This window comes from Artibeus jamaicensis, unplaced genomic scaffold, assembly GCF_021234435.1.
Source record: "Artibeus jamaicensis isolate MK-2021 breed Jamaican fruit bat unplaced genomic scaffold, CSHL_Jam_final scaffold_916, whole genome shotgun sequence".
Taxonomy (NCBI): Eukaryota; Metazoa; Chordata; class Mammalia; order Chiroptera; family Phyllostomidae; genus Artibeus; species Artibeus jamaicensis.
Genome location: NW_026522059.1, coordinates 10,910,677 through 10,969,195, shown reverse-complemented (window position 1 = coordinate 10,969,195; position 58,519 = coordinate 10,910,677). Strand labels below are relative to the sequence as shown.

Here is a 58,519-nt window from a genome sequence, read left to right as displayed (position 1 = left end):
AATGTCCCTCAATTTGGGTTTGTCTGCGTTTAAATTGAGGTAATGCAGCATTGGAACAAAAGCAATGTCATGTTCTTCCCCGTGCACTGTCAGTAGGTACACAATGTCAGTGCAATTTATTACTGGCCAAACCATCTTGACCTCTTGGTTACTGTGGTGCCTGCCAGGTTTCTCCTCTGCGTGCTATTCTTTTTTTTTTTTTTTAAACTAACAAATATCTTGGGCAGATAATTTGAACTATGGATATATTCTGTTTCTCATATGCTCACCTGCTAGCTTTAGCATCTATGTGTGATTCTTGTTTGCAACAATTATCACTGTGATGTTTGTTTATTGATAGTTTTCTATTTCCTTCACGTCATCTACATTTATTAATTGGAATTCTTCTGTAAGGAAGAGATGTACCTATTTATTTATTTACATTATAATGGGTTTATGCATATTCATTTTATGATGGGTTATAATCCAATATCACCATTATTTATTTTTGCTGCTCAAATTAGTCTAGCATTGCCCATTTGGGAGCTTAATCAGGTTGGCGCCTATATCCTTTCAATATGCCCCATCATTTCTTTTTTTGGCACTTCCTTTTTGTTCTATACTTATCTTGCATTTTCCTTAATCAGTCTTTTCTCCAAAAATCAGTAGCTCCTTTCATTGGAGGGTGGATTTAGAAATCAGGATCTGGGTGGTGGGAGTGCTCATTGCTACTGGAGTGTCGTTGCTTTTAGGTCCTCTCAGTGGACAAGAAATACTTGCATGTATATGAATATTTACACTTACTGCAATATATATCTGTATGAATATTAAAAGCCACGATGAATACATTCATTGGAAGATAAATGCATGAGATCTGCAAAGCATGCTTCTGTTTATTGTCCAAAAGCAGAGAGAATAGGTCCATTACAACATTGCAGAGTCAGTAGTACTTGTTTACGTTCAGTTTTATGTCATGAGTAAGATAGCTGAGGTTGTCAGAGAGACACCTCATGACCATTATTCAATTCATTTCAATTCAATAGCTACTTAGGAGCACTAAGAACTGTGTATCTTATGACAAGGGGATGAGTAGCACCATCTACTTAATGCTGAAGGACAGCATTATTTTACTTATACATGCAAATAACAGCAGGAATAATGACACTTATTATGGTCTAGCAGCTGTGATAAGTTTGTTCTTGTACATCATCTCATTTAATCTTCACAACAGTTCTACAAATGTAAAGCATTCCAACCAAACACAGAGGTTCTAGAATTACTGTTATTGATTTAGGTTCAAATGCCAGTTCTGCTACTTTTGTGAAGTTCCTTAACTTCTCTGTGCTTCCATTTCTTCATGGGTGAAATGGGGGTGACAATATATGTGATATGCTTAGCTCAGTGCCTGGCACACAGAAAGCATTCTATAAATGCCAGCTGCTGCTTCTTAACTTGCTCCTCTGGGGGACTCTTTCAGTCCTGCAGCAGCAAACTGTGCGTCCCTCCCAGAGGGAGAACGAGCTCTCTAGGCTGGGTCCCAGCCCTTTAGGAGCACACGATCACAGACAGCTATGAGCCCATGCATACATTTCAGACGAAGGCAGCAAACATGTTCCTCCAAATGGCTGCATTCATTTTATAGTCCAAGCACAGGAAACCCACATTCTCATTTCCTTTTCTACCAAAATAGTCATCTCTGCTCCTGAAGAGGCCCTGGGTGATTGCAGTTCCTTAAATGCCCTGAAATTCTCAGGAGAGAGGATTATTATTATTATGGCTTTTTTTTTTTAAAGCAAGCAGAGTTTGGAGCTAGAAGACAAAAGGTTAAATTCTCTTAAGCTACAACAATGTAACTCATTTCCTGTTTTTCTCAACTGTCTAGACACAGATCTCATAAGCATTAGCTATGAATCCCACTATCAGGTTAAAAATAGAAGGTTTAAATATGAAATGCTGTGGTGAAGGAAAGATTGTAGGTTTCTACCTTCATCCACAAAATGACTACGTTGAAATGGGATTTTTTGTCTTTGTTGTTAGCTTTTCCATAAATGCTATGAAGCTGTATTTCAATGGCAGGAAGAGAGATCAGGAAGAGAGTTTTTTTTTTCCTTAAGAATATATTTGCCCCTTGATAAGGTTAATGCAACTTTTCCCCGATATAAAAAAAATATGTATATATGTTTATTTATTTTGAAAGAGAGTGGAAGGGAAGGAGAAAGAGAAACATCTATGTGTGGTTGCCTCTTGTGCACCCCCTACTGGGGACATGGCCCACAACCCAGGCATGTGCCCTGACCAGGAATTGGATTGGCAACTCTTTGGTTCCCAGGCCCACGCTCAATCCACTGAGCTATACCAGCCTGGCTCACCTGATATTTTAAAAGCCACTTGAAGATATACATTATGTTATGTTAGCTTTTCTTAACAAGGAATATGATCACACTTAAAAAATGTCAGGTTATTGTTCAGACCAACATTTAGTCCCAAGTAAATCTGTGTGACAAAAGAATGAATATAGATTTGGTATATTTACTTTTTCCTATATCTTTTTTTAAATGCTCACCTGTGGATATGTTCATTGTTTTTTTTAAGAGAGAGAGAGGGAGAAACATTCATCAGTTGCCTCCTGTACATGTCCCATCTGGGGACTGAGCCCACACATCAGGTATATGCCTTGACCTGGAATTGAACCCACAACCTCTTGGTGTATGGGGATGATGCTTCAACCAGTTGAGCCACCTAGATAGGTCATGGGTATCACTTTTTAATGTATGAAAACATGCTGATTATTGGTGTCTTTTCTTGTTAAAATTTTTTTCTGTTGAGATTTTCCATTGGCTTTGTGTTTCCTTGAAATGGACATAATTGAGCTCTCAACATATATTATTGCTTAAAAGAAAACATGTAAGCAGGAAACATATATAAACCCTGTAACCCTCCCTTCCAGGTCCTACCCCTGTGTTCTAGAAAGACTTCTTGGGCAGCAAAGTGGATGTGTTGAAGGGGTTCAGGCTGGGGATGAGAAGGCAGCTTAAGCACCTCTTGCAAACTTCCAGGCCAGTGTTGTTGAGGGCTCTAGTGGGGGAGGAAGTGGTGGAGAAAGAGAGGAGGGGCTTTGATGGGTTACATGTGTTTCAATCATGGGTCTGTGTTTCATTGAATCTAAGGTGCTGTGGATTGTAAGATGAAGCCTGAATTCAAAGACATTAAAAGTGAAAAGGATGTTCATCTAAGAATTGATAAAATGCAGTAGAATTAAAAGCTGGGACCTCGAGCCCACCATGGGAACAGTGGACAGAAGCTCACAATTTACTAGTGTCTAAAAGAGAAGCATAGTTTTCATATCTGGAATCCTGATGGGTACACAAGTATGGATTAATGAACATGTCTTTTTTATGCTTCTCAAGTTGAACTCTAGCTGTTCTTGATTAGAGAACATGTTTGGGGGGGCAGGTTTCTGTGGCTGGGAACTTTATAGGAGCTTCTCCATTTAACAAAATGCTACCTTGACACGATGTCATCATTTATGAGGCCAAAGTCATACTTAGTTTGGGGGCAGACAAATAAGACAAATTCTGTTTACTTAATAAAAATGGATGTTTTGAATGGTGGTGCTGGGGGACCTGGCTGGCTGCTTCCTTTTCCAGAAGCTTTCTTGGGCTTCTAGAGAGAGAGATTGGATTTCACAGGCAGATGGAGCTATTACCCGTGTTTTCTCTCCCCAGCCACAGGCCAGCAAGCCTGTAATTACACACTACCAGCATCCCTTGTTTGGAAGCTGGCATGGCTTGCCCAAGGCTACATTTTGCCGGAGGCTGAAATTCCCCTTTGGAGGTTGTGGTATCCAAAACCAAACCAGGCCCTTAGCTGAAATGCTGAATGTAGGGTGGAAGGACCAACGTGTCAGGATGAGCCCTGGTGGCTCCGGCCAGTGAGTTCACATCTGCATGCCAGGAACTCATGATGAATTTTTGTCTTCTCTAATTGTGATGGGAGTGAAGAATTCATGCAAATGTTTTTTAAGAAGTTCAGAGCCAGACTTTTTGGGTTGCAAGTTATTTTAGGACTTCATTCTGTCAGTTGCTGTTTTGGAAAAAAGTACTGTGCCTTGCATTCCCGGAAGTGCCCAGCAATATTGGCCACTCTTAACCCCTATGCTTCACAGTGGGTGCAGGCTGTGGGTGTAGACAGTCTAAATTTGAATCCCACTTCCACTGTTCCCTGGGCAAGCTGCTTATCCTTCCTGTACCCATTTCCATCTTCTGTAACTTGGAAAGAGTAAATAGTACCAATTTTGTGGAATTGTTGAGTTAATCAAGCAGTTAGCTTGCTTAGAACAGTGCCTAGCTATTTGATATAAAAATAAAAATAGTAACTACAATATTGAACATTAACAAATGTCCTATTTATCCTGTCCCAGGCATTGTTTTACATAAAATAGCTCATTTAATCCAACTAACCGTCCTGTGAGGTTGGTGGTGGTATTCTTTCCATTTTACAGATGAGGAAATTGGAACAAAAGTCTGTTCAATGTAAGTTAGGTTAATGTACCTCTGCTGAAACTCGTGTGTGCCTAACTATAGAATATGAAAATTGTTGGTTTATATGTCTGGCTCTCCCCCATAAATGTGTGGGCTTCTCAAATATGATGACTCTTTTGACTCAGTAGCCCTAGTGCCAGGCACACAGGTAAATAATATTGAGTAAATTGGAACTAGCTTACTGAGAAGTCTCAGTTTGGGGTATAAACATGAAAAGATTTTTTTTTCAGTATTGATTCCCAACTATCTTATGTGGCTCTTTCTGAGGCTTCCATGGGAAGGGCTTTCTTGATGACCTTCAGGTCAAATCCTGCAGCCTGGTTTATTTTATAAGGTCTTTCTCACATCTTGTCCTTTGCTCACCTCTTCATTGGTTGCAGTGTGAGCTAACAATAATGATAGACTAATGACATCTGAACAAAAATTAGCCAGCAAGTTCAAAATAATAACTATTTGAAATATAGACTTATATGCATCGCTACTGATGAGTTTCCTAAGTGTTCATTATGCTTTGAAATAGAGATAAAAGTACCTGCCTATACTTCATAGATAAAGAAATGTACATATTTTGGATTTATGCTTAAAGAATGTTTACTAATTGGATGGTTGGAGACCGCTGGTGTAAATAGTTAGGGTTGGGGGTTGGGGTGGCATTGACTTACTTATTACGCTTCTCTTTATAGACAGTGAAGTCTACATGGTTTTCCTGCCCAGAGCCCATAATGCAAAAACAAAATGGAAAGTGGACTTGTGATCCATAATAAGAAATGTTTATATAAAGCTTACTATGTGTTAACCACAGCTCTAACCACACAAAACGTGTTAATCACATAAAATGCAGCAACTCCATTACTCCTCCATTACTCCTCTCATGCAGGCACCGTCATCACCCCCATTTACAGATAGATGGACTAAGGCGTGTCCTGGTTTGGCACAGCGTCTGATCCGGCTGGGAAGTGGGAGAGGGGGGTTTGAGCCCAGGCAGGTCAGGTTCAGATTCTCTGCTTGATTGCTATGCGATGCTGCCTTTTTGAAGGAAGTAGGGCTCCTTGGAATAATTTTGAAATTAAGAAATTGTTAAATAGCATTAAAACAATTGAATACCAGATTTAAAAATACAAGGAAAGGGAGCCACTCAAACACTCACATACGGGTTAAGAGTGACTGTTTTGATGGACTCTTGGCATCTGCTAAACATGATTTCTCAGGATGTGGTAGTGGGCTGACCACCTCTCACAGCCACTGGATCCTGCTCTCCCTTGGTTTTTCTCCCTTTCCCTCCTGCCCTCTGAAGCCTTCCTCTAGCCCCTTTCCTTGCCCTTGTTCTCTTTCTAGGAGCCCCTAATAGGGTTCCCTAGAGAAACAGAACCCAAATCATGAGTATCCCTGTCTGTCTGTATAGCTGTCCATCTATCATCTATCATGTATGTATGTAGCTATAGATATATATAGTACTTCTCTCCTCCTCTCTCAGTTCTATTCCTTAAAATCTATCTACAGAGATTTATTTAAGAACTTGGCTCACACAGTTGTTGGCTGGCAAGTCTGAAATTTGCAAGCAGGCTGGCAGGCTGGAGACCCAGAGAAGAGCTGATGTCATAGCCTTAAGTCCCAAGGCAGTCTGGAGGTTGCATGTATTCTTTCTGGGAGGGACCTCTGAACAGTTTCTTTTTTTCTTTTTCTTTTTTTAAAAGATTTATTTATTTTTATACAGAAGGGAAGGGAGGGAGAAAGAAAGGGAGAGAAACATCAATGTGGGGTTGCTTCTCACATGGCCCCCACTGGGGACCTCACCTGCAACCCAGGCATGTGCCCTGACTGGTAATCGAACTGGCTGCCCTTTGGTCCATGGCCTGTGCTCAATCCACTGAGCTAAACCAGCAAGGGCTGAAGGGTTTCAACTGATTGGATGAGGCCCACCCAAATTCTGGAGAGTAATCTGCTTTACTCAAGGTCCATTGATTTAAATGTTTATCACATCTAAAAAATACCTTCACAGCAACCTCTAGATCAGTGCTTGACCAAATGAATGGGAGCCATGGCCTAGGCAAGTTGACACATGAAGTAACTATGACAGGGCTTCTTGAATGGGCTGGGGTTTCATTTGGGTTTCTGTTAGTTTCCTAGAACACTGGTGGACTCAGGCATGGGGACCCAGGGTACACAGAGAGTTTCAGTTCCTTCCAAAAGGGAAATCTACCCAAACTTCAGAGTGTTTAAAGAACTCTAATGATACCATCAAATGGGCTTGGATGGTAAGTCTTGGTCTCTGCTGCTTAAGCTCCCAGATCCCAAGGAAGCGGCCTCTGTTCATACTGATTCAAGAAGAGTGTGTTTAGGGTTTGTGTCTTACCTACATTAGTCTCCTTTTCAGAAGCAGGAACTCAGTTCTTCCTCTCTGAGGTCCTCTGGAACTTTGTCCCTCACTAGGGTCCTTGGAACTTTGGATCTTGTGTTGTAGGTAACAGTATATTCTCTTGTGCCTTCCAGTGCCCCCACCAGGTCGGTGAATTCCCTGAGGGCCAGCACTTGCTCACACTTCCAAGTGGCTCTTCCAGTGTCTAGGTGACTACTGCTTCGTAAACACTGCTTATTGGACAGGATTTGAAATTCCAATTCTCTGTGATGTTCCCTGGGCCTCATTGTGATTGGCAACTGCCTCATGTAAACTGGGAAGCAGACAACTTTACAACTGCCACTGGCTGGCAGAGCTCTCCTGCCTGGCTCTTACAGGTCCATACATCCGGGTGGTCAAAATAACTCTCATTGCTGAATTAGGGTATAAGAGATACCTGCGCCTTTCATTTGCAGACAGACCCTCAGTCAGCTCGGGGTGGGAGACATGCAACAGAAAGGTCAGCGGGAATTTTTCTGAAGGGAAATTTGAATAGATTAAAGCTTTGTAGGGATGGGCTGCTGGGCACCCTAGACAATCTGTCAGGTCATCTGCCTTCCTTGTCTGTTACTATTGTTAAAAAAAATTACCACAAATTTAGTAGCTTAAAACAACACACAAGAAGTTCAGAAGTCCAACATGGGTCTCACTGGGCTAAGGTCAAAGTGTTGGCAGGGCTGCATCCCTTTCTGCAGGCCCCAGAGGAAAGTTACTGCCTTGCCATTTCCAGATTCTAGATGTTGCTCTTATTCCTTATTTCGTGGTCCTCCTTCTCCATCTTCTAGGGGAGCAGTGGCAGGATGAGTCCTTCTCATGTCACATCACTTGAATGTTCCTGCTTCCCTCTTCCACTTTTAAGGACTCTTGTGTAATTACACTAGGCCCTCCTAGATAGTTCGGGACGATCTCCCATCTCAAAGTGCTTGGTTTGCCCACACCTGCCTCTTCCCTTTCCTACCTTCTGTGTCATGGGAGAGGGATTAGGGGGACATGGGTATCTTTGGTGGCACTAGACTGCCTAGCACACGGTGTTATGATTCCCGCTTAAAATAAGTAATTGGTGTAACATATGGTTTCAAGTAGAAAGGTATAATAATCTTACAAATTTTACCATGTTAGAAATTTTCAGAGAATTCAAGGTATATTTGTGCTTCATTTGTTAAATTTATAAGTTATTAATTCTACTTGGGAATGTTTTGCTTATTAGGGTTGTCGCCCCTCTGAGCAGGTATTTGAAGTGCTTATAAAAAAGGCAACATCATTAGATTTATAGTTGCAGTTTAAAATCTTAAAAAAATTTTTAAAAAATAAATGTACATGTAGTTTGAGTTTTAGGCAACTTTTAAAAAAGATTTGTTTCTTTATTTTTAGAGAGAGGGGAAGGGAAGGAGAGAGGGAAACATCAATGTGTGGTTGCCTCTCAAGCTCCCCCTACTGGGGACCTGGCCACAACCCAGGCACATGCCTGAGAATTGAACCAGCGACCCCTTGGTTCACAGACCAGCACTCATTTTGCTGAGCTACACCAGCCATGGCTCAACTACTATTGATTTTTAACTTAGAACCTATGTGCATTAACTCATACCAATTCCTATTCTAGCCGAACATAAGTATGGTGTCATAACTGAGACTTTAAAAGCATTTGGTAAACATATGATGTACGGACTTATTAATTCATTCAGGCCTGGCACTGTGCTAGGCACTATGACACAGCCACAAATAAGACTAGAATATTATGGAGATGACATTCACTCAGCTGGAGGAGGCTTCAGTGAAGAGGTGGCCTAGGAAAAATAGATGGTTACCAGTCAGAGGGGCAAGGAAACAGCATTCTAGGGAGGGGACAGCCTGAACAAAGAATGCACGGGATATTTAGGAAATGGTAAAATTTTGTGATCCTGGTAGAAATTTCAATAAATGATCTCTCATGCACATTTTCTGTGATGTTCTAATGGAGAGTGGATCAGGGTATGTTCCAGAGTGAATGCATCAAGTAAGATAGCCACCCCCGAGTGAGTCACCTGAGCAAATGAAACCCAACTGGGAACGCAGTGCAATTCTTAACCCCATTTTCGGAAGCTTCTTGCTCAGGGAATCATAATTGAGGACAGAAATTGAACTCATGTTGTGTGCCTGGCTCCAAGCACTTTACATATCTTAGTTCACTTGACCCTCACAACCATAAATTATTATCACCATTTTGGAGTTGAGGAAATTGAAATGGGGGTTAATTAAGTGTGACGTTTGATAGGACCAGGATCTGAACCTTGCACAAGCCATGTCCTCTTTCTGGAATGTTCATGCCCATATTCTTCTGGGGCCAGCTCCTTCTCACCTGAGAGAGGCCCCAGCTTCTCTTAAGTAGGTGCCCCTTGTGGTTTTGTACCTCAGCCCCTTGTTTATTCCATTTATAGCTCTTGTTACAAATTAAAACTTTTTCCTACTTGTTTTTTGTTTCTCACTAGAACCTAAATTCTGTTATGGCAGGGACCATATCGGTCTTGTTCACTTTCCTATTCCTAGTGCCTTGCACAGAGTCTAGCATGTAATAATTATTCATTAAATGTCTGCTGGTGACTAAATTGATATTGACTTCGAAGTTCATTATTCCCTAATCTTTGTACTATACAAACAGTAAGTAGATAGCCCATTTAAGCATAATGCTGTGTTATTGACTCTGGTTGGTACTTAGCAACCAGCTTATTTTTTATGTGTTCCTAGAAATTTTACAAAAATGAGAAGTTTCTGGGAGAAGGCCTGTAAGTCTAGCTAGGCAAAAGGTAAACCTACTCAGTATGATAAAAAGCCAACTAGAACTGATACAAACTGAAAATGTACCAGTGTGTGTTGTTGGAAAAACATTTATTGCAATTCAGTGTCAAAAAATTTTTACAAAAATATGCCACTGTCTGGTACAAACAACTATAAAAGAGTCAGTTCATCATGCAAGAAAAGTGTGCAAATAATTTATACAGATGGACAGCTCATACAATATTAAATAAACATCTTTGCACATAATTGGTCTAACCTTATACCTTAGTTACAATGTTTAACCCCCCTCTACTATTTTTCATTAAAAAGGTAAAGCCTCTAAGCTTAGGACATGGACTTGAATATACCCCTTTAGCCAGGGTGATTGGCACTTGGTAAGATAAAGATGGCGCCAAGAGTTCTCAAGTGTAGAGCACCGCTTGGAGCCTTCTGTTTAACATACTTGTGTATTGTTAATTAAACAAACATCTCTATACTCAAAGCCAGAAAGAGTCATGTTCAAACTCCAGAAGTAATGCTGTAGCAGATGGAATTTCAAGAGGTTTGGGGTTTTGGAGCAGCCGTCCATTTTCGGCCAAACAGAGCAGGGCCTACATTTTGAGAGATTTTTTGGAAGTTTTGTTTGCTGAGTGAGTTGAAGGACACTTTGAGAAACATTCAGCAGACAAAGTCTTGAGTATCATGGTTCCTACTCCTTGCTGCCTTGTGGAATAATCCCCCCTTGCTTAGGAAAGGTGAGGTTTAGCAGAGAGCAAACTTCCATGGGGACAGAAGCTCACAGGATGGGGTCCACAGTAGGTATCCAAGGACAGGGAGAATGAGGGGTTGGATTAAACATACCTCTGAGTCCACGGGCAGAGGAACTACCTGCTTGGTGATCAGAACCTCCGTTTCTAGAAAGCAAGCTGGCTGCTCAGTCACTGTCTGTCTTAAGGGTCACTTTTGTCATTAACATCTAAGTACCCAGGGAAAAAGAATTTGTGAAACATGCTGCTTATTTTCTGGCCAGCAGGTCCCACTAACTAGAACGCTGTACTGAAAGCATAGTCAGAGGCCTGTAAAAATATTATGTGGCTCCTTAACTTCTCTAGGAAGAATCAGGGACTTTAAATGTCTGGAGAAGTCAATGTCTTGAAGAATCAGGTCAGCATCATGTGTCTCCAGCCACACAAAAAAGGTCGGGGCTGGGGCACAAAGTTAAGGCCTCAGAAAGTCCCAGGTTTATTTTTGCTCAGGTCTACCACTGGGTACCAGGGGGATGGAGGCATGTCCTCTAAATGTTCTGGATCCATTACCTCATCTTGAAAGGCAAAGAGAGTGACATATTTCAACATCTCCAACTGCCCTTCCAGCGTGGAGGGTTGGGGTAAGAGTTCCCTTCCCTTGGAAAACGATGGAGGGTGCACTTTCTTTAACCAGACAGAGAAGGCAGCATCTACAGAAAATGTTGAGTTTAAAGGAATTACGTTCTTGTTTGTGGAGGACACCAAGGGCCCAAGATATATCAAAGAGCCACATGTCTGCATTTGCCCAGAGGTTCAGAGTGTTTCTGAGGTCTGTTTAAACACTAATAAGATTTCAGGCCAGTATCCAGTCAGAAGGGATGGTTCACAGACTCAGGGAGTTGGAAACAGATTAAAAAAGACAAAAAACAAAACAACAACAGATGTCAACATAGAAACTGATGATATACTTTAGTTAGAAAAAATTCACACAAAAAATTACAGTTAAAAAATCACACATAAAATAGTGTTTGCATAGCAAGACATTATTGGCCTATAGCCTGGCAGAAGAATATAAACTCAGGTGCATGTTTTATGATAAACATTGTATTGAATGCTAAGGATGATAAACTGTTGAACATGTCTTGAAATGATTGACCTTCTTGTACATCATAGTACTTGCTTAGACATATGAAATTCCAAACTCATTTTCTTCTCCCACATAAAACCAACAGCAACACAGAGCCTCTGCTAATAGCAAGCTTGTCATGAGAGTTTTTGAATCCACAGATGAGAACTATGGCGATAGTGCAATATACACTCATTGCCTTACTTCACCATCACCAAGTAAAGCCCACTCTTGTGTTGAGTTTTGCGGTATAAACCCAACTCATCTAATCTAAAGTATCTTCTCTGATCCACTTGAATATAAAGTTGATCATCACTAACCAAATGTCATTGCACAGCTGACACCTTGAAGTTTCTGCCCCTTGCCCTTCCACGCAGCTGATCAATCTGTTCAAAGTTACAGTGCTCAGTCATAATGCAACACAGTATAAGGTGTCATTGGGCTTTCTTCTGGATCTTGCTATAAAGTGAATGCTCCTAAACTTCACATATTCTTCTGTCCTCAAATGCTATTGTGAGTCTCAAGAAATTCTAGGCTCATTGCTCATAAGCCTTTCAGTCGGACCGCATGATAACATCCCTGTGGATTTGCTCATACTGCCCTGGACAAAAGTCCTTTTCTGTAAGTCCACATTATTGCACATTTGCCATCAGTTTCAAATGCTACACCACAGGGTTGGGATGGGGGTCAGTATAGCAAAGAGTAGTGTTACTCCCTCATCCAGCAGTTTCCATGTCATGTCCCTTCTGGCTTTTAGACTAGCATTTCTGAGATGGGGATCCTATGTTTTTGGTTTTTAGATCAAGTTGTCCTGGGGGTGGTTTGCCATTAGACATTCTACAGGCGATTAGTGCCCAGCGAACATGAATTTTCTTTCCACCTCCTTTTACTTATATGTGAGGCTCTGACCACACTTTGCAGCCACCACAAGGCACTGCACAGATGCTCGGTGACTGCTATGCTTGTCCCTATTGCCCTCACACAAACCACAGCTTCAAAGAGATGCCACTTCTCTTCCTTTCGCCCTCCCTCTCCACCTGCCATTTCCTTCTTATTCTCCTCTTCCAGTGAAGGAAAACCACAAATGTCAGGGTTTTATTTTCCTTAAAAATTTCCCTGGACTCATTACACGCCACCTCCAATAAAGCTGGAGATGGAAGAGCCCAGAGGCTTCTTCTAAGTAAACATCTCAGAAAATAGTAGCCTCATTGCTTGTGGTTAGGGGTCTCTCACAAGCCTGCCCCTTGCTGCCTGGGGCAGGATGGGCAATCATGAGCGTTGCAGGCAGTCTAACCTTTGCCAGATTTGCACTGGTAGTCCAGGGCAGGCGACATTTCTGGGACTGCAAGCCTGAAGGCACTAGGAGCTTCCATCTCCTTGATCAACATGAAGGGGCAGAGGTCACCAGTTGGTGGGAAGAAGTGGAAGGCCATGAACACCTAACCCTAAAGAGTCAAAGCTTCCTAATTTCCATCCCAGGTCTTTAAGAAAACAAACATTTGAGAAAAGCTGTCTGAGTGATGGAAACTTTCAAATTCCACAGTGTAGGCCCTGTATTCTCAATGTGACCTTGACTGGGGGAGAGGGGGAAGAGCAAAACACTTCTCAGGATTACAACGGTTTGTGGACCTCCAAAGCTCAACCTTACCCTAACAAGATTTTATTATTTAATATTTAATTTTTCTCACTAGGGAGAATTTAAATTCAGTATAATTATTTCTTCTTGGAAGGTAATAGTGAAAAAATATTGAGAAGCCCTGGTATAGACACAAACATTGCAAAGTGAGGGGCACTCACTAACAGTTGGCTTCTCTTCCAAATGCTGATACTTGAGTTGTGTGTTGAGGGAAGGACGTGAAGAGGCCCGGCATCACTAGCTGGTCCCTGGGCTTGTTTCTGTTCAGCCAAACCATCTGCCCCTCTTTAGATCCCCACAAGTTCAACCTCTAAGGATTCACTGATCTTCAGTGTGAATATGAACCAAGTTCCTATTTGGCTTCACTTATTTTCCAAGGACATGCAGGGTGGCAACTTTATTTACAAAAAAAAAAGCAAATACAACAGCAAAATATGTACATTTTTGTAGAAAAGCAAAATTCTATAAAAAGTAAAAAACGAAAACACTCCCCACCCCCTCCCAGGAATATTTGACAATAAACTCATTACATCCTGAGATTTCCTTTCTCCCACGTAGTTACCTGCTGATGTTGGCCTAGCAAGATGCCCTGGGTACAAGCATGTTTGGGGTGAACTCAGAGCACCTCTGTTCCCTGTTTGGCTGGAACTCCAGGCTTTATTTTATCATCCTTGCAAGAAGCCCTAGCTCAGCTTGAGCACATTTTGATGTGGGACGTAAAGAAAAGGTGGCTCCTCAGCTCATCACGCACCAAGAGGAGGGGCAGCTGGTGAAACGCCTCGGTGACGTGTCAAACCTGCTTTACGGGCCTTTATCAGCACTCTGGCTCCGACCAGTCCACCGAGATGGGCTTCTGTTTATCCGTGAAGATACCCCAGGAAGCAGACAAGCCAGGAAATTCGACAGGAATAAGAGAGTCTTCACAGCGACAGGGTGACTCATTCTGTGATTTCTGGGGCAGGACATCCTCTGGGACGGTTTTTAATTAACCTCATGTTGTCCCAGATGAGTGACAGCATGAAAGGAACAAGGCCTAGGTGTTTCGGGGATGGTTCTAGATGAGGGGCAACTCCGAAGACTGCCCCATTCACCTCGAAAGGATCGCCATGAGGACTGCCTTCAAGATCCCTTCCTATTTTAAGTCCCTGTTTATGTGATGAGAAAACAAGAAAAACAGACCCTGCCCCTGGACGAGCGCTTTGCCAGAGAGCACTGTGCTTTCCGAGGTAGACTCTTGTGTGGTATCTTCGTAAGGGAAGGCCCTGCGCATGCCCATGCGGTTTACAGTGGCTTTCCTTGCCTTCTTACGACTAACCCAAAATCAAAACCTAAAGCCCAGGGATTTCTCATCTGTAGTTCATCTTCTTTTTAAAGCAGATGTTCACATTGTAAACAAAGCGAGCTCTATCTTGTGTCTGAGTTTTGCCCTCTTCTTTCGCATTTCTAGGAGTTTCAGTGAACCTCGAGAGAACTCCATCTTCACCAGTACCACAGAACTCCTGCCCTTAAAGTCTCGCTGGCAAATCATTAGAAAAAAGTTTATTTACAGGATTTCTGCTTTTCCATACCAATTTTAGTGAGAAGTCTATAGTCTTAGATTCCCAGCCAGCCAACTGTGTCTCTCCCCTCCAAATGTCCTCTCCGTGACTTATCTCAGAAGCTCCGAGCCAATGTTTAAAATGTACACTATTTACAAACGAAGTGTCCAAACTCTGTATTCCCAGCCATCCAGTCGGCAGGGGAAGCCTTCTGAAGTGCTGTCACGCGCTGCGACTCAGAACTTGAACAAGTTGATAAAGTCCTGGGGAGAGAGTGAAACGGAGCAGCTCTCTGGGTTATTGGCTGTGCACGGGTGGTCAGTGCCCTGGAAAGGAACATCAAGGTCAGGTTTGAGTTCTCAGAAGCATCTCGTTGGCTTGGAGCACCATAAGGCATTGCCCAACCTCAAAACAACATTCCTTGCCAAGAATGCCATAAATTCTGGAAAAACTAAACAGCCGTGTGCACGTGCAGGCGTGTGTGCACTTGTGCACAGAGGTGGGAGAATTTGAGGGGGGTGGGTTGTAGCAAAAAATGAACCTAAGGGGGTTGGTGAAGGAAATTAAGGTCTTTGAAAGTTTCTCTCCCCAGGGACAGAATTGGTTTTGCCTTCACCTTTGGCTGGAGGTTGTGGTAGTGAAGATTAGGAGAGGACTTGGCGTTGAAATGGCTGGCACTACTGGCTTTCAGGGTCTGGACTAGGGGTCTGTGGCAGCCACCAGAGACACATACCTTCCAGGAAAGGATGTGACAGTGTTTGCAAAGCTGTAGGGTATCTCCATACTGCTCTTTCCGTGGGTAACATCGCACAAGTTTAAAATACATCTTCTTCCAATCCAGCTGTCCTTTGTCTGACAGAATTAATCGCTTGCGGATCTAAATATCAAATAAAAGTTGTTGCAGGAGAGTTCAGCAAGAAGAGGGTTTGTGGTTTTCTGGTTCTGTTCTGCTCCCACCCCCTTCCCTCCTTTTTCATCTCTACCCTGCAATAGCTAGGGAAAAATAGCCAAGATAGAAAGAAGTATATTCTGATAAACAGTAGCTTTTCACCAGCCTTTAAAAGAAACAGGTGGCTGGTGACATCTCTCTAGTGACCTCTACTGAACTGCGTTTGAACGGTCCGTCAAGTTTAGGTGATCTCAGTAAACAATATTAGTCTTCTCTTTGCTGTAACTTGAGTGATCATTTCCAGGGAGATGCAGTAACTGCTTGGCACAGTGGCTCTATTTTGTGTCTAAATATTACAGACTTCATAAGCAGAACTTGTTGAATTCACACTTCTATATAAAGAAGTTGGAAAAAAACCTGAGGTATCCTGAGGAGAGGGGTAAGAGCCTCGAGTTGGTGTCAGAAGGCCCAAATTCAAATTCAAGGCCAGTTCCTCAACTAGACAACCCCTTAACTAATTTTGATGTGTTATGCAACCACTTGTGGCCTCAGTCTCTTCATTTGTTTAAAGTGGGCATCATATTTACCCTTCCCTGGGTCATTAAAATAAAATGAAATAATATCTGTAAAAGTACTTCAGCTATAAAGTATAGAAATATAAGTTGCTTCGTTATAAAATAAAAAGGTCTGGTACCAATTTGTAAATTTTTTTTTGAAAAAGTTGTAAAATGTGGATAGGTTAATAATGTGTGTATGTGTTTTTCCATCAAAACCAGCATGCCCCCCCCTGCAAAAAAAAAACCCAAACACATATTATTTAGAAACTCCCTGGACCGTTGGTTTCCAGCCAAACCAGGAAGCCCTGGTGAGTGGTCACCACACTTCAAGCTTTGAGAGGATGTCCGGGAAGCTTGAAGGTAGGGACAGAGGAGGGAGAGAAAGAAGGAGTGTCCACTGGCCCCACCAACCTGCCGCTCAGAGAAGTGGTACAGGCAAAGCCTCTTCCATAGCAGCCGGTCCTCGCTGAGTACGTGCAGGTTGGGGGCCACCTGGCCCAGGCTGACCAGGTCGCGCCCGTCGCTCAGCCTCTGCATGATGTTCAGTTGTAGGCACAGAGGCAGGTCAGTGAAGGTGAGGCCTTTGAAGGCAGGCTGCGGGGAGAAGGATTATGTTAAGTCTTGAAAGGCAAATCTACCAACTGATGCCCTCCATCTTCAAGCGGGTTTATTGATCAGAAATCAAAAGCAGCAACTGTCCCTGCCCTACGCACAGACACAGGACCCATGGCTATCACCACACAGAGCAGCTGGCCCAGCTGGAGCTCAGTGGTGTCAGAGAGACTTTCCAGCTTCACAAAGCTTCATACTTTGACTCTTAAAGATTCTCCCAGCAGCAGCATACTTCTCTTCTTGCATTCTCCTGCTTCAGTCAGTTCACTCAATTATGAGATTTGCTACCTTGTGGAAGGGCTCACCGCTTTGGACAGAGCAGCCCCCAACTTGCCTGCTGCCCCAGCCTCCTATCTCACTGTCCCCTGGTGACCACTGATCCCTCAAAGCACATCAAAGCCTGAACCCACAGGTTCACAGGCCAGAGTGTGGGGAATGCGCAGCCTTAGCAATTCCATCTTGTGTCTCCTGCAAAGCAGGACAGGCATGTAGAGGGAAGGTGGGCAGTGCAGGGGGCCCTGGAAGGATAGACTATGGAGAAGAATGGGAAGTGCTGTGGGAGGGACATGGGAAGGTCACACAATAGGTCTGGATCCCAGGTACCCTTGGAAGTCCGGATCTCAGTCTCTCTCAGTACAAAATGAATTGGTTCAGAAGATTCTGAAGATCCCTTTCAGCTCCAACAAGCACAGATTTGGAGCGGTTTCAGCCTCCTAACTCATAGAAGTGTCTATGACTTGGTGATTTTTATCGCTCAGGCTGCTGGGCTGAGCTTTCCATTGTTTGCAGAACTCAGGGCTCTGCCGGGCTGCAGAAGGCCCTAGACCTATTTGTCATTTATCATCTGCTGCTGATCATAGGAGCTAATAAAACTGCCATGAGGTTTTCTTTTTGTTCCTAGCACTTCAAAGCATCTACTTTTTTGGTTAAAACTCCCAGGCCAATTGTTATATGAACTCCTATTAAAGTCCACTTGGCAGAGTTCACTCTTGAATGTTCAAACCTGAACTTTTCCAAAATCCTTGCCCAGACCCCATGCTGAGAGCCCTTACTCCTGATAAATGGTTAACTGCTTGTGCGCCTTCTTCTTGAATATTAACATTTAAGAGAAAAATAAGTTACTCTTGCTCCTCTGATCAAGCGTTTGGTTAAAATCCTTTATATCTATCCTGCCCTATAGGCTTCAAAACCCTGCTTTGCTCATAGCACAGTGTGATTCTGTCCAATCCCCCCCCACATGTACACACCAGTTCTCATTTTTTATCCTTTATTCTATTAATTATTTTTCCAATAAAAAATTGGCTCCATGGAATTATGAAATTTTGAAGGAAAACAAGATACTGATAGAACTTTGGCAACTAGAAAGCAATTATTGTACATGTCTCCTTAACATTTTCATATAATAATGTGCTTTTCTGTAGTCCAAACTGTTAAAAAGTAAGCTTTTTAAATAGAGTCCAGACTGAAGTAATTAAGTCCCCCCTCCCGCATCTCTCTCTCTCTCTCTGGAGAGCTGGGCTTTGTTTAAAAAGCTCTTCAGGGCCCTGTGGGCTCCCTGCTCTGAAACCATGCAGCTCAGAGCCCAGGAGGACGCAAGGGAGACCAGAGCGTTGAATACAAGCACAGGCTCAGCAGACAGGTCTGGTTCCATGGCCACGCTACATCGTATGGTGGTGAGACCCTGGCCAGGTTACTCCTAACTACTCAATCACCTGTAAAATGAGGGAAAGCGCATCTTACAGTGTTGCTGGGGGGAATGGATGAGATGATGCATGGAAGTCCTTACTTAGCACGATGCCCAGTAAATAGTACCTATTAAAACAATGGTTCCTACTTACAACTGTTCATTAGGTGAGTTAATATACAGGGTGGGGCAAGAGTAGGTTTACAGTTCACATGGAAAATAATATAATAATTAATAAATAATCATGTAGGACTAAACTCTGTGTTTTGTGTACTCACAACTGGAAACCTACTCTTGCCCCGCCCTATATGTAAAGGACTTAGAAGACGGTCTGCCACAGAGTGAGCCCTTAACAGTAACAGCTGGTGCATTTACAATACTTACAGCATGTCAGGCATGGTTCCAAGTGCTTTCCATGTACTAACTTTTTAAACCTCACACCAGGGCTATGAGGTATACATTATTGCCCTATTTTCCAAATGAGGAAATTGAGACATGCGGTGGCTGAATAACTTGCCCCAAATCCTGCAGTTGGTAACTTGCCATCATCATCCATAACACAGGGCAATATTTTCTGATTGTATTCCTATGAATTTTGAACAGGTACTCTAGGCAGGTGGTGGGAGGAAATTTCCCTTTAATCACTCACTCACTCACTCAAGTAAAATTTACTGGCTACCTTCTGCTCTGTGCCAGGTGAAGGGAACAGAACAGGGAACAAAACAGTAATGTCCTTTCTTCGTGGAGTTGACAAGCCAGTGGATGGAGGGAGGAAAGTGAATCCCCATATGAGATAATTTCAGATGGCAAAAACTGATCTAAAGAGGGTGAAATGACAGTGGCTTCAATAGATTGGATGGTCAGGGGAGGTGACAAGTTTAAAAGGCCTGAGCCAGGATGAAGCTTACAGTGTGCAGAGAATAGCTTGGCCTAGTTGGAGTACCACGAGCAGAGTGAGGTGAACTCCAGTGTTTGATCTGTCCCGTGTGGGATTTCTTTGGATTTAAAAGGTTTGCAAAAAGCTGAATCACTGAATAAATAGTTGGAAGAAAGCTGGGTTGAAAAAAAATTTAGAAACCATTGATGTTAAGTAAGCTTTGCCATTTTAGGAATAAGGAGTCCAGGGCTCTGGCCCCAGCTCTGGGTCTAATTTTTGAGTTACTTGGGGAAAATCACTGGGCTTGTCTGGTCCCACCCCATGAATAAATAGGGACTATAACAGCTACCTTCCAAGAGTGTGTGTGCCTCACGGAAAAGGGGCTCTGGGGAAGTAAGCCCATGGATGTGTAAGGGCTGTGGGCAGATGTGGTTAGGGAGGGAATAGAGGCCAGCTCCAGGTAGGCGTGGCCATCCAAACCAGTGTCCCCAGGTTGCTGGAGGGAAGAATACCTTTGGGACAAATGGGACTTCCTCATTTATATCACTGGCTGGGTAATTCTCTTCTGGGCTTAGAAAAAAGTGTAAATATTAAGTCCAAGTTACTGAAAATGACAGAAATCAGAGAGAAAGTGTAAGGGGGTTTTCTATGAGCAATAAGCTGAAAATTTGAGTCTCAAATTCACAGTGTCAAACTATGCCTATACTTGAGAAATGGGAATAGAATAAATTATTAAACTAAATCATATAAATGTTCATAAGAAATTCTCACATTTCCTTATAATAGATCAATGAGATAGCTTTTGAAAGATTACCTGGGCTGGTGCTCTGCACTGTGTATGTGCGTGTGTGCGTGCGTGCATGTGTGTGTGTGTGTGTGTGTGTGTGTGTAGGCCTAAGTGACTCTAAGGAAGTCACTTAACTCTGAGGCCTCTGTTTCAGAGTTTAAGAAACTAAGGCACAGAGAGGTATTAACAGTAATGTGAAGGACGTTGCATTTTGAAAACTTTACAGAGTAAAAAAATTATTTCAAAGAGGCCGAGGAGGTTTTTTTCATGTTACTTTCTTGAGAGGCAGGGCAGACCCAAACTTGATCAGCGTGGGTCCCAGAACCACTTAAAACAGCCGCAGTCAGTGACTAGATAAGACAACTAAGTGCTACCTGAGCCGCCTAAGAGCGCCGGTCCATTAGCGAGTCCTAGGAGAGGACACCAGCATCCTTCTCACAGCACCTCCGAGCCTTGTCCTCCTGCTCACTGGTAAGAGGACAAGAGTCGAGGGCAGAGTTAAAACCTAAAGGAAACTACTGAGAGTAGTTAAGCTGGTAATATAGGGCATTTTTTGGGCTTGAGTTAGAATTGCTCATGTCTTTTCTGACGTGTGTTCATAGTCTTTAGTCAAAGGCTTCCTTTGTCATAACTATTGAGAATTGGAACTATACTTTTGAAAGGCTGGCACCCATTCTCCCAGCCACTGCCATCACAGCTCCCTTGCAGTCAGGCAGCATCCTAAAGCTGCAAACGACACATGCCTTAAGAAGCAGTGGGCAAAGAGAGGTCTGCAAATTGCACTGAAGATCTCAGCGGTACAGCCAACATCTTCCCCAAAGCCCACTTTCTGGTTTGCCCACCATGTTTCACATTTCCCATACTCTGATCCCATTTTGCCAAGTTTTTCTTCCCATCCTCCATTTACCGGGAAGCCCCCTCCAGCACTCAGTGTAAAGCATCAGACCAGGACAGTCCAGGCTCTTCCATCACCAGAGTGGAGACAGAGCCCTGGCGAGGCGGCCCGGCCTCTCGGTGGAGGATCCGACTGAAGCCCTTCCTGCCTGGACGAAGCTGGGCGGTCCCGCTTACCCTGGTAATCTGGATGTTGTTCAGCTGTTGCTGCCAGTGGAGAATCGTCTCCATTCGGTACACCCACATGTTGATGTTCCCGACCAGCACGCACTTGCCGACTCTTTGGACCAGTGTACACAAGGAGGTGTAGAGGGTCTGGAGTAGTTCTCTTATGAGTCTAATATTTTGCTGGTCTTCAAGGACTTGGGTGGGGGAGACAAAAAGAAAGAATAGTTTGGCTATGGAACACCTGACATTGTGTAAGTGGGCCTTTCTTCTTCGCTATTCTGCTCAAGTTACTGGGTATTGCCCCTGGGACATGGTTTTCTTTCTTGCTGGTGTTGCTTCTCTACTTGGCCAGCTTCTGCCCTCGAGGTTACTGGGTAGAGTTTCCATTATCTAGGTCCCTCTTTGTTCTCCTCTCCCTAGTTTTCTACAAAGACTCTTTCTTTTTCATTGTTCCACCAGTACCAGTGGCTCACCTGATTTGAAAGTGGTTGCTTTTGCCCGTTAGTCCCTTTTAGGTGGTCAGTGGTAGGAGCGTATGGGAATTGGAAGCTTGGGTTCTAATCCTGTATGGGTGACTCTTTGTGTGATTATGGACAAATCACTCTTTCTCATGAGACAGTTAATCCAAAAACCTAAGGTTCCTTCTGGCTCAAAGAGTCGACGAATCTATTCAGCCTTGTACACAGCTCAATTTTCTAGGAATTTGGGATCCAGAGATTCAGCAGCCTAGGTGGGAACACTGAGAAGCCTGAGAGGCCTACAGCAGGAGAGATGATTTCAGTAAAAGGATGGGAGGGTGATGCTCTTCTTCTTTGCCATGGGCATGAGCTGTACCTTTTTCTGAACCGGGATCTGGCACTACTGAGCTGCATCTGGAGTTTTTCATCTCCATCCACTCACATTCCCTTAAATCTAATGACATGTCTGCTCTGTTGGAAAATCCATCTGTCTGTCCCCACGCCTATAAAAAGGGGTGAGAGAGTAAGAGAGAGCTCACCTTTCAGAACCACTTTTTCCAAAATGTTCATGAAGTTCTTTTGGGCAATGCCACTCAGGGATGTGAGCTGTGACTTTGCTATCAGTTCCAACAGCTGTGGATAAAAATAGAAGTTGCCAGGCTTAGAATACAGAGATATTTTTTCTCCTCTAATCTTTGCTTTTGAGTCACATGACACGCAGATACAGACTGAGGGGGAGAGATAAACAGCAGGCAAGGCCACAATGCAATAAAAAGCAGATGCTCAAAGTGAAAGACAAATGGGGGTAATTCAAAACCCAGGAATCAGTCTGAACATTTAATTGCTTTTTTCTTTTACATATAAAGAGTTTGGCTGCAGCCGGGGCTAATTCATTCTGCTTGTCCTACTTCAGCAAGTGGAACTGATGTACTCTGAAGGGAACAAAACCTCCTATGACCTGCAAATGTTTGAGTTCCACATAATCACTCCAAGAAGGAATTCTCCCCCAACTTGAACTTCTTCCCCAATGGCACTGACTACTCTCAAGGCACCTAGAGCTCATGTTCAGCGTCCCTACGTACTTTCCAAGGAAGTGGCCTTTTTATCAGGATGTCTCCTGCTTCTGCAGCATTCAATAAAAATACTACTAATTGCACTTAACTTTCTGTGCAAAGACTCCAGTCACTGGAAGAGAGACAAATGCAGGGATATAGAGTATTTATTTCTACTAAGAGGCTAGGATCCTTGCAGCTCTTGGTTTAGGTTCAAGTCTTGGTTTGACTGCTTATTGTCTCTGTGACTGTGGGCAAATTACTGAATTTCTTGGTGCCTCAGTTTCTTCATCTGTACTACTAATACTGAGAGTCCTCAAGATTGTTGAGAGCTTGAGATGAGGGCATGCACCTACACCCCTGAGCACAGTGGCTGGCACTAATCAGGTGGACAATAAAGGTGAGTCAGTTCATTGAAGGATTATGTCCCATTCCTACCACCCCCATTATCACCAAGTAAGAAGAAATAAAGATAATAACTTAAGTTGGTCCATCCTCAGCCCAATCTTTCTTCCCTTTTATAGCAAAGTTCTTTATAGATGTGGCAAGATTTTAAAAAATTCAAAGATTCTATTTTGAAAAATGCAACTTGAGACTGGACTGACCCATTTAACAGATGAACAAAGTGAGGCCCGAGAAACTAAACCTTACCAATTGCTCCACAAGCAGTGAGAGGCCTTGGCAGAGCCCTTCTCAACACATTTCATGTTTTCGCAGAGTTATCGAACAAAATAGGTGGATGTTAAGTGAAAATAATGTTATTAGAACCCTCCAGGCCCCCAAGAAAAACTAGCCTTCAACTTAAAAAGTAAGCTAGATTTAGAGAATTGAGATCCCCGCTTTATTTTAAACCTTGAGTCTTTGCTCCTAGTACATTTTCCAAGGCAGTTTCATCTCCCGACCAGGCGCCAGCCCAGCTTTTCTTCAGGTCAGTAAACACTGAGTCTGAGACCGTGCTGGGTGCTGGAGTCAAGGCTGAGGGAACTTGTACAGTGACGTTCTAAAACTTGGGCTGCAGGGGAGGACTGAAACTTTTGGATCCAAGCCCCAAGCAATTCAAAGAACCTCTGCTTCCAAAGCATTTGTTTAAAAATGTTGTCCCCGTGGAGCCTCTTGGGAGCCTGTCAAACCACGTACAGACTTTTAATTTCCTGAGCATAATTTTACTTTAAGTTAAAAAAAAAACATCCCACACCCCCAAACCTTTTCCAGCCTAGCTTATATATTTCTCACACATGCAGGCAGAGATGCTGCCATCCGACTGGGAGAAGGCTGTGAGAAAAGACTGAGGCTAATTTGGTAAGATTAGTACTGGTGGTCCCAGGTTGGAAGTTGAGGCCATGTCTATGGATAGTGGCCACACTGGGTGCCCTCTGCCTGTCTGGCTGAGCTCTGTCACCAACCAGCACGTGCGAGTCAAAAAAAGAGTGAAAAATGGCACAAAGGGACTGGCAAAACCTTTCATTTATCTCCTGGACCAACAACAAGATTCAGGAGGCCAAGCTAATGGTCTATTAATACCCTGAGCCTCACATGACCAGCGCAAAGCATGGTGAAAGAAAACAAAGCCTCGAGTCGCTCTTGGAAGGGCAGCCGGCTATGCACTGTGACTCACCAGGGGTGGGAGGTGGGTCAAGGGGGTGGGAGGAGGCGGGTAGAGCTCAGTCTGAAATCCATCCAAAACCAGATTCCATGTGACCCTCATCTCATGAGGGTGTCACTTTTAATCTTGTCTAAAAATGCACCAATCACACGGACAAGAACACCCTCGGAGCTCTGACTATGCATTTGAGGGAAAAGAAAAACCCTCTGGTCTGACTGAGATGACCTCTAAGGAGGAGGAATAGAGCAGTGAAAGTGTGTCCATGGGCAGCCGGATGACATGTTAACTACCCTGTGTTTAATCCCCTCTCAGGAGAAAGTCCCTCTTTTCACCTCCCGGCAGCTGCGGGGTCAGGAGGAGACCCAGATTCTCCAGCTGGGTGACCTTTACAACTGTCATTCATTTAGCAAGTGTTTTCTGAGTGGCCACTGTGTCCCAGTGGTAGGTGACATGGATATGAGTATACAGACACAGGATTCTGCAACTCATGGAGTTGACTGTCTAGTTTATGATGCAAGTTATTTAACCTCCCAGGACCCCAGTTTCTTTATTTCTAAACTGGAAATAAAAAGACTGCATATATCCAGCTTAGCAAACTTTTTTCTGTAAAAGGCCAGGTAGTAAATATTATAGTCTTTCTGGGCTAGATGGTCTCTGTTGTAACTACTCAGTCCAGCAGTTGTAGTATAAAAGCTGCTGTAGATAATATATAAACGAGTGGGTGTGGCTGTGTTCCAATAAAACTTTATTTATAACATGGGGGGGCATCTCTGGACCTTGTGCCATAGTTTGCTGACTTCTGCTGTATGTATCACAGAGTTTAAGAGTGAGGGCTGCAGAGCCACACTGCCTGCCTCAGTTTCCCCATCTACAAAACATGATAATGCTACCTATTTCAGAGTTGCTCTGAAGATTAAATATGTTCATAAGGCACTCATAGCACTCATTACAGTGCCTGATACCAAGAATACATTCAACACATATTATTAATTAGTTTTTATCATAACATAGAGAATATTACTAGGTAAAATTATTGCCAGAGGGGGCAGAGAGGGTGAATTAGGGTAAAGTACAGCTGGTTTAAAGACTTTTAGAACTCCTGTATTTCAACTTTATGTATTGTCAACCAAATGCTTAAGTGCTTTCAAATTTTAATGTTGCTTTCTGTCATTTTTATTATGCTTGGGATCCAGTTAATAGCTCTCTATCTGTTGATAAAAATTAATGTTGATAAATTTTATGACTTACATAGGTGCATCTACCATGAAGTCTTATTTTGCTAACAATAATGGGTGTTTATTATGAGAGTAACTGTGCTAAGCACTTTACATATGTGAACTCATTTAACCTCCAATGGCATCCCATTGGAGGTGGGTTCTCCACTTGACAAAAGAGGCTACTGCAGCCCAGAGAAGTTAAGTAACTCACCTAAGACGTACCAGCGGCAGTAAGTGGCGGAGCCAGAACTGGTAACAGAAAACATGTATTTTGATAGGTTCAAAACTTCAGCTTCTCAAGGCCAATCAAATTTGCATCTAGGGCTAAACTTTACTCTAAAAATAGCAGCAGCACCATATATTGTTACATTCCAGGAAATAGAGTCTGGAAATTTTATATCAATATTACCTTGTGACAGGTAATCAGCTTTTAACATTAAGGGAGCAATTACACCCAGAAAGTGTTAGTAGCACATTTAGGATGAGGCAGTTGCCTTGGATAAACCATTTAGGTCTATTTTCCATATCAGTGTAATGCTACAGGCCCAGAACCAACCAGCAGGTAGTAGCATTGTGTGAAATTCATAGTCAAGATGATGGAATTCATTAATGTCATTTCTGTGTCAAGAGAGCTCTGTGCCTAGGAGAGTAGAATTGTATGTAGCAAATTATTTCCTGGTGGCTTAGCCGATTGTATTCTTTGTTCTTAGACACCAGAGAAAAAGAAAGGAAAGAAAAATGTATTTTCTGGAAGTGGTTTCTTGTCTTCTGCTGGGCAAATTTTTAGCCCAGGTGCCAGTGATTTGTGGCTGTGCGTAAGGAGGGCGAAGCCCATGGCGTCATCACCATGTGGGCAGGCGGGCTGTGCAGCGTGATTTGCAGTGACTAGCTGAGCAGTAATGGCAATGGTTCTGGGCCACCAGGAAGGGATGGTGGTCACCTCATACCAAAACCACATCCTGCCCTTCAGCTTTGGCTCATGCTCATTTTGGACACACTGAGTAGGAGAAAACTCTAGTATCAAGCAACATCGGCGAGTGAATCTCAGAGCAGATGTCAACTACAGTTTGAAGGTAAATGGGCAGAAGAGAGACTTCCCTCCCAGCTCATGTCACCCACAGAAAAAGCAAGTTTCCTATCTTTCCTTCCCTTCAGTTTATCTTTAACAAATAAATCAGCTCATGTCACTTCTCTGCTTGACACCCTCAAATGACTTCCCTTTGCACTTAGAAAAAAATCCAGTCTCCTCAGCATGCACAGCAAGGTCCTTCCTGGTTTGGTTCTTGCTCCTTCTCCGGCCTCATTTTGCACAGTCACACAGACTGTTGTTGGGTCCCTGAGCTGGCTCAGCTCATTCCTGCCTCCCAGCCTTTGCCTTTGTCACGTCATCACACGCTGGCTCTGCCCCACCCCTCGGGTCTCAGCTCAAATGTCGCCTGCTCAGAGAGACCTTCTCCTACCATCCTTATTATGGAAACCTGCCAGCAGCGTCTGTGTCTTACTATGGTCTCACTGGTTTTCATTGTTCCATTTATACATGTCTGAAATGATCTTGTTTACTCACTTGCTGATTGTTTAATTGGGATATGAACCTCAAGACTGAAGGGATTATTTTATCCCTCTACCTCAACCTGGAACATGCTAGGTACTCAACCAATATTTCTTTGATAATGCATTAGATTAGAATCAAGGAGTGTTATAGGTGGAAGGGACCTGGGAAACCATATACCCAAATTCCTCCTGCTATAGAGGAGGAGGCTCCTCATGGTGGTCAAAAGACAATCAAGGTCAAGGGTGGATGATATGAATGGTCAAGCTGGTACCCTTACGGGGTCTGGTCCCATACTGATGCCCCATGAGTAAATTACTCACAATGCAGATATATCACAAATAATTTCCAGGAGGGCAAGCAGATCAGATCTAGAGGGATACTAAATAATTGGGGGCTTTGGAGGCATAAAATAAAATAAAATAAATAAAAATAACATAACATAACATAACATAACATAACATAACATAACATAACATAAAATAAAGGCAGCTGTCCTACCTGTTCATTTGAAATAAAACCACACCAAGGCTGACCACCAGGCTATTGCCCAACTAACTCTATTTTGCATAGAATATTAGGAACATATCGTAATTTATCCCCAAATCCCTCCATCTCCTATGACAAGGCTGAATTCATGCAGAGTGGCAAGTTGATGGTAGCCATGCAGTTTGATTCTATGTCTGATTGGAAAACATGCCACAGGATTATCAAATGTAGCAAAGAAGCTTCCAGAAAGCCCCTGCCATTTCTCACATGCTCAGTACCCAAGCCAGGTGCCCATAGGAAGATTATGTCTCTTGCAATAAGCCCTTGGCTACATCAGGCAGTGCCTCTGCCCACACTGTGTGCTCTGTACTTACAAGACCCTTATTTATTCAATGGATAAATAAAATTTAAAACAAATTAAAAACCTGGAGAGTTTTGGCCTGACTTTGAACTTAAACACTGACAGGTTGGAAGAGGGAAAATTTCAGTTACATTAATAATCTTCAGGCACGTCAAGATTAGGTAAATATTATTTGCAAGTGAAACATCTCTCTAACCGAGGGCGTTAAAATCCTAAGAAGAAGGGCCAAGTTTACATGAATCAATTGTATTCTCAGCTGAGAGAAGCTTGCCTCTGTCTTCCATCCATCCCAGATATTTTTGAACTTGCGATGGTGCCCACCTCTCCGTTGCATCAGTCTGAACAGCTCTGTTCAATTCAACAGTCCTGCTTAAACTGGACTCCTCACCCACTCCTGCACTCCGCACCTCCACCCTATGACCCCGTGGACAGCCCCGAGCCCCTGGCCCACTGCCACTCCCTTCCACTGCTGTTCTTTCACACCTCAGGTTTCTCTTCAGGGCATTGGTCCCTGCAAAGCCCTTCACCTTCCTCTCCACCTAGCCCAATCCTAGCCATCCTTCAAGGAAGGTGACACTCAGATTCAACCTCTTCCAAGATGCAGTCTCCAGTGCCCCTGCCTCCATCCTCCAAACAGGACCAAGCTCAACTTGCCACTTTAGTAGTTGTACCTGTTCCCCCAAAGTAGCCCAGAAGCTCCTGCCAAGCAGTGGCCAGGTTTCCCATGACTCTCAAGTGGCTATGGCAATACTCAGGGTAAGGTAGGGGTCAACAGAGGGGTAGCAGTTAGGGAGGCAAGAGCATTTGCCCCACGCAATTTGCTATACCTGTGGACCTAGCAGGAGGATGCTGCCAACTCCTTGCCATTGAGAGCTTGTCCTTTAGTGGGTTCCAGGGGAGTCTGGGTCCTAGGTCACAGATACGTAAACCTCTGTCTTACCCTCAATCACGGCAACTCGGAGCACAGTGTTGAGTGCTCTTAGGGACCTTCCTCCTTGAATGGGAAAAAGTCTGCTGAACTGGCACTTAACACCTCATTCACCTGTCTGGTGTAGCATATACTCCTGTACTGAGCACCTGACTTAGTCTAGAAACCTAGGTAGACTTTTAGCATAAAACGTATTTCTGGGCCCGTGGTTAGCTTCTGAGTCCGCAAGAAAAAAATGCTATACAAAATGGGCACACCTGTGATCCAGAGGTCTCCAAAGTGGGATGAGGAAAAAAAGCATAAAAAAATCAATTTCCATATTTTATTTCATCTTTAATTTTCATTTTTGAGTGTTTCCTAAATAGGACCCTAAAGATAATAGTAACAGCAACAACTGATACTCACTGGGTGCCTATCATGTGCCCGGCACTATTTGAAAGCATTTTGCGTGTTTATATTCAGTTTAATTCTCATAGCAACAACAGTGGGGTAGACACCATGACCAGCACCTTTTAAAGAGGTGTGGTTGACAAATGAATGCGTGAATACACATACACTGACAGCATATGTTTTAATCAGTCATTTACTGTTTGGAGTCCATGGTCAAAAACCACTCTCCAGTCTCCCCGCCTCCCTGCTTCTTTGGGTGCCGCATGGCTATGGGAACCCTCCTGCTTCTGCGATGACTCCATTACCTCTGTGGTTGTGTGGGCAACCCCTCCCTTCTTCAGGAAGCGCCCGCCTGCACTCCCTTCCCGCTGTGGACATATCCTCACGTCTGTGAGCACCCCCACTTCTGTGGGCCCCCAGGCATTGCGGGGTCTGCTTAACTCAAAGGCTCGTTATAACTGAGAAGGCTAGGAATTCTGAGAGCTGCAGACTTTTGTCCTGTAAAATCACTAGCAGCCTAATGAGCATTTAGTGACAGACCTGCCCTGCAGTGTGTTCCCGCCCTTCTTTACCATTTCCACGGGCCATTTTCAGACAGGCTCATGGCTCTGCTATTTTGACTTTATTGCCATCGAGGTGGTTGGCCACCTTCCCTTCATCTCAGCTTCTCAGTCCCAATGGAAAAAGATACCACCAGTTTTATGACTCTAGTGGCAGAGGCCACCATCCATCAAAGGAAGGCCACCAAGTGTGTGCAGCACCAAATTAATGCAAGGTCACTGTGGCCGAGGGGCTGGGCTGCTCAGGCACATCACGACCCACCAGGGCCTTGGCAACAGCACGCCCTTAATTGAAGGCATTGGGTTTGCACTTGAGTCACAATGCCATATTTCAGCCTCTGTTTGCCAAACTGCCTGTCAACTTAAACTAAAACATGTTTTTGGAAAAGACTTTTAGGGGTGGCAGGAATGCATAACTTGCTGGAAACATTCAAATAGACTTAGAGTGGTAATGCAGAAAAAAAGTTTAAAAAGTGCATTGGTTTAGGTTGTGGAGTTCTCTGCTACAGAGGGACAAGGGAGTAGTAGGTTTGTAAGCTTTTGTTTGTCCTTCTTGATCTGCTAGCTATGGGGCGGGGTGGGGGTGGGGGTCAGTTCATCCCAATCAGGAAACTGGTATTTAAAGGTTCTCCAGGACTTTCCTGGTCTGAACATGGCATCTATAGTTACTATGTATGTGGCCACATTCTCATTCCATACAGAGAGCTGGGAGGACCATCTTGGCAGAAAGCACCAAAGCCCTCTCCTGCAGGCCTTGGTGTCTTATTTAAAAACTTCATGTGTAAAATGGACATCTGAGCCCCCAAGTGTTTCTGAGCTGGTTTGCAGATTTGAAAACCCCCTGGGGTCACCTGGTAGATAAGTTTCAGTAGCAATGCCTGGGCACCACTTCATCAAATTAAATCAATCACAGTAGAGGTAGGCTCTAGCCCCGTAGGCCATCCTGATAGGCGGCTGGGGCTGGGAACCACTGGGCCACAGCAGGATCACGTCGCAGAGTAAACCTTCCCTGGGTACTGCAGACTCACTTTCTCTGCTGGCCTCCCTGCGCCCTGGGTGAGTTAGTCTGTACTTCTCTCCTGTGGTACCGCTACCAGTCCAGCCCCTGCCACCCAACCCCAGGGGAATTTCCAAAATGTGTTGGTCTTGAGGCATGGTGTAAACAAAACACATTTTTTAAAATGACTGTTCATAACTGACTAAGTTGTTGCTTTTAAAGATTTTAAATCATCTTTAAAACCCACAGTTAAAAATCGTATTTAAGCCACTGCGGGTGTGTGAGGAGGGGGCAGTGGCAATGAGTGTAGCCTGCGGATGGACAGCTCAGGTACAAATGCCACATAAAACCTCTGCCGTTTATGTTCAAGACTTTTGATCCCCAAAATTCCACAGAATTTTGTGCTTACTGATAACAATGATCACATTTTGATATAGCTGTGTTGGCCATTTCTTTCATTCCCTCTGAATGTCTATTTTTTCTGGGAATGACAGCCTGCAGAAATGCAACACATGTCTAAAAAATGTACTTTGCCTTTAAAGAGATTTAAAAAAAACTTTAAAGGCCTTCAAAAGTTGGTCCAGTTTCTTACTGGAACTAAGGAACTGTTGTAGCATTAAGAAACCATTAGGTCAAAGTAGTAAGATGTGGATAGCATGCTGGCAAGCTACTTTGCAAAGTTGGTGTAAGGATAAGAAGAATATATGAGAAGTGTATTGAGTTCCTTAGAAGAAAAGCCTCAAAATGTGGTGGCTGTCATTAAAATGTTTTAAGCTCTTCATAAAAATAACATATTATTTCTCAAATTACAGAGGGCTCTAACAGTGAAGGGGGAAAAAAAGATTGTTCTTTCCAAAACAGAACTATTTTTCCACTACTTCTGAACTTAACAAATCTGAAAGCGCACAGCAGCCCCTCTGACTTAAAAATCATGTAAAAGCATTCCTGATGCAGTTTGCAATTAGACACTATCAGCCACAAATTCCCTGGGCCGTCTTAATCAACTGCAAGATTTCCCAGTTAAACATTACTTTTTTAAGTAGAAAAACATTTTTATCAGCTAAATTAAAAAGGTACTTTAGGGGAACTCAATGATAATTTTGGTAAGTAGGTAATAAAAAATATCAATAGCTGACTTTGTACAATAGCTTCCGGTCTGTCTGCGGAGCATTTCCACATGGAGCATACGACTGAGTTTCACAGCCACCCCGTGTGGTCAAGATTATTCTAAGTCCCTCTTACAAAGGGGGAAACTGAGTCTTAGAGAGGCTGAACCAGTGAAGGCAGTGGAGCTGGGGACCTGACCGCAGGACATTTTACTATCGGTCCCCTGCTTGCACAGAACTTACTGTTGGAGTTAAGAGTGTGGACTCTATGACTGCCATGTTTCAGATCTGTATTTTGTACTTATGTAGCTTCGTGACCTTGGACAAGACATTGTGTGTTGCTGTACACGTCCATTTCTTTAAACAATAAAAGTACCTACACTTCATAGGGTTATTGAAAGGATAAAGGAGGAGAATGCACACAATTGCATGAAACAGATTTTTGCTGTCATGCTCCTTGTTCCTTTCTTTAATTTTATTTCTTGTGAAAGGAATAACAGGTGTGAAGGAGAACCATCTAAAACTGTCCCTGTTGCTGACCAGTTTGTAATCAAGACGCCAGATCTGGGTGTCTGGCTCTCACACCTAGAGGATGGAAACTATTCATATTCTTAGCAGCAGTTTCCAGATCTCCCTGGGCCTGTCTCCAAGCAGCCTGGACTGGGCTGCGGGCTGCAGTGACCTCCCCTGAGGTGGCAGAGTCACACTGAATGACATGAACATTTCATCAAGACGGTATCCTATTTGCAACCCTTTTGGACTGGAACAGGGTTCAGCTGAAGAGTGGACAGATCTGCTCATGCCGTCACAGGCTCAGCTTAGAGCTTCCAACCTATGAGGGGGCCTGGGTGTTCATCGGGTCAGTTGGGACGGCAGCCCTGCATCTGCCCATATGACAGGTGAATGATCCAGGCCTCAAGGGCGCCCGAATGTCATCGTTCTGGCCAAGCCTTTGCAATCATCTGACTCAGTGACACGGCAGGGAGAAGCACAGCAACCCAGGAAGGCAAAAATAAAAACCAAATCAACCAACACCCACACGGGGAAAATTCCCTCCTACCTCTGAGCCTAAAACCCAAACAGCTGCCAACTCCCAGGTTGAACCACTGACAAAAAACGCACAAAATGTCTTAGGGGGAGAAACACTAATAAACCAATTAAGAAGACTCCCTGACTTGAAAGTCATGATTAGACTGATTTGCTTTACTATCTTCGTTACTGATATTTTGCTAAAGCTCATTAAAAGCACAGGGAAGGCAACTGGTTCAAACAGGTAGTTTCAAGCTTCGGGTAAACACACAACTGAATATTGTTGTCATATGGGGTGGAGGTGGAAGGGAGTCATGGGAAAGAAGCACCGAGGTGCTTTGAACTCATCCAGTTTGTGGTCTAAACCCAGAATGCACTGGGGTCCCCTACGGTCAGCTGCAGTAGGGCAAGGAATTGGATAGTGAGAATAATCGGAGGTGCAGACGTTTTTAAAGACAAGCCGAGGTGCTTTATGGCATGTTTACTGCTGCATTCTCACTTACTAATGTCACTGTTAGAGCCCGTGCTGGCTGCAACACGCTCCCATTTATCCACAGGTGCTGGGAGAGGCTCACTTGCGGTACACTGGCAGTTCCCGTCTGTTGGAGCCAATCTCAGACACATCTTTTTAAATTTTAGGGTTTTTTTTTTATTTTAGAGAGAGAGAGAGAGGGAAAGGGGGAGAGTGGGGAGAGAGAGATCAATGTGTTGCTCTACCCATCCATGCATTTATTGGTTGATCCTATGTCGTATGTATGTGCCCTAACTGAGGATCAAACCCACAACATTGGCATATCGCAATGCTGCTCTAACCAACATCCTAAGGATCCATGTAAGTATGTTCGGGGAGGGGAAGTTCAGGAGTCCATTTTTTGCTTTCCTCAAAGTTCTCAGGGTCCTAAAAAGTTACTTCTTTGGGGAAACTACTCCTAGACAACCCAAAAAGACAATGAACTTGAGAGGCTAGATGAGCCTTTGGGTCCCTGAGACTTACCCGCACGACATAGTTAAATCTTCTGGAATCCAGAATGGCTGTGGAGAAGTCCAGCCTGTTGAAAGCTTCTCCCAATGTGCAGTAACCATGGCGCTGAGCGTGGGAAGAGGGGGTGCAGAGGTTACTCCGGAATAATCCACCTGGACCGCACTGAACAAGCCTGATGCCTGTCTTAGGTAGCCATAACCACCTGCTCCTTTCTTGTGCCATGACATGCTTTTTCTGGGAACCCCCTGAGAGCCACAAATGTTGGGGTGGTGGAGCTGGCAGCTGCTTCAGTCAGTGACTCACGGGTGACTTCTACCACGTGGGCCCTTGTCCTTTGCACGCAGTAGTTGGAGAAATTCATAAGTAGTTGCTCATCAAGGAAAGGCTGGGATATACGATGTGTGAGACCATGGTGGCTGGGCCCTGGAACGTACTCCTGGGAGGAGAACCAGACCCACCTGCCAGGCCTGCTGGCCACCTGGCCTCGCATCTGTAGTGCTTTCCTCACTGTGATCATCGGAGGCATTTTTAAGGCTTCATGAAGCAGCAAAAGAAGTTTTGGTATTTGACCTATGAACCCACGAGGAACTGAGAGTAGAGAGCCCTGACTCATAGTCCCAGCTTGGCTCTGAGTACGTGGGTGGGCTCAGGTGCATCAGTGACCCCCTCAAATCATAGAGGTAACTAGATGTTCTCCTAGGCCCCTGACCTCGACAGAAGGATAGACAATCTATCCTTCTGTCCTACTGCTTTGTATCCCAACTGAGCAAATAAATGCCTGTGCAGAGAGAAGATATGCACAAAAGGGTTTTATAAAGTGCCACACAAATGTAGCTACTTCGGTGCCTTGTCCTCTTCTGCACCTAGCTCAGCGCCTCACTCTGAACTGGCGCTACCGCCTCTGCCATACTGAGCAACCAGCTTTCCCAGGGCTAAGCCTTAACTGAGTTGAAGTCTAAAGAGACCTTAGAATGAAAAGGAGGCACGGTCCTGAGCCACAGGCTGGGCTTTGTAATAATATATTTGAGGCAGGCATCTTTATAAACATCTTTACATACGTTACCTTCCTGAATGATTGGTAGGGGGGATGTTTACCCTCTCTCTGTCTCTGGAGCCCCAAACTCTGATGGCTGGCTAGTTGCTGGGCTGCTCATCACCACCACCCAAGAAGGCAGTCACGATGGGAAAGAACACTGTTGCCCAGGCCCCCCTAACTTGGACGGGGGAGGCATGAAGCCAAGTACTCTCTGATGGACAGATGGTGCTCACCTCCTTCGTGCTTCCTTTGTGGACATAGATCCATTTTTCCTGGTGAAAATCTATGGAGACAAAAAGAAAAAAGACCCAGCTTTAACATCCCCAAGATTTTATTTAAACTTGTTCCTTTTTCATTTATTCCAAATTGTACAAAGTTTCAACAAAAAAAATTACAAAAACTCCACCGCCAGTCTCGGAGGATACAAATGCCTAATTTCTGCAGTGTATAAATGCTGGAGTTACAGTCCACTCTGTCTGAAGCACTCCAAATCTTCAATACTCAGATTTACTGTCTGATAGCTCCAAATTGGAAAAAACCCTAATACCCAAGTATGACTTGGTTTTGTATGCCAAGCCTACAACTTAGACAAGGCCATAAAAAGTAGAAACAAAACAGATAACATGAGGGACCCATGCAGTATGATGGGTTAACCAGAGATCTGTAATCTCTGCTTATTAACAGAACTTTATACTCTCTGTTAATACTCACACAGAGCATCTAGAAATGTTACCGGTATTTATACAAGAAGGAGAAATCTATTATCAAAGCCTCAAAAACAGTTCGAGATAAAAGTACATGTTGGAATTGATTCAGCTGACCATATCACTGTATAGCTAAATTAACTATGTCACATGTAAGTGACAAACAGGAAAAAAATACCCCAACCAGCAACTGACTTATAAACAAGACTATAAAGAACACATTTATCTTGTGCTCATAAAATGCACAGTCAGGTCTCTGAGAGCAAAGATCTCAGTATCCTCTGTCAATGGCACAGTAAACACCAAAGCAGATATCTAACGTGAGGTGTGATTATCCCCCCCCCCAAAGAACAAATCATAACAATCTTCAAACAGTTTCTTCCTAAGTTCAAAACAAAGGACTTACACTGAGTTTTGGTTTTGCTGTTCAGCATGTCCTTCTTTCTCTTCTTGGCTGCAACGTCATAGTTCAGGCTGTTGAAAAGATTCTCCTTATTGTATACGTCCTTGTTGCGGTAACTAGGAAAAGCAAGACGAGAGGGGATGTTCTGTCACAGCCAAACTTCACCATGAGCTGTTTCCCTAAATAACTCACTGGGTTATGAAACACGAACACACATGCTACTCAAACCCAACAATAAAAATCCCTCAAAAGAAGTTTACCCAGGCACAGATGGCCCTCTTTTAGGATCAGATATTGTCACATCTCTGTGGAAGGCAGGGATGGGGGCTTCTGCTTCTTTTGAATTCCCAACAGTGCCTGTCCTTGTATTTAACAGAGCACTGGACTCTTTCACTAAAGGCCACGCAGGGTACTACAGTGTTACTTTAAGCAAAAGGGATGAATGGAGGGAGTGAGAGAGGGCGCATTGCTGGTATCCCTGAAACACACAATGCCCTCATTCTGCAAAAGCACCCACCCTCGGCTGCTTTTTCAAAAGATATAATTCTCCTACCATACAAGTCTCCCATTGAAAATATAACCAACCTGCTTTTAACTAGCATGCTTCCACCAAGCCTTTAAAACATAATCCCATCTACAAAAATCCAACTTGTAAACTCCACTTTCAGGAGATGTTTCATAAACTGAGCTAGCTGTTTAGTTTTCCCGTAAAGGACTAGGTATCACGCTGTGAGGTGAAGACCCTGGGTCCCAAAGGAAACAAGCTGAGTTCACGATTCCTAAGTTCATAAGGGCTGCAAAGACCTCCGGGGTCACGTGGATGTTTCCCAAGTGGGCTGAGCTGTCACCTGGGGGGACCGACTAGTTCTAGCCCACTATACAATGTCATTTCAAAGCCTGTCTGCAGGGTTCCCACGGACTGGATGCAGGGGAAATACTGAGGTAGAATTAAAAAGTGGGCTCCCTACTCTCCCAGCGCCCAGGGGGGATGCCTGTATTTGCAAAGCAGGTGTTAGAATGCTAGCTAGTAAGACATAGATTAGGTTTTTAAAAAATGATACCACCAATATATTAGCCCTTTAATTTTCTGAGTTCCTCTGCTGCACTTAAAATGTGATTTGATTTATATCTTTTCTGGACATACACCTGTGGGGTAAAATCAGACACACCTGCATTTCTCTAATCAGCGGACACTGTGTAAAGGACAAAAAAAAGAGGGTCTCGAGCAAGTTCCAGTCCCCTGTGGCTACAATAGTCTCTGAAGCAGCACTTCAATAAGTACAATAAGTAACTGGCTGAAAGGCTTGCACGGGACATCACCAATAATCTTCTCGGTGTTTCTAGATCCATCGGGATAAGCTTGATGGATAACCAGTCATTTGTTAAGCTTCCTCGGAGGGCCCTGCTTAATACCATTTACCAAGCTTCCTAATATCTTTAGCCTTCTCTTTTTCATTCAGGGTATTTTTAGGTTTCCGAGAGGTTACTGCAGAAATGTCCCCTCTTACAAGTTTCAGCAAGCCAAGGGCGAATGTTTGGGGCCAGACTTTGTATCACACACGAGTGTGTGCTAGTCCACTTGCACAATGAGAGGGGCCCGAAACCACTAACCAGTCGGTTATCTGCTCCAAGGTCAGCAGAAGAGGGGCAGAAAAAGGCAGGGTGGGGAGGCAGGACAGAACTCTGAGTCCCTAAAGCTAACTTAAGAAATTTCAATCAACGTTGAGGAGAAGGGAAAAAAAATGGAAGGTCACTTGACCGATCCATGAAGTTCTAAGGCCAAGAACAGCTTTAGAAAGCAGCTGGGACACTCTGTGTGCAAAAATACCACAGGAAGGCTTCTTTTTAAAGAAAACACACACACACACCAGGAATGAAACCCTACAGCCTAATTCCACGTGTGAAGAGCCATAAAAGGGAGCTGTCTTATTCTCTGTCACACATGTAAGGTGTAGCGGCACACTTTCAGAGCCTGGGCCATGGACAGTAACCTTCCTTAGGAACTGTAAATATTTATATCTCGCTTTATTCTTTTCTAATTGAAAACATTCCTCAAAAACATGTGAGCCCTTGCTTTCCTCAGAGAAACCATAATAACCTGCTCTAAGCCCAAGCGACTCACCCCCAAGGCTAGATTCAGAAGAATTTGACACAACTGATGGTGCTCTCTCAGTGCAGAAGGTAGAAAGACTTCAGCCAAAGTGAAACCCTGCACTTTTTGCCTGGTTATTAGGTTTTGGACCCAAGAGGTAGGGCCTGGGAGGGAGGCGTATGGGGTTTCTTTATGTTACCTGCTTATATGTTTTCTTTTATGCAATAACATAGTGTTAGAAACTATTGTGAATGTTCAATTATGTCGATTTCAGAAAAATGCAAAGCCAATGGAAAATCAGATAAAAAAAAAACAAACAAGAAAAGCCACCACCATCTAGGAATATGTGACATGTGTGTATGTATTGTATGTATTTATTTTTAAAAAGCAAAACAATTTCAAGAGATTGCTTTCTTCATGGAGTTTAATCATAGCCAGTAAGTTGCTACTTTGTAGTCACTTGTTATTAACGTGGATTTGTACAAGCACAGGCCTCGAATAAGAGAAAAAGGCCTCTACCACCCTGTACTATCATCACACATTCCGAGATACTTGAAGTCCACTTCAGAAAAGGTGGAAAGATTTGAAAGCAGGACCATTTTGGCAGCAGAGATAAAGGGAGAGAAGGGGGGGAAAAAGCCCCACTTCTCATTGCATTTGCAACAACATGCCAGTTAAGAAAGCCATGGCTGCCCCAAAGGGCTCAGTTGTAGATGAAGACCAATGAGGTTTGTGTGCCAATTTGTCCCACTGCACACCCAAATTGTCAAACTTACAAGTCTGGTACCCAGAGTGCTTTATTTAAAAAATGCGTAGTATATAAAGCTCTTAGCACAGCGCTTTGCTCACAGTAAGCACTCATAAAAATCTTACATATTATTTTTATTTTCTTATGTTCTACTCCTCCAGGGCACCCAGGTAAACTTCCTGCTTCCTGGTTCAGCCTTAGCTTATTGGAAAGCAGCATCAGAGTTTTCAGCTGCAGGACTGGGGCTGGGAGAAGGTGTCTCAGTCTCGGGTGGCTGAGATGAGTCAGCTGGGGGCGGGGTGTGGCAGGGAGTGGGGCTTGTCCTGAGACCTGTCTCAGGTGCCTCAACCACCACTTCCTTGAAGCATTCTTGGATCACCCCACCTCATTCTGAGCTCTCCCCATGCATTTTCATTCGGTCCTACCAGATTTAACACTTGTCATACCTTCTTGGTCTTAGGTAGTTTCGACATTTTGGGAAGGGTCCTGCTTTAAGCTTATCTGAGATCCTGCACGATCTCATTGCGTGGCACCTAGCTGCAGAGGGCTTTGCAACAGGCAGCCTCAGACGGCCAGGGCCTCGGATCGCAGACAGAACAGCCAGCAGAGCCCGGAGCAGCAGTGCTGTGCAGACAAGCCCCAGTCAACATTGAGCACTAGCCTGCAGGCTGAAACACTCCAAGGGCACCCTTCATCCCTGACTCTTGTTGGGGCAGCTCACAGAATAGTGTGTGGAATTAGAGAAGTGCACCGTGTCTCTGTAGTCCTCTGTTTGACACCCTCACCCCCTCTTTTTGAAAGGGCCTGCCTTTTGTTTTCTCTTAACAGGAGAGGCATTCAACTTCACCTGTGCAGGCAGGCACTCAGCCCAAACGTGACATCACTGGGAAACATCACCAAGACTGAAAACAGTGGCGATATTTGAGACTACAAGCCCAGGTCTCAGAAGGCCAACTGCTTTTGAAAAGTTGGCAGACTTCTCATGCTAAGTAAGGAAGGGATTGTTTACAATTGCTGGGGGAAAAAATACAGGACTCCACAAACAAACAGCCAGCTGCTTTGCTAGGAGCTGCCAAATGATTTTTAAACTCTGACTCATCAAAGAACCAGAGGCAGTCGCTATATTGATCACCATTTGTGATAATGATGGTGAATTTGACAGCTCTAGCTCAGAAGGTGTGAAATGGGAGGAAGCACAGGAGACTCAGGAAGGAGACAAAGGGGGCGGGAAGCTACAGATCGCAGTCTAGCTTAGACTCCTGTGCTCAGTTAAAACCATCTTCAGGTCTGCCATACCATGAGGCACCCCTAAACCTGGAGCAGGTACAGTGGGAATACTTCCATGAAGCAGAGGCTCTGGATTTCAAATCCTCTCCTGCTGAACCCAATGGTCTGCTTCCCACTGAGGTGCAGCCTGTGATTACACTGGGGTGAGTCACTGCCACACAGCTCAGCAGATCATGGCTGCACCTCTAGAAAGAACGCGGACTGTTACACAGAAATAAAGTACCAGAATCCTGGATCATCGCTCCTTAGGAATGAGGAAGATGGAAGGCAGCCTCTGCTCTACTGGGACAGAGTCATTTAAACATAATTGGGAACTTGAGTTCTAAAAGGACAGCCTGGTGACAGCAGGTGTTCTTCTTATTTTTATGTGAGTAAATTCTCTGATTTTCCACAAATAACATTTCTTTGTGGTGCTCCCCCAAATGCCTACAAGTGTCTTTGGCATGGAGGTCAATGTTCTTGTCTCTTCTGGCCGGGCCTTCAAGATTAATTATGTTTTTTGTTTTTTTTTTTCCCTATTGGGAGACAAGGGGTTTGATGCTTCGCAAATCACAAACAGATGGGGGGTTCTGGAGGTCAAGCTGCCAAAATAACTCTATTTTCTTGATAGCTTTCTTAAGTGTCAGGAGGTCAGCCAAGAGGCCCCCGGGTGCCTCTGTAAGTGGGAACCTGGCCATTATTGATAGAACGCTCCCCACTGCAGCCAGTTTAAGGAGGTGAGGGGCAGGGGTTTCAACTAAAGTGGAGGGAAAAGGCACCCAAGGGTGGCCAGGCTGCACAGACCCCCTCTGGCCCCGCTCGTGCTGCTCTCCTCACCTGGGCCAAACGCCAGGGATCTGGAAGTCAACCGCTGAGAACCGACAGATTCCAGACCACCTAACTCAGTGCTTCTGTGTAATGAACCAAGCAGACTCCCGGCTGGGCGGACCTCTGATTTCCCACCGGACGGGGCTCAGATGGGGGACCTAGAGTCTGGGGGCTCAGCCAAGCCAGGTGGGCTTTCTGCCGTTGACAAGCACTAACTGAAATAGGGGTGCATTCACTATACAAAGAAAATTTACCCAAAGCGTCACTGAGAACAGGTGCACATGCTCGGTCCTCCCAAAGGCAGACTTGTGGGGTTCATCCTCCTGTCTTCCCTCCCCCTCAGCTCTGCAAATCCCACTCCAGACACCCGCTTCGAAAGTCCGCCCGGCAAGCGCCGGTGCCCCAGGGCCATCTGGCCGCCCCTGCCTGGTTACTCATCATCCCTGCCCACTCTGTGGTCGCCTGTGCGTGGGAAGAGCCTGGCGGCGCTCCGGCGGAAACCGCATCCAATGCCGTCACCCGACTGTCCCCACGGCGCTTGGGCGCCTGGAGCCCCGCCACCCTAGCGGGGAAAGGCGCGCGGCCCACTCGCCCGCGCCCCCCACACTTGCAAACCGCGCGACTCCAGTGTCCTTAAGGCAGGGGACCCCTCTAGTTGTGTGAAGTTTGAGTGTTTGTGGACAATATCCGCGTCTGTCGTCAGGTTCTCAGAAGGACCTGCGGTTCTGTGAGGTGTCGTGCCCCCTTGGAGACGCTGACCTTGAACAAGAGAAATCCAATTCCCCGAATCCCGTGCTCTGGCGACCTCTGCAGAAACCAGACAAGTCACTCCACCCCCATCCCCCGGGTCGGGTCACGGTCTCCTCCTCTCCCTACTGCAACCTTGCCTGACCCCCGTTCACCCGCCCAGCGCCCCCGAAACCAGGCTGCGTCTATTTCGCGGGGGCTGGAAGTTGGTGGCGGATCCGCTCACCTGCTGAGGTCGCTCACCAAGCTGCCGCTCTTCTCATCCAGGAAGCGCTTCCAGCCGTCGGCCGTCTTCACCCAGCTCTGCCCAGGGGACCTCCAGTCCTGCCCGAGGAACGGCATGGCACCGCGAGCGGACGCCACCCACGTACTCGACAGACTGAGGGTCCCGACCGGCCCGGCGGCCTCGGGGACGCGCCGCCGGGGGCGGACGCTCGGGGTGCGGGGGCCTGCGACGGGGCTGGCCGCAGGGAACCGGCGTGCGCGGCTGAAGGTTTCGGGGTGCGGAGCGGGGTGCTCGCGCTGGCAGAGGGCGCTGCGCTGGGGAGGGGCGCGGGGCGCGCGGGGCTCGCGGGGTGCTGCGGCGCCGCTCTGCGGGCCGCAGTATTTATCCCGGGCCGCTGGCAGCCGCTCGTTGTTGCCGGAAGAGCCGCCTGCTCTTAGCCCGGCCCCTACCCCACCCCCTCGGCCCGGAGGCCACGTGGCTTTGTTTATGGGCTCGGTTTGTTTTCCGAGGTGCCCGCGGCTCCGGCTCCTCGGGCTGTTGCACAACCTGCGCGGGTGGAAACTTGAGTCCCCGCGGCGAGGCCCGGGCTCCCGCTGCCCCTGCGCTTTTGTCCCCTCTGCGCTCCCTCCCCGCCCCCAGGGCTCAGCTGCCTCCGCCCCAGGGCAAGTTCCCGGTGCTGGGGAGGTCGGGTCTGGTCCTCCCACAGCTCCCCGGCCGGCGCGGGGCAATTGACAGAGGCCAGGGCGGCGTCTGGGTCGCTGCCCGGCAGGGCTGGGAGGGGTCCGCTCCCCTTCCACCCCCGACCCGTCACGATCGAGCCCCGTAGTCAGGGCAGCCGTCTGGGAGCCGGGCCGCCACAGCCTCCTGACCCCTCTCGCCGCCTAGAGCCCATTCTTGGGCGGAGAACGGACAGTCGGGCCCCCCCACCCCCACCCCCGCCCGCCCGCCGCTTCTGCCCCGAACTGCGTAAACGGGCCCGGGGTCTGCTATCAGGCCTGTTTTCCCGTGGGCCAGGGGGAGGTGCGGGCAAAGGAACGAGGAGCCGCATCTGGCCCCGCCGGGTGGGAGTGGAGAGCAGGGACCAGCCTCCAGCCCACCACGAGGACCCTAAGCGAGCAGAGCCGACCTTGGTGGCGCCTGGCCCGGCAAAGCGCCGCCAGGGAGCAAACGAGGGATGTCCTAGCCCCACTCATTGTCCGATCCTCCTCCAGGGCGCCGGGGGCTCGGCTTTTGTTTTTAAGAACCGCTGTACACTCCTCCCCTTCCCTCTGTTCGCCATCCTTTGGGCTACTAAGTCCTGTCTGGGAAATAATAGGGCAGGAGTTTTAGTTTGGGGGAGGGTTAAGAGAGAGGGGCCCAGAATGCCCCCCCCCCCCCCCACTGATCTGTACTGAACAAACTGCCCTGTAGATGCTGGATGAGGGCACCGAGGGCCCCAGAGAAGGGTTAAGTTGGTGTCTTATCCGGGGTCACAAGGCTAGTTTCTTCACCATGCTTAGTAGGATCTGAAATTACCCTGTTTGCTTTCACTTGTGTGTGGGGGGGGGGGCAGGGGGGGATAGCCTGTCCCTCTCTGCAGAATGTAAACTCCATGAGACGTACGTAGTCCGTCTTGTTCTGGGCGCACCGGGCACCTTTGCCCAGCCCAGAGCAGGCAGACCTTCAGTGACTATTGTGTGAACAGGTGGAGGGATGTGGGAGGCTGCTGGCATCAGGCAGCTTCTCGCCCTTCGTGACCTACAGTTAGGATGCTTCTCCGTCTGGCAATTAGATGGCACAGAGCGGGTGGAGCACAGAGAAAATTCCCTGTTCAAGAATTAGCTTCCAGCTTCATTCATCCAGATCCCTTCCTGTGCAGCCATCCTTATCTTCCATTCCACCGCCCAGGCAACCTTTGAGGCTCAGAGTAGGCAAGGAGGTTGTGTGTGCCTTGGAGGGGGAAGGAGATGTTTTTAATAAAGTCTGTTTTCAATTTGCCAGAGTTTTCTGACTCAGGTAAATGATTTATTAGTGTAGTAATAGTAAAAACAGCTTTTAGAAATATCGTAGAAGGTCCTAAACAAATGATCGTGCTAACAGATGAGACAAACTTGGGTCTGGCCTTCGTTGGAGAGAACTGACATCTGTAAGGGAGCATAACGAAGGGCTATGATTATTAAAGCTGCATGCTTGTTCCACGCCAGTAAGCTACATCTCTGTAGAGACAAAAGAAGGCAGACAATTTGGATTCTAATTCGGCTAGATAAACATCCTGCCTATCCAACCTGGATGAATGACTTAAATTCTGGAGGCACAACTTTCTTAGCTATCAAGAAAGAACAGAGCCTAATGCCTACCTTTCAAGATTGTTTAGAAAGTGTGGCAATGGGATTATTAGTACCAGTTCTTTCCTCCCCTTTGGTAGGGTTATGCATCCACAAGGCCCATGGCCTCCTAGCAATGTGTACTTCCCTGTTTGTTGCCATGGGCCTTGGCCATGTGACTTACTTTGGCCAATGGGATGCTCATGGATGTGATGTGTGCAGAGAATATGATATGTGTTCTTGTCTGGTCTGCTCGTACTGTTGTGTTTTCCCGAACACTATGGCGAGAGGACACCCTGGGTGGCCCCTGCTCCTTGGGCCTTGGTTAGGTTGTAGGATAGGACACAGGGAGCAGATATCCCTGTTGCCCCACAAATATGTTAGCAAGAAATAAGTGTTTATTGTTGAAAGTCACTGAGATTATTGTGGTCCTTATTACATAGCATTGTTGTGTCAAAAGCTGACTACCATAAGGGCTGAGAGTGGCTGAAAGTTTGTGAAAGTTTTTACTAATTTCTCAAATTCAGGCACAAGTAGGAAATCCTTTTTGGCTAAGAATTAATCTCAGGAAGGCTCAGTGTTTGTCTCTAGTCCTTCAGCTCTATCTTCCTTCTCAAAGAAAAGAAATAGTTGCGGCTATCATATCTTAACTCTGGCTTCTTCTTAGGTGTGAGTGACAGCTTTAGATTCTCGAACTGTTAGGAGTCTAACCTGACACTCCTTCAAATGCATGGTTTCCAAGAGGAGGACTTGTGATGTGAGCGCCTCAAGATAAAGACTGTGTGAGGCCATGTCTAGAATAGTCACCTTCACGTCAGATGTTGGCTCGACTTTGCAAAGGCTCTGTGACTGGAAGCCCTCTCATGGCTGAACATTTGAGAATCACAAAAGCATGCATGTGTCATAGTTTTGGATCAAAGACACACATGTAGGAGGGTACACCTCGATATTCAGGAGGCACAGACTGGAGAGGACCAGCCTGGCCTGGTGGTTTGAGCAGTGCACACAGTGTGAGCACCATGGCTGTGAGTTCCGTAGAATGGGTGTTAGCCGCTGCCTCTCCCCAACAGCTTTGTGCAACAGGTTGTCTAGATTGCATGCTGGGTATTTGATTTTCTTTTATTTTTTGTGAGTGCTTCTCCCCTATGGAGCTGTGAGCTTTTTGTGGGTCAGGCTGTGTCTTAGAGATTTGGTCACCACAGTGCCTAGCACGGTGCTCGGTACGTGACAATCAATCAATAACTGAATAAATGTTGTCAAACTCCCCTGGGATGCTGTCATTGCCATGTCTTCACCTATTGACATCTTACTCCTTTTAAGGGCACAGCAAGGTGGGAAGAAGGAAGGGTTGGAAGCCCCCAATTCTACCCACACAGCCGAATTCTCCAACAGTGGTGCCTTACCAAGTGGTGAGGCAAATGGGGAAGGTGGTCAAAGGTAGCAACTTAAAAAGTAATGTTTTATTGTGTTTTTTCCCCCTGATGGCAGATACTAGCCATGCTGAGGAACCTCTACCAAGCACTTTGCAAAGATAATTTTAATACTCTTCATAAAAGCCTGTGAGCTGGGTTTTATCATCCCCATTTTACAGATGAGAAAACCAAGGTTCAGAAAAGTTAAATAGCCTGTTTAAGGGTGCCCAGCTAGTATGTGGTGGAACCCAAACTGGTACCCAGGTCTATTGCCAATTCTAGCTGGGGCCAGGCGACTGGGTTCAAATCATAGTTCTCCACTTGAATAGTCATGTGACCTGGGGCAAGTTACTTAACCTTTCTGACTCACATTTCTCTCATTTGTGAAATGGGAGTGAGTTCCATTTGTGAAATGTGGTAGTACCTACTTTAAGGGGTGTTGTGGAGATTTATTGGGATAAAATGTACAAAGTACCTATAATGGTGCTAACACCAATGGTAATCATCATTATTATTTTTATGCAAAGCTGGCACCTCCGTATTTGACTTTCTCAAGGCTCTGTCTGACTTCCCCATTAAGTTTTAACTTTTAAGGTCATGGAGCACAGCTTGCTCAGCTCATTTCCAGATATTGGAAAATGTGTTGATGGCAGCAAACTGTACAATGAAATGATAGTTTTCATATTCTTACTTACTATTTATTACACCCGAACCATGGAAATGGGTCTTATTCAGTTCAAAACACTAGACTTTTCAAAGGTAGGCTTGGTACAGTTTTAGTTTGCCCACTGCCTCATAAGGCTGTTTCAAGAAATTGTGGAAAGGACGGGAAAACTTGATAAATGTGAAATGCTTTGTTGTTTCTGAATCAAAGTGACATTTGTTTATAGCTTTGGTGGAGGGGCTGACTACTTCTCATTGAAATGTAATGATATTTTGTTTTTCCAGAGTTTCTCTTTCTGAAAGGGTATTGTGTGTGTGTGTGTGTGTGTGCACGCAAACACGAAAAATACTTATCAACAGTAGTTGTAAGTTAAAAATAACTTTAGCTGTTGGGTGGGGCAGGAGCCAGAATCAACCAAATTTGTTGGCTCACCCTGTTCACGTTAGAGCTCTTCCTTCATGAAGGAAGAGCTGGAGGAACTCAGTACCTTGAATTCAACTTGTCAGTGTTGTCACAGGAATGCATGTTTAATGCCACAACAATTTGCATATGACCTTGCACCCGGTCTGTCTAGGGTGGTGCATCCTTGAAACCGTGTGAAATACATCTGTTAGGTGTGTTTGAGCAGGAACTGCCAGCTGTGTGTTATTTTTGGGTCTCAGGCTGCTATGAATCGGTCAAACATGTCACCAAAAATATGCTCATTACTTTAATGAGAATCATTTGGTGTTCCTCATATGTGGCCCTGGTTCTGTTTTTGAGAGAGGGTCAAGGGCATTGTGCTATAATCCGCCTTCTTTCGTAGCCAACTCTTCAATTTTAATGAAAGTTCTTTTTTCCTTTTAATGAGTGCAAGAATGATTTGGAGACAAGACGGCTAACTTTTGTATAATGTAGGGAAATGAGTGAAGCCACAACATTTACATCAGTAACCCCGATTTCCAATATCTTTAAAAAAAACCCATAAATTAAAAAATGAGGATGTTAAATTTGTTATGGTAAATCTGTATGTTAAATTTATTAAGGGTGTAAAGCTTTATATACTGTGTTAGTACCTGAAATTGGTTAAAACAAGCCCCTCTGCAGCCCCTCAAATGGTACCTTGAATGGCTGAGTAGCAAATGTTGCTGCTGAGATTTCTCATGTGCAAAAATAGCTTGGACTAAAACTCATGCAGACATTGTGTATCTGGTGGTTTGCTCACTTTTTATCACTAATGTTCACATAGCTTTGCAAAGTAGGTATTTTTAGTTCCATTTTACAGATGAAGAGATTAAGGCTCAGATATGTATAACCACTTACTCAAAGGTCTGCTTAAAAGTCAAAACAAACTTTTAAAGGTCGTGTAGTTCAACTCCCTCCTTTTACCCATGAGGAGGCTGAGGCCCAAGGAAGAGAGGCATTCGACCACAGTGCTAGTTAGTAACAATCCTGGGAGTTGGGCACCATGAGATCAAACACAAAGGGTTAGAATATTCCACGAATCTTGCTGTTCTGACCAATGTCCCCGAGAAATGTAAATTTCAACATGAAATTAAAGTCCCGTGATTTACATATTCCAGTGATCATATGTTATTAGGTCTTCTCATCAATGAGTTTGGCCCGAAGAGTGAAAGGAAAACAATAACAGGTATTTGGGCCCCCAGAGAGGCTACGATCAGTGTCGGCCAGGATCCCAGAGGAAGAGCAGAATTGAACAATCAGGTGCTTTGTGAGTTCTCACCTGGCCATCAAATTGAATGCAGATCTGCAGCTTGTTATATTTTGACAAATTGTCGTCATTGCCTGTTTTGACTTGTTAATCCCACTGATTGGAGAAGTGGTTTGTGAGTCATGTTAAATGTGTTTCCTCATATGTGTCAGCTACTGATTTGTTAAATTCTGGAGGAGTCACTGAACCTGTTCAGTTTTTACATTTATCCACACACACGCTTGTGGAGGTGGTTGTATGCTTTTATGACATTATTGGTTGAAGGGTGATAATTAACAATAAGTATACATTTTCATTGGGAAATTGAAAAATGCAGTCCTTTCCTGTTCTTTTTCTTGGGTGCTTTGCATATCTCTGCTTGTCTTCAGCTCATCATTTCCCCTCGGAAAAGAAAGTCTATAGATGTATTCTGCTCACCTCTGTATGCCTGATGTCTGGCAGTGTATGTAAAACTGAATTTCTAAGTTGTAGCCTAGAAATTATGGACCATAAACTAAAAAGCATTTTACCATTCATCTTAGCTGATTCGATAAACATAAAAATAACCCATGATTTCTTTCAAACAACAGTACATTCGTTTCAGGAAGAAGACAGTAATTTACAAAGAAGTACAGAACGTCCATCTTCTTTCCCATTCTGCCTGAGGAAATTTAGTTGCTTCAGGGTCAGGGACCTAATATTTTCAACCTGGGTTTACTGTTGATAGTAAGTACTTTAGTTTTTGAAACATATGCTTTGCTAAAAGTGGTATTCCATAGAAGCCTTTGCTAAAATAAAGGTCTTCCAATTATGTATGTATGGAAGAGATAGAACAAAAATTAGATTTTTCCTACTCTGTCAACTAAACAAAAGGAGTGCTACTTTAAAAAAAATCATTTTACAGGCTGTAGAGTTTACTATAGAATATCATTTACCATATTTTGCTGTGTATAATGCACACCCACATTTTGGGCAAAATATTTTTGTCTTAATTTTAAAATCCAATTATTTATTTATTTATTTATATTTAGATACTTGTTTTTTTGTACTATAAAGGAATTTAAGCATTTATTTTTGAACATACAGATATTGTTACTGCTTTCTAGAGTTACACTTTTAACACATACGATAAATAAAAGAATTAAAGTCATTTCTATAGGTGCAGAATTCATACTACCCGTGTATAATGCGCATCCTTTTTTTCCCCTCAAAATTTGGGCAAAAAGGTGCGCATTAAACAGCAAAATACAGTGTTTATTGTCTCAACGGGGACACATCAACCTCTGCCGTTTCTGGTGCTCTTCTAACATATCCCAAAGAACACAAATACAAACATTTACCCTCAGAGTGTATAGAACACAGGAGAGAGAGGGACTTAAATATGGAGCAAAATGGTGACATGTGCAGTGACAGAGTATTTTTGCACAGGGGTTGCTGGGACACCCACGAGGACAAGGCACCTAATCCAACCTGGCTGGGATAGTCGGGTGAGGCTTCCTGGACTTGGTCTTCACCTGGGTCTTAAAGGATGAGGAGGAACTGATGAAACCCATGGAGACAAAGATGGGAGTGGGGCCGGCATCCAGGTAGAGGAGCCAGCAGAACAATGAGAGAGGAAGGGATGAGCATGGGGTGTGGTGAAGGGCAGAATGTGAGGCAGGAAGTACAGAGAGCTGGGGATGGAGAGGGCCAGGGGGCAGACTGCAGAGGGCCCCGTGAGCCTTGTGACAAAGCTTTTCTGAAGTGGTGGTCGCCTTGGAAGAGCCGTGAGCAGGGAAAGACATGGGTATATCGTGCTGTTGGTAGGTATCTCGGGGTGAGGAAGGGGGATGGATGGAAGAAACACTGGAGAGGAGGCAGGAGACAAGTTAGGAGGATGCCCCGATTTTCAGGCAGCAGTGGATGAGTGCCAGAGCCAGGAGACTGGTACCCGGGGGGGTGGGGGAGGAGGGGACGGACTCGAGGCACAGGTAAGAGGCAAGCACTATAGGACCGGGTGCTCAATCAAATGCAAGGGATGAAGAAAGGGAAGCGCCAAGGAGAGCTTTCAAGTTTCTGGTTGAGATGGGAGAAGAAATGAATGGGACGATAAAGGGTGAGGACTAGAGTCTCCTTGTTCTGAGTGAAACCTCACTTTCACTGGTTTTAGGGCCCAGAATGGAACAAAGTCTGTGCTTCCTCTGCCCTGGGGAGGGGAGGCCCATGCAGCTGGAAGGACTTCTGCCTCATTGCCCAGGCTTGCCCACAGAGCAGGCAGGGGCTCCATCGGGAACAGTGTTCAGGAGGATCTTCTCTTCTTGCCGTCACCTCTCTGGCCCACCTTGAAGAAGATGCTCTTTCTCTGCCAGTGGTTACAGCACACAGTCCTGCACCGGGAAACGAAACGTTCCATTTCCCCATGCCTTAACCAGAACATGTATTTATGTTATAAATACATAGTGCTGTTTCTCACTATAACTCAGTTAGGAAAAAACTTTTTCTTAAACAAATAAGCAAAGGATGAAATTGCCTAAAATTAACAACTGAATGGGTGTGTGCTAGCCCCCTGATCTGGGGGGGATGCCTTACTGTGTCTTGGTGGAAGAAGATTGGGCTTACAGTGTGCTTCCAAATACTGGACCAATAGGGAGACGATCTTCTTGCTCCCTGCCATGGTCCAGCCAGAGGCTTTGCCAGGGGCCTTGCTGTCTGGCCTTCTCCGGCTCTCTTAGTTCCCACCTCAGTTTCCCACACCAGTTCCTTTAGCCTTGTGACGATGCTATGGACCCTGATAGTCTTCCATGAAAATATTTGTGCTTAGCAGAGTCAAGGGCGATTTTTGTTGCTTGTAAACAATAATCTCAACAGTGTGGAACTTCCACATGGGAAAGATATTCAGAGACTGGGACACACACACACACACACACACACAATGTCCCCTTCACCCATCACTCCTCTAAGCCCCTGAGTCTCATGTGCTTATGTGTGTACTTGGGCCAAGGGTAGAATTAGACCAGAGAGGATAGTTTGTTAAGTATTAGGACTTACTGAAGAAATCATCTGCTGAGAAGACTGGACTCAAGCCCAGAGAGGGGATTTTAGCTTGCACGAAATTGGCAGAGTTAGAAATATTGAAGCAACAAAGAATGTTGGTCTATCCATGTATGAAAGCAAAAGATGAGGCGCTGAACAACTTAGAGCTGTAGGTTTCGCTTATAAAACCATGGAATGAGCAATACTAGGGCAGCAAGGCCAAGCCCAGAGAGAGTTCAACCGCTGACATTTCATACATTTCCCTAAGGTGCCCCTTAATAAATATTTTATAATTTATAATGAAATTATAAAATATTTCTGAAACCGATGCATCAGGTGTGGACTTTTGCTTGAAGGCGGGAGGAAGACCATCTTATGTACTGACTGCCTATTAGTGTGCCTGCCTTTTATCTATACATTTAATTCACCCCCAAACCCTACGTGACAGGTGCACTGCCTCCATTTTATTCACAAAGGAAACTGTGTAGTTAGCATCCCACAGCTCACAACTGGCAGAGCTGGAATTTGAATCCGAAACTCCAAAGCTTGGTCTCTTCCTGCGACACCATGCTGCCTCCTTAAGGTTACATGAGGGCAACAAGGAGAATAAGGACAGAGAGAATGGACTGTTAGAACATAGGTAGAAAATTCTTCTTTCATATAAAAGACTCAGGACCAGAGACATGACTGACTGGTTACTAACATAGCTGCCACTGTGTGGCCTGAAGGGGCCCTGGTTATCTTGGCATCGAGCACAACATTACCTCTAAGCAACCATAGAACTCACTTTGTGGCAAAAGAAGTTTAGTGCTGGGGAGGTGCTGACCAAATCAGCGGATTTTACTGTGTATCCCATCACTCAGAAGCTTGACAGGATCAACCATGACCATCTAAAGACCTCTGGGAAGTAACATCCTACAAGTTTGGAGCCCCTGTGCTCCAGAATTCAGTAAATACAAGCATGGCGCTTCCCCTGTTGCCAGAATGCCTGGTCTTGGAACCAAGCAGGGAGGTGGGAGAAGCCCCATCTCACTTTAGATATTACACCTACCAATTCACGGAGAGCGTTTTGGCTTCCCACCCCTGCAATCTTGGGTTTGTGGGTTTGGAATGCCACCAGGAAGCACAGACGTGGTGCCACTCAAGTTGAACCTCAAATTGTCCCTTATTATTTGAGGCTCCTCATGCCACTGAATGAATAAGCAAACAGCAGGTTACTGTGTTGAGAAGAGCAGTTGATCCTCATTATTAGGGGAAATTAGGTTACTGCTATCCAAAGAAGGCAACAAAACCATGTCCAGAGCCCAGAGGACTCACTGGGTCAATTCTTGTTACTCTCATATACAGTAACAATGGTTAGTGGGAAACTGTGACAATTCAGTAAGTACAGGGTCACTAAGGGCTCTGGTCCAATGGAACTGAAGGGTCTACTCATCCTAACAGGAAGCAAAACTTCAGGCATTTAAGGGGCTGTGGGTAGGGAGAAGGAGGAATGGTGGTGGAAGAAGGATTTTTTATTTTTGTCACATGACCAGCAACTGTGGTGTAGACTACAGGGTGTCTTCTCTAATTGATTATAATTTTCTTTTTCTGCTTGCCCTTCTGCTACCTCATGTGAAGGGTGTGTTACAGTTTGGATTTTGAGTGAGAGTGTGACTCTACTGACGTCTCCTTACCATGACATGGCAGTTTATGGGACTTTGTGTCTCGATAATGTTGGGGGTCAGAGTCTCTTCATTTAAATCAGGGGCAAGATGGACGTTGAGTGGGTGCAAAAGTGGTGGATCGTGCAGGTTACTCTCAACATCCTCCAGGGAGGCTGAGCCCTGCAGCCCACCTCCCCTGGGCTCTCTTGTCCTCTGGTTTTCCATTGGGTTTGGTCAATGAACATTACCTGCCACAGATTAGAGAAGGAGAGATGAGAAGACCGAGTATTTCTTCCTCTCTCCCTCTTCACTTCAGCACCCAAGGCTTAGCCTGTCCTCGACTTCAGTTCCTGCCAGGCAGGCTGTCTCCCCCGATTTCAGCTCTCCTTGGATTCTGCAAAATCTCTTTCCTCCTCGTGTCCCTTAGACTCAGAGGTAGCAACAGCTTCCTGCTGCCCTCCTCTCTTGCAGGCCCCACTTAACTCTGTCCTCACCTCTGTAACTGATCCCTTCATTAAAACCTCTGAAGTTAAACCATTTGAGCAGAGTTTTGTAACCTGCTGGGTCCCCCGATGAAACAAATTAGGACCTGATTCATTTTATTGAAGCATACAATTATCATTTTATTCATTTTATTGAAGCAGTCTTTATTTTTCCAAAGCGCATGTAGTGGTGTTTCTTGAAAAAGCAAGGGTTCCTCTAATATTTAAACCCATTTATCTACAAATGTTTGATTTACATGCAGTCTTCCAGGAAGAAGTCATGTCAGGAATAATACAAAATAGGAGGAGGGAACTATTTTAAAAGTCTTTTTTACCTAAGGAACTAAGGCAAATATACTTTCTTCCTAGCATCACTTATGGCACATTACATCATTTCTATGTCATATATGAGAAAGTTGATATCTACAGATATGTAGTAAAATTTTGCTGTTACTTTACCTTTTTCAACTGGCTGTCATCAAGTTATAATCCTTTGGGGTGTGCAGTAACCAAACATTTATGTATTCCTTTCCAAGCTTTTAGTTGGTACTTACTGAGGGCCACACACGGTCCTGTGATTGTGAAAAGATGAACAAGGTCTGACTCTTGCCCATCAGGCACAGGCTGGCCTCAGTGCAAGAGTCACGGGCAAGTTCATTCAAGTCTTTGCTTTTGCTTGTTTCTATAAGTAAAAATAATACTAACTTGCATTCACTCAAGTGTTTTGTTGAACACTTTCCATGTGCCAATGCTAGGCACTGGATATATGAGAGTAACAGAAAATATGCAAAACAAAAAGGGAAAAAATTCCCAAACACAAGCAAAAACAAAGCAGAACAATCCCCTCAGAGCAAACAAGCAAGCAAAACAAAAACCAAAACCACAAACCTCCCCCCCAAAACCCAGCACTCCCAATCACATACTCAGATGGTCCCTGGAGTTATGACACTTTACAATTCAGGGACCTGCTGCAGGGTCGTTGTAAGAATTAAATGAGATGTTTATGGAGTAGCAAGCACATGGTAGTTTCTTAATAAATGCTAGAGACTAAAATCCCATGTCCTAGGGACACCTTCAGTCCTGGGCATATGGGAGTAGAGACTGTGTCCTGATGACATCCTTTGAGCCCCCCCACTCCGATCCAGCCCTGCTTGTGCACTTCCCACTGGCTTCTGTCCTTTGCAGCCAAATGGGTCCTGAGCAAGCCGGAAATGGGCAACTTAGGGGACAGGAGCATCTGTGTAGTTTTGACCAAGGCACTCACATCTTCCAGGACTCCTTGACTTCCCCATCTTTGAGATGAGCATGTAGGTGACTTTTATGTTCTCTTCCAGCCCCATAAAATCTATGCATCCATGCCAGTCCAGTCTTGCAAACTCCTCTTCTCCCTTTTAAAAATTAAAACGAAACAAACCTGCTGTGCAGAGTGTTCCAAAATGCAAGCAATGTGCTTGAGCTGGACTGTTAAAACCTCTGCTTGCAACTTCTATGGGAGGTTTCTTTCTTGGGAAGATGATTGGAAACTAGGCATGAAATAGTACCATCATGTGTTACTTAATGATGGGGGTGGACACCTTCTGAGAAATTAATTGGTGACTTTACTTAATGGACATATAGTGTGCTTATATAAACTTCGATGGCATAGCCTACTCCACACCTAAGCTATATGGTATAGCCTGTTGCTCCTAGGCTACAAACCTGTACAGCACATTACTGCACTGGATACTGCGGACAGTGGTAACCAAAGTGTAAGTACTTGGAAATCTAAACTTATCTAAACATAGAAAAGGTATGGTAAAAATATGGTATAAAAGAAAAATGGTGCACCTGTACAGGGCACTTACCCTGAATGGAGCTTGCCGGGCTAGAGGCCGTCCTGGGACATGACTGTACACTATTGTACTTTACACACTGTGTACACTTAGGCTGCACTAAATTTATAAAATAACACGAGATTAAATCAAGCACAAGATAAAATGATGCAATTAAAAGAGGCACGGAGAACACGAGATGGATAAGGCTGCTGATGGCATACCACATACTGTTTTGCATCAATTTGTTTTTATAAGTAGAGTTATTTATCATCATTATGTACTGTACATAATTGTGTGCGCTGTACTTTTACACTGCTGGCAGCGCAGTAGGTTTGTTTACACTCGCATCACCACAAACACATGACGTCAGGACCCCAGGGCAGCTGTGACATCACTGTCGCTCAAACAGCATCATGTGATCAGGAGCCACAAGAGTGTTTCAGCTCCATTGAAATCTTATGGGACCGCTGTCCGTATATGTGGTCCCTTGTTGACTTGAAGATCATTGTGCAGCACAAGACTGTACTTATTTTGCTTGTGATGAGAAACAGCTGGGGAGTCTTCAAGAAGCAGGTAAGTTGCTCACGGGCAGTGATGGCTCTGAGGGTGTAGCTTCCGCAGGCAACTGGAGGCAGGTGGGTTCCAAATCCCAGGTCTGCAGAACAGGGAGACCTAGTCTGAGAGTCAGGGTTCCTGGGTCCAGAATAATTGCCGAATTACGTAGTGGTTTAGAGTTGATGATGCTTTTATATTACCCCCTGTGATTTCTTCACCTGCACCAAGCATTCTTCCTCAGGTCCCGGGTTTTATTTCTCTGGTTTCCACTTACTCCATTAGGTCTTCCCTTGAGTGTTCTTTAGGGACTGCTGGATTTCTGTAGTGATCACGGTGAAGCGGGATAGATGGTGGATGTCAAGCACACCATCTCTACCCACCTCTTGATAATAACCTCTTTTTTCCTTTGGGGAAAAATTTCCCTCTTTCTGTATGCTTCTGGTTGAGCTGTTGATCACAGTGCCAGCCTCCCTCCCCACAGGGGCTGCCCAGTAACTAGGCTGAGCCAATCATAGTCCCTGCCCCCCACAGTAATTCATCCATAGATGGGCATGTGGGCCAATCTGGTCTTCTCTGGAATTCATCAAGAGAGACTTTGAGGGAAGGACAGTCTTTCTGATGGGGCTGCCAAGGCAGAAACAGGTGCATCTAGGGATACTGGAGGTCATCTTTCTTAGCAGCATTGGGGAGAGCTCTCGGCATTAGGAGAGAGAGAAAGCACAGCATGGAGGGACACAGTGATGAGTGATGGAATAAAAACGAGAGCCCTCTTTAGGAAAACAGTGGTTCCTCGGTACTCGTCAGCTTCAGAACTTATCCAATCTGGTACTCGTCGCATTTTGACGAGAAAAAATGCTTCCGCACTTGGCACTGCTCACCACTCGTGGCACTTGCTAGAACTTGTATGGGTCATGACACAGCCCCACAAGAGAAAACACTTCATCAATCGTCACTTGCTTGCCACTCGTCGGAACGAATTAACGAGTACCAAGGTACCACTGTATGATCCATGTACCATAAGCAGACACCTTTAGTGGGTGCAGTTCAGTGGTTCTTACTTTACTCAAGGATTTGTGCAACCATCACTATATCTAATCCTAGACCCCTTTCATCACCCCCCAAAAAACTCTGTATCCTTAAGCAGTCACTCCCAACTCCCCCTTCCACCCGGCCCTTGGAAACCACTAATCTGCCTTTTGTGTCTATACATTTGCCTATTCTAGACATTTCAAATAAATGAAATCACATAATATTGGCCTTTTGGGCCTGCCTCCTTTCACTTAGTATAATGCTTTCCAGGATCACCCACATTGCAGCACGGATCAGCACTTCATTCCTTTTATGGCTGAGGAGTACTTTACTGTATGGATATACCACATGTTCTTTCTTTATTTTTTTTTAAATTTTTTATTGATTATGCTGTTACAGTTGTTCTATTCCCCCCTTCATTCCCCTCCACCCTACCCCCTTCCCCACCATTACCCCCCCTTTAGTTTATGTCCATGTGTCTCAAGTTCTTTAGATTCTATATTTCCCATGCTATTCTTGCCCCCCCATCTATTTTCTATCTACTGTCTATGCTACTTATTTTCTGTACCTTCTCCCCTCTTCTCCTCCCACTCCCCTGTTGCTAACCCTCCTTGAGATCTTCATTTCTATGTTTCCACTCCTGATCTAGTTGTCCTTTTAGTTTGCTTTTGTTTTAGGTGTGGTTGTTAATAACTGTGAGTTTGCTGTCCTTTCGCTGTTCATGTTTCTTTAACTTCTTTTTCTTTGATAAGTCCCTTTAACATTTCGTATAATAAGGGCTTGGTGATGATGAACTCCTTGAATTTGACCTTATCTGAGAAGCACTTTATCTGCCCTTCCATTCTAAATGAAAGCTTTGCTGGATAGATCAATCTTGGATGTAGGTCTTTGGATTTCATGACTTGGAATACCTCTTTCCAGCCCCTTCTTGCCTATAAGGTCTCTTTTGAGAAATCTGCTGACAGTCTGATGGGGACTCCTTTGTAGGTGACTGTCCCCTTAGCTCTTGCTGCTTCTAGGATTCTCTCCTTCATTTTAATTTTGGCTAATATAATTATGATGTGCCTTGGTGTGTTCCTTCTTGGGTCCAACTTCTTTGGTACTCTTTGAGCTTCCTGGATTTCCTGGAAGTCTATTTCCTTTGCCAGATTGGGGAAATTCTCCTTTATTATTTGTTCAAATAAGTGTTCCACTCGTGGCTGTGCCTTTCCCCCTTCTGGTACCCCTATAATTCGAATGTTGGAGCGTTTAAAGATGTCCTGGAGGTTTCTAAGACTCTCCTCATTTCTTTGAATTCTTGCTTCTTGACTCTTTTCTGTTTGGCCATTATTTGCTTTCTTCTGTTCCACTCCATTGATTTGAGTCCCAGTTTCCTTTTCATTGCTATTGGTTTCCTGTGCAATTCCATTCATTTCAATTAGTTTTGCCTTCATATATTTGTCTAATTTGTGGCTATAATCAACCAGTTCTGTGAGGATCCTGATCACCAGTGTTTTTAACTGTGTGTCTGAGAGTTTTGCTATTTCTTCATCGCTTAGATTTACAGGCTCTGGGGCTTTGAGATCTTCTTGAGCCATTTTTGGTCTATTCGCGCCCTTTAAGTATGAGGAGCGGAACCTTGGACTGCCAGGTCGCTGGGTTGTGACGATGTATGTGGGGGTGTGGTCAGAGCGGGGAAATGGCGGCACCCTCTGCTGTTACGTGCCTCTGGGTGAGGAGCAGAGGCTTAGGTGGTTCACCTGGGCCGGGCCACTCAGAGTCGCTGGGTTATGACGCTGTATGTGGAGGTGGGGTCAGAGCAGGGAAATGGTGGTGCCCTCCCAGCTGTTTGCCGCGTGGACCCACTGGGTCCCGGTCCAATCGCCCACTCCCTCGCCCATCTATCCGCGCACCAATGCGCGACCACAGTCAACCCGCAGCCCTGCTCCCTCGCTGTTTCCCCGAGGTTGCTTGCTTGGTCG

The 58,519-nt window shown here is 44.8% G+C and overlaps 1 protein-coding gene across 2 annotated transcripts; it reads right to left on the bottom strand.

The window, feature by feature from the left end:
- Positions 1–9,760: 9,760 nt before the first annotated feature.
- On the bottom strand, positions 9,761–42,385 carry FBXO32 (F-box protein 32). 2 transcript variants are annotated; one of them, XM_053660935.1, is made up of 9 exons: positions 41,969–42,385; positions 36,048–36,160; positions 35,171–35,220; positions 33,914–34,006; positions 22,178–22,271; positions 21,190–21,374; positions 16,570–16,752; positions 15,446–15,589; positions 9,761–15,038 (listed from the first exon to the last, which is right to left on the bottom strand). In XM_053660935.1, the coding sequence occupies exons 1-9, from the start codon at positions 41,986–41,988 to the stop codon at positions 14,949–14,951; spliced, it is 972 nt and encodes a 323-aa protein (XP_053516910.1). In that variant the 5' UTR covers positions 41,989–42,385; the 3' UTR covers positions 9,761–14,948. The 2 variants fall into 2 exon arrangements, with proteins under 2 accessions (XP_053516910.1, XP_037022335.1); XM_037166440.2 differs by having other exon boundaries at positions 41,952–42,384.
- Between the last annotated feature and the right edge of the window lie 16,134 nt (positions 42,386–58,519).

What these genes read in the sequence shown, in the direction of transcription:
- FBXO32 (XM_037166440.2), bottom strand. Translation starts at nt 42,067, where the DNA reads ATGCCGTTCCTCGGGCAGGACTGGAGGTCCCCTGGGCAGAGCTGGGTG. An exon ending in CAGCAAAACCAAAACTCAGT is followed by an intron (nt 35,221 to 36,047) that starts GTAAGTCCTTTG and finishes TTGTCTCCATAG; the next exon opens with ATTTTCACCAGGAAAAATGG. An exon ending in GGAAAAAGTGGTTCTGAAAG is followed by an intron (nt 21,375 to 22,177) that starts GTGAGCTCTCTC and finishes CCCCCACCCAAG; the next exon opens with TCCTTGAAGACCAGCAAAAT.